The following is a 59,727-nucleotide window of genomic DNA, read 5'->3' on the forward strand; positions in this document are numbered from 1 at the left end:
TTTGCAACCATTGCTCTCCCAGTCTTTAAGGTAGGGATAATATTGGCCTACCTGGCCAGAGTTCCTGGGTCTGTGGAATGCAGAAGGCTCCTGGCCCTGATTGAGAGGACACCATGTTGGGGGAAGTTGTTGTAGAGATGACTGATATAATGTATATCAGGATGGGAGACCTCCAGGTGTTCCTGAACTATAACTCCCATCAGCCCCAGAAAGCATGGCTAATGGTCAAGGATGATAGGAGTTGAAATTCAGCAACAGTGGGAAGGCCACAGGTTTCCCACACCAGATTTATATTACCATGTTTTGTTTTGTTTTCAAAAAAAAAGCAAGCTTAGAAGTATGGTAAGGTGTCTACGGGTCAGCAGTGGGCAACCTCCGGTCTGTGGGATCAATTGCTGCTTGAAGAAGTGCAACCAACCACCTGCCTCCTTGACCATCTTGGCTTTTTAAAAATTATCCATAGGGGGTTGACTGTGTCCCAGGAGTGGTTAATACTTCATTGAAGAATGGGGAGGTACCATCAGCCTTGAAGGAGACAGGGTGTTCCCCCTCCTAAAGAACACCTACCTGGATCCCAAAGTGTTAAACAACCTTTTCTAGGTAAGGTGCTTAAGAAGGGGGGGGGTTCAGTTTCAGGCATGCTTGGACGAAGCTGATTGCTTGGATCCATTCCAGCAATTGTAGACGCAGATCACATTAAGACTGCCAGTTTTGCAGTGTTTTACTGATGAATGCGATGGAACCCAAGGAAGAGGAAGCTATGATTATACATTGATTCCATAATTAATGAAGATCATTTCTAAAATTTAAACTGGAATCCAGGAGGAGTAGAACACAGAGGAAGAGAGAACTAGGGAAGCAGTAAAGCAATGGGACAAAGAGAATCCTTTCATCCCTAATCTTCATGTGAATATCAGCTGGGAACTCTGCTGGTTGCTCTGTCATGCTGCCAAGATGCTACACCACTTCATGCTGGTATATTTTAAGCTCTTGTGGGTGTGTAGGTGTTTAAGTTTATTAATAGCTTCGGATTGTACAGTCTAAGAACAATGGGGAGCATCTTTTTGCTTTTTCCAAATATCTATTCATGAAGTGATGCCTATTTTTGGGGTGTATGGAGTGTTGGGAGGAGGGGTAGTACTTCTGGTGAGGACACCCCATGCTCCTTCTGGGGTAGTTTATCCACCTTTGATCCTTACTCTGCACTCAGCTCTCACCTGTGGCTCCTAGAAGCTGTCAGCATACAACAGCGGCCACAACTTGGGAGTGGCTTCATCTGATTGGCTAAACCAGGTGGAGGTAGTTGATGGGTCTCAAAGCCTCTGTGAGTTAGGGACTTCCCTCTGTGTGAAGACAGGCTCCAGTGGATTGAGTGGACAAGGGTCCACTGGTTAAGAAGGTGGTTTCTGTAGAAGCTTTAGAGGGAAGTGAGGGGCAGATAGGACTCATCAACCTGGGAAGATAGACCATCTAGCAGAAGGAAAACTCTGATCCTAAACCTCTGCTGCCTTGTGAGACATCTTTGGGAGAAGAAAGGACCAAGGAGTAAATGCTACACAACTCCAAAGTGGAGTCCCTTGTACACCCTCCTTCTGGCAAGTCCTGCAGCCAAGAAGGTGCCAAACATATTGCTGTTCTTTCCTTTGGACCACATCAGCAAGGCTCAGAAGGAGGTCTTGTTTTCTGGCAGCCCAAAATCTCCATACACCATGCCCAGGCTTGTGCCCCAGGGCGGTCACCTTTGTGCTGCTTAGGCAACCATTTGAAGTCAACCCCAGATGGATGCCAACAACAGTCAGCTATGAACTGGCAAAGAAGCTGGGTTCTTGCACAGAGATTTGTTTGAATATAGCAGCAGATAACTTGCAACGCTTGTCTTGCTTATTCCCATTGATAGTGACATTTACAAAATCACCGTGCAAAAATAAACACTTCGGTTGAAAATCAGATGGAATAAAATGCAAACACAGTAGTCCTTACGATGCAGATGAGTCATGATGAGAAAAGGAAGTAGAGATGTTTCTTGTTTACATATCCCTTCTGAAAGCTTCTCTTTTCAGGGATCCTTTCAACAACAAAAATTACACCATGCAAAAGATGAGTACAGAACTTCAGATGACATGGCCAGGCGGCCTTATTTCAGCAAGATTGGCTGTCTGGTTTGCAAATGGTCATATTTTTAACAGGAAAAAAATTGCTTTCAAAAGATGTGTTCCCTCTTCTGTTGCTACAATTGCCCACAAAGTGCCACCTCTACCTAGGTGTAATGTCTCCAAATTGCCTTAGGTCTGCTTATGCCTTGGAACTGTAATGTGTCAATTTCAAGGTGCAATTTCATGTAATCTGGCAGGGTTAAAAAAGAAATGTGTCTGTGTGAGCGAAAGCATGTGTGTTTCTCACATGAGGAAAAGAAAAAGGCTTCCCCACAATCTCAAGCCAGATATTTGAGGTCTGACAAGACACTGAATATTAACCTTTTCTCATAGGTAGCAGTTAAGGATGCAATCCTAACCCTGCTTACATGGGAGAAACCCCCACTGAATTCAGTAGGATTTACTTCTGTTGAGGCATGGTTAGAATTGTGGGGTAATCTTTGTTTTGCTTCACAGTTTTGCAGGGGACTGACTGCTTGCCATACAACTTGCTTTGAAAGCCATGATAACAGGTCTGTCACTTCACCATAACCCTACACAGTCCTGTTCCCCAAGAGAAATGAACCCTAAATATGGTGTGTATATCCTAAGTGTGGAGAAAGTGGCTGGAGGGGTGTAATGTAACTAAGAACAGCGTAGAAATTCATTCATTTATTTAAAATGCTTTCTATGCAACTTTTCATTGAAAAATAAATGAAAACCCCAAGGCACTTAACTACAATAAAAATAATATTGGGGTTCTAGTTGGCCACTGTGAGAACAGGATGCTGGATTTATATGAGGTTTTGTTCTGGCTGGGCTCTTCTTATGTTAATAAGACACAACAACAAAACAGTAAAACACAGTTACAGTACCAGGGTCATTAGAAGCAGACATCAGCTGGTCAGGAAAACCTTTGTGCAAAAGGTTTTTGGTAAATAGTTATTTATTTAAAGTATTTTCTGTGTGACTCACTTCCTTTGGTCTGGCTTTAATCTCCCACCAGGGCTGGCCTGTGCACGAGGCAAGCTGAGGCAGCTGCCTCAGACAGTGGAATCCAAGGGGTGCCTCCATGCAGTTGCCCCTGCTAGCTGGATAAGGGGCTGTGATGGCCTCTTGTGAGAGCCCTGCAAGATCTCAAAAGAGTCCCATATGAGCTTGTGGGACTCTCATGATGCCTTTCTGGAACACAGAAGCTGCAGCTGTGTGACCCTGGTCAGTGAGGCTTTGGTGGGGGCAGCAAGTTGGGGTGCCCAGTAAGTGGCATGCACACAGAGCAACACCTCCCTTGTTTTGCCTCAGGCGGCAAAATGGAAGGAGCTGTCTCCCACCACCTCTGTCTCCCACTGTTCAGCTTCATTGGCTGACCCTGCTGGGTTCTGATATTATGAAAGAAGGAGTAAACTTCCTCTCTGTTCACACCCTTCACAAACTTCGGCTGCATTCACACAGTAGTTTATTCCATTACCCCAGCATTCCCTTAATTGAAAGCTTCTGCATTATATTTGCGCTTTCACATGATGTAAAAGCTACTTCCAGAAAGATAGTGGAGTATGGCACAAGTTCACTGCTCATTTCTGTGTTTTTTATTCTGGGGGGGGGGGCGGGGGGATCCACTTGTAGACTCCTTATTTTAGCAAAATGCAGGAGTAAAGCAATGGAATTTGTTTTGGGGGTTGTAGGTTTTTTTGTGGGGGGGTTAAAAGGGAGATCAGAAGTACACAGCCTTGGAAAGCGTAGGGGAGCAGTGACGTCATCCAATGACTTTCATTGTTGTGTCACACCACACCCCCTGGTATGAATGAAATCTAGCACAACATTCCAGTGTATCAGTCAAAAAGCCACAGTTCCAAAGCACAACAGGAATTGCACTTTGAAAGGAATGCTAGAAAACAGGAGAGAAGAGCTCGTATTATAATCAGGATAATGGATGCAATATTCCCCATGTCTGAAAGTATTCACCTCAATCACAACCCCTCCACTTTGCTTGCCTCCCCCCCCCCCAAAAAAAAAAGGAAGCACCAAATGTAACCTTTCCCTCATAGAGGAGCAGCCTGTTCAGGCAGCAAACATAGGGTGCATGCAAAGAGGACACCAGATGCTCACTCATTTAATTTATTATTTTATTTTGACCTTGGGGGCTGGAGAGGAACACCAGTTGGGTTTTCCACCTTGGGGCGCCAGGATGTCTTAGGGCCAGCCGCTGTCTGGGATAAACATAACCACACTGACCCTGGGTGAGGCCAGTATACAGCATTCTGAAAGAGGGATGGTTTATTAGTAATTAATTTACTTATGCGAAGCACTCCTTCATGAAAGGTCATGTCCCAAGAAGGCGTCAATGATTCAAAGATAGAAACTGGGTGGGGACAGGTCCAGGAAAGCAGGTTTCTGGGGGCTGGTCAGCAGAGGCTCAAGAGGGAGGGATGAAGAATCTAAGAAGAGTCCAGCTGCGTCAGGCGAAAGGGGCCCCCATCTGGCTCAGCATCCTGTTCTTGCATTGTCCAACCAGATGCTTCATTGGGAAGTCCACAAGCAGAACCTGGCAACACCCTCTCTGCTTGTGAGTCTCAGCAATATAGAAAGCTAAGAAGAGCCATGCTGGGTCAGGACAAAGTCCCATTGGACCCAGTAGATCCCTATTCCCTGGACTAGGGGAACGAGGCTTGTCCCCTAAATGTTCCCAGTAAATTAGAGTATTAAAGCCTGGCACCTCCTTCCCAAAGCCTGGGAAGCTTGTGCCCGGCTTAGGGAGGGAGGCACAGTGCTCAAGCACACAATGTTGGGATGTTGGGATGTCACATGCACAACCTCCGCCTCCCCAATTGCCCTCGCAAGCTGGCACCTCTGGCCCTAACTGATCCCCTACAAAAAAATTCACTGCACACCATTGCTATTCTGCTCCCAGATCTGCCATCTCCAGACTAGTTTAATAGTCTTTCCCTCTTCCCTTGGAACTCTGGGAATTATTGCTCTGTGAGGGGAATACTTGTCTCCTAGGATGTCTCAACATGCTTAGCAAACTACAGCTCCCAGATTTCTTTGGTGGAAGCCACGAATGTTCAAAGTGGTACCATATTGCTTTATACGTATGGCACAAGTGTGGCCCAGTTCTAGTTTTCTCCCAATCCTTCTCCTTGTTGAGTTCTATGTGAACTAAGGAACTGGAGGGACTGGTTGTAAGAAAGGAGTCAGGCAAGGCTGAGCTGATGGCAGGCTGAGTTGGTGAAGCATTTCCCCCATTCACTCTATATACATTACGTGCACCTCCCTAGAAATCTCAGATGAAGGGCCCTTTAGAAATACTTTTAAATAAAAAATAAATTCTCCCACTGTGAGGGATTCCAGTTCAACTTCTCACCCAATGACCGCACCTTTTCTTGCCTCATCATTGTTCCCTCTGAGGAAATTATTCATCTGAATAGCTCAGCAAGGTGAAGCTCTTCTTCTTCAGACCTCAAGATAAATTTTAATATTTGCACACCACATGGTTTTATCACCAAAGTCTGCTGTACTTTACTTCAGTTTTATGTGAGTCATAATGAAAACCATGTGCAAACATTTGTAGCTCAAGGACTGGTGCACATCCGTGTGGTTTGAGTTAGGATTTTTCAAAACAGAGGCAGAGCACTCAAGATTTTAGGCAAAAGATGAAAACTGTCCACAGTTAAGATTTCGTGTGTTTTTTCTTTTTGTGAGGTGTGTGCATGTGTGTGAAGGATCATTGCTTTATAAGTCAAAGAACTGAGTGTTCCTTGCAAATACATATGAGAATTTTGTCTAATAAAAATTGGGAAACCAGCCTTCTATTTCTTTTCTTTTAAAGGGACAGACTTCTGAAATTGACAAAAGCAAAATGTGTTTTTCCGTCGCCTGTTTTTAGCACCAGGATGTTTTGCCACCTAATTCCCACAGAAAACAAACTGATATGTAAAGTGATATCCGGTATTACAACCTATTCCATATTTTCTATAACCACATTCCAAATGTCTATGGCTGTGCACGCATTGCCACTTCCTCAGGTTCCATTCTCACCCCTGCTGTTTGATGCTAGGCACTGCCCATATGTATCCTGGGGCTTCTTGAGAAATATGCCTGTTTAGTGGGGTTTTCTCCTCAAACTAGCTTCCATCTTATTTGAAAACATAAGCTGCAGTTAAGCTGAGGTGTGTGCAGTTCAAACAACCTTTGCACATGTGCAGGCAACAGCTTCCTTTAATAGGAGCTTGGGGGTGGGTTTTCCATGTGCATCAGGTGAAGATCTCTCTGCCCCTCTCTGGAGTTGTACAGCAAGTGGCAATGCAACTTGAACAACAGTGGCAGGAAAAAACTTCACTGAGTTTTAAGCCATTAATGTATGCCTAATGAGCGCCGCAACCCCAGAGTCGATCACGACTGGACCTAATGGTCAGGGGCCCCTTTACCTTTACCTTGACTTAAGAGTTGGGGATGCGGGTGGCACTGTGGGTTAAACCACAGAGCCTAGGACTTGCCGATCAGAAGGTCGGCGGTTCGAATCCCTGCAACAGGGTGAGCTCCCATTGTTCAGTCCCTGCTCCTGACAACCTAGCAGTTGGAAAGCACGTCAAAGTGCAAGTAAATAAATAGGTACTGCTTCGGCAGGAAGGTAAACGGTGTTTCCGTGCGCTGCTCTGGTTTGCCAGAAGTGGCTTAGCCATGCTGGCCACATGACCCAGAAGCTGTACGCCGGCTCCCTTGGCCAGTAAAGCAAGATGAGCGCCACAACCCCAGAGTCGGTCACGATTGGACCTAATGGTCAGGGGTCCTTTTACCTTTACCTTTTAGCTTAAAAGTAGTCTCTATCCCATAGGTTCCCAGTTAGGGGTCCAGGGACCCCTCGGGGTTTGTGGAACACAGGGGGTCTGCAGCCCCATCCTTTGCCTCCCCCCAACTAATTTTTTGACATTTTTGCATGGTAATATCACAGTTTTTATGGTCTGTTTTAGTGCTGTTTGGTTTTTCAATATATTGGCCAAAATTGGTTTTGAAATCACACCGTGATAACAACTTCAACCCAGCAATATATCACTCCTTGCAGGAGGGAGAGCAGGGCAGTCAATTTCAAGGCACCACTGATATCGCAGGATGATCATGGCCAATAATGCTGCTGATCTGGGCTGAATTCCCTCATGCTGAGGGAGACCAGGGCAGCCAATTGCAAGGCACTGCCTTCCCCTCACAATAACAAAGAACAGGGCAGCTGATTGCCCTCACTTCAAGGCATCGTGGCACTACCTTCCCCTGGCACTAAGGTGGAGCAGCTTTTCTCAGTTAGCAGGAAAGCAGCAACAGCCACAGTGGATGTGCACCTTTGCTGGCTGCCCTGCTGATGGTGGCTTGATGCACCCCCCACACATCCCCTTCCCTTCCCACTCAAACCATGTGGTGGAGGTGACTCCACTTCCTCTCCTCCCCACCCTCTAATCTCCGTAGCTGTTCTTTCCCTCATCCCCATGCCTGATCTCCAATTTCAGACACAGTGATATATTGGAATATCACAATGTTTAGCTGCTGTTTTATCATGATGTTGAAAACCAGATATCGCTCAGCCCTAGTCTGTTTTTTAGTATACATAAAGCTTTGTTTGTTAGGGGATACCCCACATTTTGTTCAAAAAATTGCTTTGCAGAGGTAACTACCACAGAGTTATCAACAATTTCAAAAGTAGCTCTTGGACTTGTGATGCCACATTTGCGTGATGCATTTAAAGTACTCAAACCTCTTCAACAGTCATGGAGAATCCTGGGAACTGTAGTTTGTTGAGGATACTGGGAAATGCCACAGTGTAAGGTCAACAAACTACAGTCTGAGAAACTACAGTTCCTAGAACCGTCCATGACTGTTAAAGGGCTATAATAGTGCTTTACATGTAGGTTGCAGGTGTGAGTGATTCAACAGCCTCTGTTGATCTGAGATCAGATCAAATTCTTGGGGCTTGGCTTTGCTCCTTCCTGGTCCGAAGAAGCCAAAACCCAGGAAAGTGAGGTTGTGAGGGAAAATATCCCCCGTTTCTCAATGCAGTAAATATGCTAGGCTCCAGAAAAGGGGCAGCCTTCCATGGTCACCTTGAATCACTAAGTGCCAAGGCCTTTTGAGTGGTGGGGAGGGGAGGGGAGCACACCCATCATTATAAAAGCTGCCTGGATTGATTCAGTTGGAAGAGCGTGGAAGAAAATCCAGATTTTGGTATCCACTCCAAACCCCCCACCCCTCAGCCCAGAATGTCCTATCTGTCTGCATTAAAGTTTCAGAGGAGACCCAGCGGCTTTTGATCTATTCAGGGTGCCATCAAGGTCTCTTAATAGGAGTGAATTTGGCAAAAAAAGCAGCTTTAAAAAGGCGGAGGGCATCACTGAAAACAGGAATCCCCCCTCCCCATTTTCACACTTGTCCAAAAGAATAGAAGACTAAGAGAGCTTCAAATGCTGGTTGACAGATGGGAAGACAAATGGGCCTTAAAATCCTTGATCTCTGGAGTCAGAGCCATGGTCAGCTCAGATAGACATACATCTCTATTTTGATGTTGACCTCAGAAGGGAAGAGGCCTGAGTCAACAGAGAGGTCAAAGGGTAGAAAACATCCCAAGCCGTGGTGAAGATGGGGGGGAGGGGTGGCACTGCTTTGAACTTGAGGACAAACTTGCTAAACAGTGCCCAGTTGACAGAGAGCCTTCCTGACATGGGCCATCACAAGAAGATGAGCAGCGCCTGAACCGTAGAATTCCCTGCACAGTTCTCCTCTTGGCACCGCAGGGTAGAAGAAGAAGTTACTGACTTAGGGCTGGGTTTACCATCTCCTTTGCCCTTCCGAGTCTTAGCTGCCTAGTTATAGAGAGATCCCTAGAATGAGACACATGTATGACTGGCGAGGGAAGAGCAATTCATTCGGGAACGCTTTAACAAATATAGACATGCAGTCCAACAGACTTATCCCATCCCCCACCCCCCTAGATCAGGCGCCCTTTGCAAGCCTTTTTTATTTTTATTGGAGGTTTATATTTGCTTCTGTGCTGAGGTTTTACAACAGGATCAAGCTTCACTCTAGGTTCATGGTGGGGAGAGGGTGGAGTAGACCACACCTTGGCTATGAATAGAGCTGGCAAAATGTCAAGACTGACTGATGCCTTTCAACCATTGCTTCATTACGCAAAGGCTGAAAATATGCAGGGGCTTTTAACCTTAGAAAAACAGCATGGTCAGACCAAAGGGCCCATCTGGTCTAGCATCCAGCTTCCCACAGTGACCAGCCAGATGGTGCTTTGGAAGCCTGCAAGCAAGGCTTGGAAGCTCCTACTGCGCAGGCCACAGCCACTAATATTCAGTGGTATAGTGCCTTTGACTCTGGAGGTTCTATAAGCTTACTGTTCTATTTAAAAGCATGTACTGTATAACCATTTAACATTTATAAAATCCCTAAGCAATGTACACAAATAGCATAAACACAATGAAACAGTATCATTAAAAACAAGAACAGTTAGAAACAGGAGTTAAGAAATAACAGGATCTGATCTTGTGGATCAGGGAAAGTCTGGGCAAAAAGCCACATCTCCATAAGGTGTCTGAAATACCTAGTAGGTGATGCTTCATTTACATCAGAAGGGAGATCAATCCACACTGCAAAGGCAATGGTATAAAATACCCATTTTTAGGTCATCAGGACCAAGAACTTTATTTGGTAGAAGATTTTTGCTATTGCAACTAGTGTGTGGCAGTAGGCAATATGCCCACTAGATCTATGTAGGCACCCACCCACACAGCCAGAGCAACCTAAGATCTTCAATCCTCTCACTGAGATATCCCATAGAATACTCCAGGAATAGCTAGTGTGGTACCAACACTGCTCTACTAATTTTTCTGGACTTCCATCAGCCCCAACCAGCATGGGCACTGCTGTCAGGGATGGTGGGAGCTGGAGTCCAGCAACATATGGAGGGCATCATGTTGTATACTCCTACTCTACTCCTTCCCAGAACCTGGAGTACAAGGAAAGCTATTAACTCAGTAGCAAATAAAACCTCTTGTGTGCAGCTACCAGATGCCCTAATGAACAAAGCAAGGTTTGGATTCTTGGAACAATATCTCTGTTTGTTAGGAGCTCTCCAAGGTCCTACGTTTGCTACCTGCTATCTACTACCTGGATCCACCACTACAAGTGCATGTCCAGTGCCACTATGGATCTCTTACTGGACAGCTTGACATAGCTCCAAACTGAAACAGAAGAGCACTGCTACAGTAAGATGCTTAAGGCATGTCTCCAAGTAAGACTAAGAAAGACTCATAACTGAAACCCTAGAGAGCCACTACCCATCAGCATGGACAATATTCAGCTAAAGGTAAAGGGACCCCTGACCATTAGGTCCAGTCATGGCCGAATCTGGGGTTGCGGCGCTCATCTTGCTTTATTGGCTGAGGGAGCCGGCGTTTGTCCGCAGACAGCTTCTGAGCTAGATGGACCCAGTAATCTGACCAAGTATAAGGTAGCCTCCCATGTTCTTAACCTATAGATTCTAATCCTGTAAGATAACTTTTTACGGTACTAAAATGGGTAAATCTCCTTTTTGAATGTTGTAAAAGTTGAAATTTTCTAATGGTTCTGATTGTTACTTCATTACTGATATCAAACTTGGACTTTGAAGGCAGTGAGTATCTTTCATTCCCCCTCACATTTTTCAGCAAGCCTGGGTCCAAAGCAGCAGCCAGTCATAGCTACTGTGCAGCCTCCTCCAGCCAGTGCCGGGATGGTTCCCACATGTAGTTCTGGCCTTTGTCCCCCTTCTTCTTGCCAGTGCACCTCTCACCAAACCCCTAAGCCTCCTGTAAAACTGAGATTTTTTTTCTGTCACCTCATGGTCCTTCCCGTCACCTTGGCCACCCCAGACCTAAGTACCTTCTTTGATGTGTGGATGCCTGGCAATTGTTTCATAATGGCTTGCATTCAAGAAAAGGCTGGTTTGCAGAAGCTGGCCCAGGGATTCCTTGTAGTTTGCATTTTGCATTCCTATCCCAAATATTAGCTAGATACTGACATTCATTAATTTCTTAGGTTTCAGATCAGCCTGTGTGGTATAGTGATTAAGAGCGGTAGTCTTGTAATCTGGTGAACCGGTTTCGCATCTCCACTCCTCCACATACAGCTGCTGGGTCACCTTGGCCTAGCCACACTTCTTTGAAGTCTCTCAGCCCCACTCACCTCACAGAGTGTTTGTTGTGGGGGAGGAAGGGAAAGGAGACTGTTAGCTGCTTTGAGATTCCTTAGGGTAGTGATAAAGTGGGATATCAAATCCAAGCTCTTTTTCTTCTTCTTGGTGGTGGTAGAGCATCTGCTTTGCATGTAGAAGGTCCCAGGTTCAATCCCCAAGATCTCCAAGTAGGGCAGAAAAAAAGACTCCCTGTGTGAAATCCTAGGGAGCTGCTGACAGTCTGCATATAGACAATACTGACGTAGCTGGACCAATAATCTAACTTGGTATACAGCAGCCTCCTATGTTTCTCCCTATGTTTCTATGTGGATACAACAGAAATCCAGGTATGTAGGGAACAGGTAGGAAATGCAACAATTCCAGTAGAATTAATGGAAACCTGTCTCCGTGCATCACAAGCTGGGTGCTCAGTTCCTCCACATTGCCTTTTTTCTTCTGTTCATGGATGGATGCAATTACTTGAATGCTGCCCATTCCATTAGGTAAGTTTCAATGGCTCAAATGCCAGGCATTTTGGTTTCCCTGAATGCCCAGGTGATTCTTGAATTCCTCATTTCTCTTGCATTCTGTGCAGTTAGCAGAACCAAACACCCACTCTCCCTCCCACACCGACAGAGGGCTCAGATATGATCAAGGAAAGTTACGATGCTGTAGCAGATGCTGTAACAGATGCTGCAGAAGGTGTGAAAACAGAGAGTGTTTAATGTATCAAATGAGGTTTTTCCATCATACATGCTATTTGTTTGAAGGGCTGTCTAGGCTGGCATCAGATGTAGAAGACTGGATTGTCAGCAAAAGATGACACAAAGGAGTTCTGTGTAATGGCAATTGATGAGTCAATTAGGATGACTGATGCAACTCACAGGCAGATCTTCCATTTAATATATCAATGACCAGATATTAGGTAGAGTGCTAACACATGTGCTCTGGGGAGCCTCTTCTTTGCAAGAAGCCCTGTTGCGGTAAAAAAGAGGGATGTGAAATGATGGTTGCATTTACTGGGGCTGGAGCAGACCTAGAATTGGGCAGCCAGCCCTCCTCAGTGAACATTTTTAATCTAGAGGTAAGACAGACAGCCTCAGAATTCTCAAGCACCCCCTCTGATAATTTCTGGTGCACCATGGAAAGAGAGAACAGCAATGTTGTTTGAGGTAACAGGGTCTTTATCATTCTTTGGGGTTCCCATAATGCCTATTTTCAATGCCCATCAGAAGATTCCTTCAACCAGTCAGGCACTTCCTGTTTTCATGGCCATGGAAGCAAACAAGATTTCAATGCACCACCTAGCAGGGCTGGTTTTGCCACAGGGGAGCGAGTGAGGCAGTCTGCTTCAGAGAAGCACCACTGAAGAAGGCAAGCTGTCAGTGATTTAGCCTAATATGTTTTTGCCACAGCTATTGGTGATATGCTGGATTTTCCTTCCTGGATTTTCCATCAACATATATCCAGACTTCACCAAGAGCCACACTAGACATGATAGCAGCAACCACGTTTGCCAAATGACAAACTTGCCACAAGTGGCCAGATTTTACAATAAAATGTATGCACAGGCAGGGCTTCTTTTCAGCCAGAACTCACTGGTACTCAATTCTGGAACCTCTCAGGTGGGCGCCACTGCCATTCTAACAGAACAGCAGAGGTGTTCATTGTGTGTTCCAGCACCTCTTTTTCTAGAAAAATAGCACTGTGCACAGGTAAGCAGGGCTGAACTTCCTGTCCCGTTGGAGCATAGGAAACTGCCTTATACTGAGCTTATCTAGTTTGGGTGTTATCCATTGGCTGGAGGTTTTCCAAGGTTTTAAGCAGGATCATTTCCCAGCTCTACCTGGAGATGCTAGAATGAGGCAGTTAAATGGGATCAAATGGGATCCTTAATAGGAGTTCACATTTCACATCCAAATAAATATCAGTGACTTCCCAAGAACACACATTTTAATACAAGCAGCAAACATTTTGAACGTGCATGCTGTTTTTGGCCCTGGAAGGGAATGGAACGAGGCAGAGTGGGGCAGGCTTATGCACACTCCGCCAACACGCATGATTACCTGGAACACAAACCCCCATGCAAACAGGGAGTTGCTGTTTATAGTATAATAATTAGCAACTAAACTTGGTGGGGCCCCCCATACATTATTGTTGGGCCTCCAACTCCCATCAGCCCCAGCCAGCATGGTAAATGGCCAGAGATGATGGGAGTTGTGGTTCAACTTCTGGAGGATACCATGCTGAGGAAGAGCCAAGTTTCTTCAGGGCTAAGTAGCAAATTCTGCCTATCAAGTTACCCTTTTCAAAACATACTAGACATCTGAGTTTGCTATCAGGGAAACAAAGAGTATGCAAGATGAAGTATGCAAGTAGTGGATATTTGACAACCTTCCCTTCTGGTGGCTACAGCCAACAAGAGTTGTAGGTCAAAACACTGGGAGGGCACCAGGTTGGTGAAGATGGTGCTAGAAGTCAATAGATCAACTGCTAATAGGCTGTTGCCTTTAAATGAAGAGCAGTATTTAAAAAAAAATACTAAAGAAAAGAACCAGCATGGTGTTCTGTTTCCTGAATGCTTGGCGAATGCCCTGAACGAGGCAATTCGCAATGAGATAGCGAGAGCGAAGGCGTCAAGACCTTGGTGATAAACTTGCATGAGGGACTGATTGGAGGAGGATGCTGCAGAGCCTATCTTTAGAACCTATTTTAAACATTTGGCTGAGTGAAGGTAGGGTGGGGAAATGGTTAGGGTGCAGCAGAGATGGAAACGTTGTCAACAAGCTCCTGATTGCAACATATGGCATGTTATGATGACTCTAATTTGGAAGAGCTGCCATCAGCATTTCCACTTCCCCAAAACTCAGCCACGTGGGGTGACTGAACTGCCGTTTCTCCCCTTGGGACTTAGGGGTGTGGGAGCAGCAGGGACTGTGCCCCCTCCCTGCCCAAAGTAGTTGGCTTCCCCCATGGAGCCCAGACATTTGCCCAATAGGAAAGGTCTCCTACATGGCCCATCCTGCATGTCAGAGGGACCATCTCAGAGAGAGCAGGAAGCCACAGTCCTGGCGTGTGCCCTTGCGAATGCCAGTATAATATCAGGGAGGAACGCATATTATAGCCCTTTTAAGCCAAACTACTTCAGAACACAGGTCAGGCTTTAGGTAACTCCCAACTATAAAGAACCCCTTGCCAACAGACAACAATTCTGGCCTAGGCTGTTCTCTTGATGTGCTGGCTGGCGATGCACAGGTATCATTTATATTTTATATGGTGGCCCATTTCACTTAGATATTTGGCAGACAAAGCAGATTTATTCTGGAATGGTATAGCTCCAGGAGCTATACCATATGGTGTTTCCGCATTTGGTGGTGGGCTGGAAGAACAACTCAATGGTGTTCTATACCCATGAATTTTAATAAGATGACATATTGTTGTATGGGGGAGTGGACCCTTGAGCTCTTTTCAGACAACACAGTTTGAATTACAGTCATCTACAATGCTGCTCGGGGACGCGGGTGGCGCTGTGGGTAAAACCTCAGTGCCTAGGACTTGCCGATCGCATGGTCGGCAGTTCGAATCCCCGTGGCGGGGTGAGCTCCCATCTTTTGGTCCCAGCTCCTGCCCACCTAGCAGTTCGAAAGCACCCCTAAGTGCAAGTAGATAAATAGGTACCACTTTATAGTGGGAAGGTAAACGGCATTTCCATGTGCTGCGCTGGTGCTGGCTTGCCAGAGCAGCTTCGTCACGCTGGCCACGTGACCCGGAAGTGTCTCCGGACAGCGCTGGCCCCTGGCCTCTTAAGTGAGATGGGCGCACAACCCTAGAGTCGGACACGACTGGCCCGTACGGGCAGGGGTACCTTTACCTTTACCTTTACAATGCTGCTCAAATGATCTTTTTGAATAGCCCAGTCTTCTCCAACCAGGCACTCTCCAGATGTTTTGAACTACAACTCTCATGGGCCCTGCCAGTCCAGCAAAGAGCTAGGAATGATGGCAGTTGTACTCTAAAACATCTGGATGGCACCATGTGAGCTACAGCTACCCCTGTATTTACCTATCAAGAAACAGCTGCAGCCATCCTGTGATAATTTCACACTTTAGATTGGGTGGTGGATTCACATGTGCATCTCCAACGCATGGCTTTTCAGACAATTGGTGGCTGGAAGTTGAAAATGAGGAGTGACTTCAGTGAGAACAGGATTGTGCATGAGGAGACTTTTCAACCTTCCATCTGTGGTGTTAGATCTACAACTATCTGCAAATTGTGATACTGAGGTTCTATTCTATTCTACAGTGGTACCTCAGGTTAAGAACTTAATTCGTTCTGGAGGTCCGTTCTTAACCTGAAACTGTTCTTATCTGAGGTACCACTTTAGCTAATGGGGGCTCCCGCTGCTGCCACGCCGCCACTGCGTGATTTCTATTCTCATCCTGAAGCAAAGTTCTTAACCCAAGGTACTATTTCTGGGTTAGCAGAGTCTGTAACCTGAAGCGTCTGTAACCCAAGGTACCATTGTATTCTATTCTATTCCGTTCTGTTCTGTTCCGTTCCGTTCCATTCCATTCATTATTTGTGGAACAGTCTCCCTTGGGAGGTTGTGGGCTCTCCTTCCTTGGAGGTTTTTAAGCAGAGGTTGGCTGGCTACCTGTCATGGATGCTTGAGCTGAAATTCCTGCATTGCAGGGGGTTGGACTAGATGACCCTCGGGGTACTTCCAACTCTACAATTCTATGATTATATTAAAATCACCCATTTCTTCTACCAAAAATGCTCAGTGTGGCATATATGACCCTCACAACAACCCTGTGAAGTAGGTTAGGCTGAGAGTAAAGTTTTAAGGCAGAGTACAGATATGAATCTGGGTCTCCCTCGTTAAATCCTATCACTCTAAACCATGATGGGGAAACCTTTGTCAGCCCGAGGGCCACATTTCCTTCCTGACAACCTTCTGAGGGCCACATTGTGGCAGAAGGAAAGGCAAAAGGAGGTGGGGCAATGAATGTAAATGTTACCTTTCTACAGCAGCCAAGTTTTGACGCATACTCACACACCCAGCTCTGTCCTCCATGTAGGCACACAAGAGATTGTTATCAGAGTTGAAGGGCACATTTCCATCCAGGCAAAAACACTCAAAGAAAAGCCAGTGAGGAGTGTGGCCTGGGGAGAGTTGGGGTGAGTGGGGGGGGGATGTGGTCTGGAGAGAGTCTGAATGGTCGTACAGGAGGTCAAATGGGAGGCTCCCTTCAGTCCCTAGGCAGCAGCTCCTCATCACTGCTCTAAATGTTACGTCAAATATTGTGAACCCTATGGAATAATACCAACAAAGCTCAGGTGTCCCATTTGCCCCCAGTCTGCAGATTATGCCCAGTCACTGCTGACAAAGCCATTATTTCCCAGTAGCAAGGTTTCAGATAGAGATAAGGTGATGGGGAGCAGAAGCACCCTACTTTTTACACAACAGGAGGAATGTAGTTGAAAAGCCATCATCACAAAGTGAGCATTTTAAACTCTTGTTCCATCTTCCTCATAGCTCCCTCTCCCTCTCTCTCTCTCTCTTACTAAGATAACTGCATTCTGCCGACAGCTATTAACATTCCTGGAAATGAAAATGTTCGCAGTAAGATAATGAAAAACAGACACTTAGTAACAGTTTCATTTTGCATGTTTAAATATTCATAACTCTCTTCATAAAACCACATGTTTGCTCTCCTTAATGCTCAGGCAATTGTGCTTATGAAATGTCATATTTCTTGTACGCCTTTTCATTACGTCGTTTGCATTCAGTAGAGCACAACTTACACAAAACACTGAAGCTTTTGCTTTTATGCAAAAAGATTGGTCAAGATTGAGAACCAAAAATTATCAAACCTGTTGACAGGTGCAGGGATACAGCCTGTCCATCTCAGTACAATAAAAACATTCACCAACATAGCTTTGACTTCAGACTTTGTAGGGGACATCAATAGAGATGCTCAGTGCATTTAACAAGGCATTGTGCTGTTAGAAAAGCATTTTCATTTCTTGGAAGGCAAGCAGATCTATAAAGCAATCTTAACATTAAAGTGAATAGTCCACAAGATTTCCCTCCCCCACTGGGAGAGGGAGAGGTAGAATCCCTTCCTTCTCCACCCCCTCCTGAACATATGTTGAAGATGGGATGGTCTCTGATTTGGCACAGGGTCAATAGACCTGATCCAGGGGCCACAAATCAGGAGCATGAAGTGGATTAGGGTGCACAGCCTTTCTGTCACTGGTAAACAGAAACCTTCTGTCTCATCCCTCCCCTATCCCAACTTAGCAATGGCCAAATAGATATACCGGTAACTCCAGTGGAGATCCCTCTGTGTGTGCACATGAGCGTGCCCACCTGCAATTTCTGGCATCTGTGTCTGCGCAGATGTGAATTCCGGTGCTGCAAAAGTGAGTCTCTGTGCTGGTTTAGCGCAGTGCGCGGGGACTCGCTGAGCAGGCGGCTCGGTTCGGGGTGGCTCATGGGCCAGTTAAACGACCCCCGTGGGCCGCTTGTGGCCCAGGGGCCTTAGATTGCTGACCCCTGCCCTGAGTCCTTGTATTGCACCCCTCTCTGCCTACTGAGACGGGCCCTTCTCCTTCCATAGGGCTAGACTTTCTGCCATCAGGACCACAAAGGCAAATACTAAAAAAAATGTGCAGAGCTCCTGAGACACCCCATTCTTGTGACAGAGATTGTAGCTTGGGGCTGGAACACATGCTTTTCATGAAGAAGGTCTCAGATTCATTCCCTGGCATCCCCAGCCAAAATATTCTGTTAGCAGGTAATGGAGATGGCTCCCTCTCTGCATGGAACCCTGGAGAGCTGCTGTCATTATTCAAAGCAAACAGTATTGGACAGAGCAGGAAGGCAGTCTGCCCTGGTTGAAGGCAGATTCCTAAGCTGCCTGCCTATCACCATACTGAAGTTCAGGTTTATGCCTTCCCTATATCTCACCAGGTAGCAAGATATGACAGAAGTGTATATACATGGCCTGGAGAAAGTGAACAGGGAATACTGTTTGCTAGAAACTGCAGTAGGAAACAGTGCTGTTGCACTCAGGTCCTACTTGCAGGTTCTTCCCATCAAGACATCTGGTTGGCCACTGTGAGATCAGGCTGCCAGGTTAGATGGGCTCCTCTTATGTCCTTATAACTCATTTTTGCTGCATTTGAATTTGATTGGGGTGCACTGGCAGTATTCTGTCTCACTTCCAGTCACCATGATTTAGGAAGGAGATTGACAACCTGAAGCATGTCCAGAGGAGAATGACCAGGATAGTGAGGAATCTGGAAACCAGGTCCTATGAGGAGCAGTTGAAAGAGCTGGGTATGTTTACCCTGGAGAAGAGAAGAAGAGAAAGAGATTACGGTGGTCATGAAATATCAAAAGGATTGTCACAGGAAAAAGTGTTCTCCGTAGCACCAGAGGACAGGAGTAGAACCATCTAAAATTCAAGGACAAGACCATCTAAAATTAAAGGACACAGACCTAGAGTCAATGGGTCTACTATGAGTAGAACTTGGTTGGATTCAACCTCATTGGGTAGAAGCTGTGGGCAAGGAGATTTCTGCTAAGGTAACCCCTGGGAACTATAGTAAGTTAAGAGTTCTGGGAATTGGAACACTGAGGGGTAAACTAATATTCCCAGGATTCTTTGGAGGAATGTATGATGCATAGGATTGGCCCTACAGTGAGGCAACGTGAGGCAGCTTCATATACCTTGAGGGAGGGTGCTGTCTTGTCCTTTCCCACGGGCAGCAAATTGTCTTGAGCCAGCCCTGATGACGCATGCATACACAGTCTGAAGTTCAAGCAAAGTGGAATCAGGATAAAGTGAACCAGAAAACGGTCACAAAGCTGAAAAAGGGGAAATCTTCTCAAACACACACCAATTTGGCATGGTGAAATTCAAAGTTTTCATTAAAAAATAAGTGAGTGCTAGCCTCCCAGAAAACATCTGTCGCCTTCTAGAAGAGGGTGGGATGTTTTTAATGTGTTTCTTTTCCCCCCTCTTCGTTTTGATGTATCTATGGGGGGGGGGGGCTTTCTGGTTGGTTGGTTGGTTGGTTGCTTGCTTGCTTGCTTGCTTGCTTGTTGCTTTGGATTGCCCTAGGCAAGATAAAGCGACTAACAAATTCTAATAATAATAATAATAATAATAATAATAATAATAATAATAATAATAAATTAAATTCAAGGGGAAAGGAATGTGGAAACTCTGTCCCCAAAGAGCATCCCACAGTCTACGTGCCACCCTAGACCCTCTCATATCTCATGATATCATCCTTTTCAACAGAGTAAGATCAGCTATTCTGCTGCAAGTCATCAAGAGTTGAGCAAGCAAACCATCAATTATATCTTTCTCCAATTCAGTCCCCTCCAACTATTATTTTTGATGATAATAATAGTTATTATCAAACTCCAACTCCCATCAACCCCATCCAGCACCCAGGCTTATGGGAAGTGCAGTCTAAAACAACTGGAGAGAACCCAGTTGCCAACTGGTTAGTCTATTGCATACATGGGAGCATCAGCTTTTGGCAACCTTCCTGCTTAGACATTGTAAAAATATTATTTGAAGTTTGTTTTATGTGGGAGAGGGAGGATGTAACTGCATAAAAGTTAAAAACAGTACACTTATTTATTTATTTATTTATTTAGTCATTCATTCAGTTTATTTATTCAGTTTATATACCGCCCAAAGATCTCAAGACGGTGTACAACATTAAGAACATGTTTTACGGAGCATGACAATAAAAAAACAATACAAAGCATAATAATAGACAACATAATGATAAAATAATCATAACAGTCCCTTCTCCTCTCTCTCTCTGTTTCTCTCTCTCTCTGTCTCTCTCTCTCTCTGTCTCTCTCTCTCTCTCTCTGTCTCTCTCTCTCTCTCTCTCTCTCACACACACACACACACACACACCTTTAACAGGCCATAGATTATTTAATGGCCAAAGTCCTGGTTTAAGAGAAGTGTTTTTGCCTGGTGCCTAAAGGCATGTAATGGTGGCGCCAGGCGAGCCTCTCTGGGGACAGCATTCCACAAATAGTGAGCCACCATGGAAAAAGGTTGTTTTTGTGTTGCCACCCTCCAAACCTCTCGGGGAATGGGGACCTACAGAATGGCTTCAGGTGACAAGCACAGATTGTAGACCTAGCAGGGGCGTAGTGAGGGGGCCAGGAGGGCCATAGCCCAGGCACACAATTTTGAGGGGCCACGAACCAGGCGTCCCCATGTAGGGATCCCTCTTCCACCCTGCCTGCTGCCAGGGGCCTCTGGGCCCCATAGCCTAGCCTGGCCGCCACATCCCTGGCCCACTTGCTGAATGGCCACCTAGCCAGCATTGGGGGGGTGCACTCTCCAAGGGCCGCATCAGCCAGCCAGGTTCCCCACTGTGCAGGCAAGCAGGTGGTGCATCGCAGTGCCATGAACTCTCCATTTCCCATGCCCACCTAGTGGCAACGGCAGCCAGGGCTGGGCTGAGCTGGCGCAGCAGATTTTCCTCACTCTCCGTGCCATGCCCTGGGAGCCGGCAAAGGACGCAACACCACTGAGACCTAGGCTTCAACCCTAAAACAATAAAAAAATGCTTGATACAGAAGTAAGTCCTGCTAAAAAGAAAGGGTGAATGCTAAGGCTCATAGTGGGTTTAAAATAGCCCCGCATTTAAAGCATCATTATACTGCTTTAAACTGCTTTAAAGAATCCTGGGAATTATAGTTTAAGAGAGAGTTGTTAGGAAAGCCCCGTGCCTCTCACAGAGCTACAGTTCCCAGAATTTCCTGGGAAGAGGGATTGACTGTTAAGTCACTCTGGGAAGTGAAGCTCTTTGAGGGGAATAGGGGTCTCCCAACACTGCTTAGTGATCTTAAACTACATTTCCCAGGATGCTGTTAAAACGGTATCATTGTATTTTAAATGTGTGGTGCAGACGGGGCCTTAGTGTGGAGCAAACAATCAATCATACAGCTCTACTGGAGCTGAGTGGTTAGAACATTAAGAAAAGCCTACTGGATCAGGCCAATGGTCCATCTAGTCCAGCATCCTGTTCTCACAGTGGCCAACCAGATGCCTATGGGAAACATGCAAGCAGGACCCGAGCCCTAGAGAACTCTGCTGTCCTACAGTTTCCAGCAAAAGGCTTTCAGAAGTATTGCTGCTTCCTGCCCATCGTGGCTAGTAGTCATTGATGGCCTTATCCTCAATTATTTAGCTTAGCACAGCCTCCCCCAACCTGCTGCCTTCCAAATGCTTTGGACTGCAACTTCTTTCATTCCTGACCATCAAGCATGCTGGCTGAAGGTTTTGGGAGATGTAGTCCAAATCATGTGATTGGAGAAGGCTGGTTCAGTGCAAGTTGCTGAGCATTTCTAGAAGGTGGTGGAATTTTTTTTAGAAGTAAGGAAATCAAAATTCAGAACCAATAGATTTCAGTGTAGACAAATTATGTATTCAGTACAGTTCTCTTGTCATCATTCTGGCAGAAGAGAAACTTGAAAGTTTTTTCCTAAACCTAAAGGTTAATGGAAATGGATAGATTCCACCACAAATAGCATGTCACTTTTTAGGGTAAAGCAATCCTGAGCTAATATGCTGCATCCAGCTTATATCTGAACCTAATAGTAACCCAGTCATATGTCCACATATATGTAAATTACTTCCTAGGATTTCATGAAGTCAGCTGATCATTCTAATTCCAAAAGGATTATAAAAGGCCTCTTACTCCAAGCAACACATGCTATTCTATTGCAAGAGCAACAGTTATAATTTGCCTCGGATTAAAATGCGTTTGTTCAAAATAATCAAAGCAAGAATTACTAACTAGGTTCTTCAGCTGCACCCCTCTCAGAAAAGTCGTGGGGGGGGTTGCTTTGTAGGGGGGGGGGAGCGAGCAAGATCCACTTTAGGTTTACAAGCTAGATATTGCTTGTACTCTGTTTATTTGGATGCCAGTGGACTGGATGAAAACCAGTCCAATGCCAAGAGTGAAACATCACAATACAGTAATGTAAAAATCTTCTTCATTCAAATTAGTTACCAGCATTCACATTATGGAGATAGATACTTGAATACCCTTTACCTAGAAGTAAGCCTCACAGAACTTAATGGGACTTACAGCCATGTATAGTCTAGGACTGTGCTGTGGATGTGCCATTTATACCAGTTTTCATTAACATTGTAATATTGGGGTATATGAGGTATTAGGGAAGGACTAGTACCTTTGGTGGGGGCACATTATGCTCCTTATGGGGTAGTTTGTCCACTGTGGATAGGAAGGGAGCCCATCTAGGAGAAGGAAAATTCTGACCCTAAATCTCCCTTGCCTTGTGGGATATCTTCAGAAGAAGAAAAGGCTCAGGAGTAAACCCTTCACAAATCCAGAGTGGAGTCCCTAAGATGGTTAGATGGCACCTTGTATGCCTCCTTCCAGCAACTCCTGCAACCAAGCTGATGCCAAACATATTGCTCTGCTTTCCTTTGGACCATATCAAGAGGAGGGTATTGTCATTTGGGCAATCCAGGACCTCCATACATACTGCCCAGGCTTGCACCCTGGGGTGGTCACTTCGGTGCTGTAAACACAGCAGTTTGGCTTCATCCCCATAGGTGTATCTATCTCAAGGCAGGTAGATGCCAACAGCAACATTAACATGGTCTGTTCTACTATTCCAGCATTTTCTATCAGAAGGACTATTGCACAGATACCAAAAAAGAAGGTTGTTTATTAGCTCAAGCTGGTCCTCTTTTCTTCTGGATTAATTAACCTGTTACCCCTGGCTTTGTACTAGAACTAAGATGAATATTTTAAAAAGCAAATTTGCATCTCAAATAGCAGATTAAAACATACTTCAACATTCACTAAGAAGACAGGCAGGGGTGCTGAAATAAAGGCAGACATGTCTTCCATTTTGTCTTAATTTGGTCTTTGGCCTCCTTTGAACAAAGCCAGTTTGCAACCTTCTCCCACAGAGCCAGCATAGCCAGGAGGCAGGTGAGGCCCAGACCAGCTCATCCTTTTCACCACTGCAACCTGCTTCTTCACCCACCTCTCACTCTGACACAAAGAACAAAGGTGGTGCGAAAGAGCAGCAGTAGAAACCACTGCCTGCTTGCTCCTCGGCTCTCTGACTGACAAGCTGCAATAATGGCAGTAAAGAGAAATGTTTCTCACCCTCTTTCATCATACTAGAACTTGGGGGCATTCAATGAAGCTGAATGCTGGAAGATTTAGAACACTGGGGGGGGGGGTAAAATAGTTAAAACCATGGAATTCTCTTGCAGAAGAGGCCACCAAATCACCAACTTAGATGGTTTTGAAAGAGAATCAGGCAAATTCATTTAGCATACAGCAAAATCAGTATCTTACTAGCTATGAAGTTTATGATTTCCCCTCTACTATTGGAAGCAGTATATCTCTGAATACTAGTTTCTGGAAATTGCAGGTATGGAGAGTGCTGTTGTGCACAGGTTCTGTTTGTGGGATTTCCAAAACATGTCTGGTTGGCTACTGTCAGAACAGAATGCTGGACTGGATGGGCCCTGGTCTGATCCAGCAGAGCGTTCTTATTAGACTATAAGGACAATAGACTCACTGAGTGGGGGTGGGGACTACAGACCATGTCTCACTTAAATGCCCTCTAATACCTGGAGTCAATAATCACAGTGGATAATCAATAGTGGATGAAGAATAGAAGTTACACCATAGGTCCTTCCAGCTCTGTATTGTCTATGCTGACCAAAAGCTCTAGGATTTCAGAGCTGTAATCTTCCTCAGTCCCATCTGGAAATGCCAGTGATTGAATTTTGCACCGTATACACTAATTAGTAAGACAATTAGTAAGACAAATCACAGTGTGTTATATGCCCAAAGAGTAGGTTCCCCAGCGGTGTAGCTAGCCGCTCAGGTGCCTGGTGCAGGGGCATGTCCTGCACCCATGGGGGCAGGGCAAGCCTCTCCCACAGTTAGAGCCTCTGCCCAGCTGAGGGAGAGGCAGTAAGCAGACACAAGTCCCACGCTGCCATTTCAGGCAGCGTGGAACCTGCAGACTCCTAAGCCCCCATGTCACTCCTAAAAAGTTTCATGAGCCCATTTAAAAAAGAAAAAAACCACCTTATTTTGTCACACACACACCCTCAGTGATGACACCTGGGGTGGGCTGCACCCTCCTTCCTCCGCCACTGGGTGCCCCAAGAGACACAAAACCTTGAGAAGGGCACATACATTTCCATAAAACCACACAGAGCAGCTCTCCAATTCAGATATTTGTTCTGCATAGCAATGCACTCTCAAATATAGCTGTTGTATATTGTCTGGAACAGACAAATCCTGATCTACAAAATTCCATCATGCAGTTCTCCACCCACCTTTGTCACTCTCTGGCCCTGCTCACTCCTGGCATGAAGCACCCAGAACAGTTGCCCACAAGGAAATGCAGACCTCAGTCTGAGAAAAGGATTGTCCACCCCTGCCTTTGTCTAACAGAAGCCCTTCAATTCTAGCCAAGTGGAGGCTTCAAATTGTTCAGAAACTTTGCACATGCTCCAAGGCAGCAGCCCCAACCCAGCAATAGGCATTGAAATCAATGGGCATTTATGCATTCTCAGCTCTGTTCCTTTCTTAAAATGCTCACTACCGACAACGGTCCCTTTGTATGATTATGATTCTAGGGCTGAATCCTGATTTCTGGCTGAAATTAAGATGCCTGGCACAGAGTTCCACAAAATGCATCCAGAAGGTCCCCCCTCGGTCAACCCGCTTCCCACAGCGTTGCTGATCGGTCTGGCTCCTGCTGCTTTCTCCTGGCTCTCTGCCAAAAAAGAGAAAGCAGCTGCTTTGGGGAGGCCATAGACAGCAACCACAACAACTCCCCCCCCCCTCTCTCCTGCGCCGCACTCCACAGGGTATCCCCCCCCTCCGAAAAATCTTCCGCCATTTGGCTTGAGACTTTGCAAGACCCAGCAATCTCTCTCCACAGTAAGCAGCTTCGTGTACTTATGATGACCTAGGACACAAAAACTGAGCCTTTGAAAATTGCTTTTAAAGGGGACAGAGCTGGGGGGGGGGCTTCTCTCTTCCACACACAGACACACTCCTGGCAATGTAGTCTGCAAGCTGGAATTCTGAATCAGTCTCCTCTGGTTAAATTTTTGCTGTATTAAACAAATAAAGTTGTTGGCTCTCAAAACCATTGCCATATTTCTGATCATCAGTGACTTAAGCAGGACAAAATGGGAAGAAACTGCAGGTCTTCCAGATTTATGGAGGAAGGGGTTGCTGGAGATGCCTCTCTCTGTGTGTCCAGCTATGGTATTTTCCTGTTGCGTGCAGGAGAGAGGTTAGTTATATTGGGTGCCCGTGGCTTTTAAGCCCTTGTCTATCTATAAATAAGCTGTCTTAGCAGAATCCTGAAAGCAACTTGTAGTGGAATGAAAATACAAGCCAATCCAGGCAGCCACTAATGGTAAAGGGCAGGTGTAGGGGTAGTGATAGGGTTGCCAGCTTTTTCAGCAGGACCTGCAGCTGCATCTTTAAAAGCAGCTCAAGGGACCAATATTCCCAAGGCATCCTGTTTCTCTCACCATGCTGTGTAAAGCCTTCTTTACTGGTTTCTGTACTGTGAAAGGCACAATAGCTGTGTTGAGCTGGTTTCCCCTCCATGGCAGCTGCTAAGAAGATAGATGCAATCTCATTTTGGGCCAAAGTTAAGGTGTGCACCGTGGAATTTAGCGAGGCACCTTTGCAAGTATAAATATACACAGCTATGATTAAATGGGCACAAGATGTTGGACATAATACTATGTTTGCTGACTGGGAACAGTTATGGACCACAGGTATGAAGTTTACGGCATGTAATGCCCTAAGAGAGAATATTATGAAAATGATATACAGGTGGTACATGACCCCAGTCAAGCTTGCAAAAATCTATCATTTGCCCGACAATAAATGCTGGAAATGTAAAGAAACTGAAGGTACATTCTTTCACCTTTGGTGGACGTGCCCAAGGATTAAGGCTTTCTGGGAAATGATATATAATGAACTGAAAAAGGTATTTAAATATACCTTCTTGAAGAAACCAGAGGCCTTTCTTCTGGGCATTGTCGGCCAATTGGTGCCAAAGAAGGACAGAACTTTTTTTATGTATGCTACAACAGCAGCAAGAATACTCATTGCAAAGTATTGGAAGACACAAGATCTACCCACTTTGGAAGAATGGCAGATGAAGGTGATGGACTATATGGAATTGGCAGAAATGACTGGCAGAATCCGAGACCAGGGAGAAGAGTCGGTGGAAGAAGATTGGAAGAAATTTAAAGACTATTTACAGAAATATTGTAAAATTAATGAATGATAGAATGATGTTGGATAGTAATTAAGAGGTTTCCAGCTGTAATGTTCTAAGAGAATATGAAAAAACGGTTATAAATGGGTTAAAATCTAATGGTAAGGATTTGCTGAACCAATAAATTGAAGTGGAATACAAAAAAGGGAGGTACGAGGAGGTCCGGGAAACAAGCTAAAGGAAAATAAGTAATAGAAAATATGTGTGTTTTTAACTGTTTTTATTTTGTATTTTTCTTTTTTCTTTTCCATTTTCACTGTAATATTTTAAAAAACCTTAATAAATATCTTATTAAAAAAAAACCATACACAAAGACAGGTGGGTGAGGCTGGCAGCCTATATCTTAGCCTCCCCCAACCTGAGGCTTTGGACAACCACCACCATCCACTAGAGCCAGCACAAGAGAGAGCTACATCCCATGGATTTCAACTGAGCTTACTTCTACATTAAAGTATGTGATCCATTGCACTTTAAAATCACAATCCTCTTTGCAAAAAATGTCCAATTCTGTGTTTCCTAGGAAATAAGCACCACTTGTTTTGATGGGATATACTTCTGAGTAAGTGGCCAGAGGCACACTTACTTCAATGCATGGAATCGAAATGCAGAGCTTTCTCTCTGAGTAAACATAAATAGGTTAGGCCAGGCTGCTAAGGCTGCTATCCAATTCAGGTTCACCAGGCAGAGAGTAAAGTTCCATTTAACTCAGTGGGACTGACTTCTCTGATTCAGGGCTACAGAGAGACAAGAGTGATAGTGGTATTGTACTGGGATCAGATAAATTTAGTTATGTGTGTATTTCTCTTACTCTGTTACATACCTATACAAAGGTCATCAATGAAGGAGGGATTATTCCATCTATTTCAGACTATTGCTAAGGAATACCTACACTTCTGGATAATTGGCTGTTCAATAAATGACAATCCTTATAGCATTGATATATATGCTTATTGTGGATCTTAACACACGAAGGATGACCAGGATGCACCAGATGTGCATGCCAAATGCCATAGCCCTTTGCTAAATGAAATAAAGGATATCTGACCTGGGATTGGAATATTGCACTATTACAAGATATTTAAGAAAAAGCTACACCACAAAAACATACTTTCAAAATGCACTAGAATTCTTTAATATATCTGCCCTGGCAATTTAGGCTACAGTCCTATATCATACACGCAATTACCTGGGAGCAGGCTACATAGATTACACCTAGTAAGGCATCCATAAGGTTGTACTGTTAACATTGGACATACCTAAGAGCAGATCTTGTCCAATGCAAACCTAGGCATGTTTACTTAGAAGTAAATCACACTGAGCTCAGTGGGACTTACTTCTAGGTAAGTGAGAATAGGATTGCAACCTAAGCCTTGCTGTAAAGCTTCCAACACACACAGAAATATTTTTCAACATTCATCCAAATGTGAAAGGGTACTCTCTTGGTCCCGTACACTAATTTTATAGCCCCCACCAAGCCAATTTTTCATGGAACCATCAAAGAATTTAGGAGGAATGTGGTATGGGGGGGAACCCTTTCCACCTTTAATTTTCCCATCACTTCATATTTCTCTACTTCCTGAGCAAGGTCTCCACCTCCAGAATGGAACACAAACATGGATGAGCCTGAAAATCTCATTCACAGAGACAGGCAAGTATCAGTAGCACCTTTTCCTGGACTCTGCATATTGCACCATCCATCCAAGTGCCTCATCCCCACTTGCAACACAAAGGAATCAGAAGGAAGAGACTCAAGTACTAGTCTCCTCATGCAGATTTCTGGCCATGCAACAATCACCTGGGGATGGGGAAGGAAATGAGGGATGGGGAGATATATATGAGCATGCCCACAGGCCACAGAATGCACCAAACTAATAAGTAAACCAGCTTTCATGAGAAAAGTGGTGCAGTTCAGATCTATTGAAATAAAGGCTGCACTCTTGTGAGTAAACCCCATTGAAAAGTGGGGTGTGTGCTTCTGAGTAAACATGCATTGGATTATACATTGGCTAGCATTTTATCCAATAACCCCAAGAGCGTTGTTGACAGTATAACCCTTAAACATCTACGCTGTTGCTATGGCTATATTTAAGAACAGGAAGCATTAACAACGAGACATAATAACGTAACAGTAGACTATCAAAAATAATTGTATATCAATGACAAAACATACACAGTTTTCATATTTATAATATCAGGCCCAATCTATCCAAAGGGATGCCTTTTTAAATCCCACTGATTTTTAGCTGAAGAATTGCACACAGGTGCTTAAAGTGTAATCCTCTCTACATGTCTACTCAAAAGTATGTCTTACTGTGTTGCAAAGCTCTTACTGCCAGGGATTTGGGTACAGAATTGTAGTCTATTGAGTTGCAAATGCTATGAACGCTGACATGAGAGTAAGTCCCACTTAAATTAGTGAGACTTTAACTTCTACATCATTATGCTCAGAACCACCCTGATTTGTTGAAATAAACCAATCTTCCAGATGTTGTTGGACTCTAAATCCCATCAGTTCCTGCCAGTGCGGCCAATGGTCAGGGATTATGGGAGTTGTAGTCCAACAAATACCTGGAGGGCCACAGGTTCCTCATCCCTGAATTAAATATTTGATTTCTTTGTGTGAAATGTTGTCAGAAACCAGAAAATAAAACCATAACGATAATCCTAAACAATAAATTGGTGGAGGAAGGGTTCCATATCATGGGATTCAGATTAACAGACCGTCCACTGCAACCAGTTAGCAATTTTATAGCCAATTCCTCCCCCAGGAAAAAAAATCCTCCAGGGAGGCTATGTTCACAAAAAGTCTCACCTTTTTAAGATTTTTCCCTTATCCAAATGCAGAGTTACTTCCTGAATTGCAAAACTGGTAATAATAGTTTTTAAAATCCTACATGGTGATCAGGTCCACAGGGAGTGATTTCCTCCTGGTCTGTTCTGCACATAGCAAAGGAAATACTTTCACAGCAAGCCCGCAAAGAAATGCTGCAGAAAAATATATATTATATACTAATAAAAAAAATAATTACTTATTTTATGTATGTGCTTAAACAAATGGGGACGAGAGAAATAAATTGGAAAGAAAAGATTAAAAGGGCAAAATTCTCCATTTCAAAGAGGCAAACTTCCAATCTCTCTGTCTGTCTGTATCCTCTGTAGATCCAGCCTGTGAGGCTTCACTACAAAAGGTCACAGTGATGCCACTTGCTGCCTAGTACGTATATTTACTCAGAAGTCCCACTGGCTTTAGTGGTGCCTCCTCAGCTCAGCATGGCCATACTTCCAAACATACTGGTTGCAGTGTAAGGCCATTCCCAAGGAGCAAGCCCCATTGAGTTGGATGGATGGGGACTTACCTCTGAGCCAACATGCTCAGTATGGATTGCAGCTTCACATCACAAGCCCATGCCTGTCTACTCAAGAGATAAGTACATAGGAAGGAAACCCTGCCTTACTACCAGTGTGGTGTCTGGGTGGAGACCAGGGTTCAGATGCCAGGTCAGCCATGAAGCATTCAGGGTGACCTTGGGGCAGCCCCCCCCCCCATTGGAACCCTACCTGGCTGGGTTGTTGTGAGAATTGAAAAACGAGGAAGGGGAGAGCAGCAAGCAGGTGGGGTGTATGGAAATAAATAAATCCAATCAATTAACTGACTAGAGAGTAGGCCCCATTCTGCACAGCAAGACGGACTTCTGAGTAAAGATTCTGATTATTAGGCTGTCACTGGACAAAAATAAAAGCTGCTCCATAATTATTCCTCACCCCATCTCCCTTGCCTGGCCGAGGGCTTGAACCGCGGAAGGGGCCTTTGGCTGAGCAGGCCAGGAGGTTTTCCTCATTGCCAAGTTCAGACTGAGGTACAGGGGCCGCTCGGGGCAACCTACCCCCAAGCCAACTGGGTCCGCAAAGTGAAGTGTGTGTTGTGGGGGCGGGAAGAGTCACTTTCTGAGTTGCCTCTGCGAAGGTGGCGGGTCAGGGTGGGAAGCCTAGTCTCCCCATCCTTATTAACAATCTTCCTCTCCTTTGACTGAACTAACACACACACCCCTCCCCGTGAGAAGCATCCAAACACCACCGTTGCCTGGAGCAGGGGGGAAAACAGCCAAAGTGGCTGGGAGGGAGGGAGGGTCTATTCTCGCCCTCCCGATCACCTCCCTCTCTCTCCTCCACCCCCCCCCCCACGCCTTCAAGAGAACAGGCTTGGAAGCAGATTACTGTATTCCCTAGACTCAACGGCTCTTGTCTCTACACACGAACGCCTTTGGAATCGGGATATTCCAGGATATTCCGCCAGGATATTCACACACACACACACACACACACCCCTCCTTTCAAAGAAAAAAAGAAAAGCCCGTCGTTTAATCCGAAGCGGCCTTGATTCGGTTTGTTCCGACGGTTCCCAGCGAGTAAAAGCCAACGCTAAAATCATTAAGACTCTAGTTCACCAAAGCAGTCCAGAATTGAGTCCCTTGTTGTATTCTGTGTAGCCACGGATTCCCCCACGTGCCCTCAGGTTTCTGTGCAAAACCGCTTCGGTTTCCCCTCTAGAGCTGGATCCGGCTAGACAAAAGCGCGAATGGTTTGTTTGCTTGTGTTAAAAAAAATAAAAAAGCCATGCCGGCAAGGAAATCCGATTTAATGCGTGGTCGGGAGATTTGCGGGTTTAAAAATAAAATAAAATTGCAGGCCTGGTCTCTGGCAGCCAGCGGGGCTAGCTTTTGAAACTCGGAGAAAAGTTTTTTAAAAAACTTTCAGCGCAAGCGAGAAGCTCCCGGAGACTGCAATGACCAACTGAGATCAATTGAGCCAGAAAATTAGCCTACAAGCCAATTTCATTCATTTGACTCCCAAGAATCCTCAACGGGCTAAAATCAAGAGGCTTCTAATTAGTACTAGCTTCTTTGTAAATTTTCTACCTCCAAAACAACATAATCCCTTTCTCAAAATCCATGTGTTTGTTTCCTGGATACCATGTGTTTGTTTCCTGGATACCTTATATTCAGAAGGGGGGGGGGGAGTTGAAGCCAGGTGCAAATGTCCTTAGTCCTCTTGACTGATTATTTAGGCATCAATACTACCATGCATTTTCAGTACACATATTTCTGATATCACAACGCTAGAGGAACATGACCTAAAGCCCAGATGAACATGGATTATATTTGACCAACCAACAGATGGAAGACACCTAGTGAGACCCTTTCCACCAAGTGTATTTAGCAATAAATCAATAGAAATACTGTACTACAAAGAGGCCATAATTTTTTGTGCACGTTTTCCTCAACCCCCTACACACGCACACATGCACACACTCACAGCTGCCAACTATGGATGCAGCCATGCATAGCCCCACTTCCCTTTCTATGACATTTTAGCTTTTATTTTCAATATTCTTTACAATGCTGTATAATAATGGAATGCTTCAAAGTGCAACATATATATATATTTTTAAAAAGAAACAGTAATTCACATTCTGTGCTCAGTTAATAGAGAAACACATCAACCATTACCAACTTGAGAGTAAGTCCCACTGAAAAATTAAAGAGCCTTGCTTCCTGTTAATTTAGTTTAGGACACAGCATAAGACATGAAAACTAGCTAGATAGGCAGGCAGGCAGGCAGAATATTAATATGGGACTGTGAAATTAATTTGGGAGTGTATTTTTGTTCACACACATAAAGCATATTTCCCATAGGCACCCATAATTCAGAAAACTAATTCCGTTTACCTTTTGGTGTTTACATGTGTCTGTCAAGGCAGATTTAGAGCTCCTCCCTTCTTCGTTTGAAGTTCAAGATGTCCAGGCCACTAAGTGAATTGTGAGCCCCATGTGTGGTGGAGGAGATTCCCAGAAACCATTATAAGACATTTGCAGTGAGGACAGGCAGGTCATCATCGAAAGAGGGGTGGGAGCGGGGAGACACACACACACACACACACACAACCCTCTTTCTTCCCTCCGACCCACCCACCCGTGGTGAGAAAGAACCAAACACTATAAACCTTTCAAGCAGGGGTGGAAGGGAGGCAGGGGTGGTCAGCATTTCACATAAATAAAGGAAAATTGGAGGTGAGGTGATGAGATCTAGCAAATTGGGAAGCATTTTACAAAATGGAAGACACACCCCTTGCTTCTTTTTAGATTTGCTTTTTGCAGCTGTGAGTCCACCCCCCCCCCCAAGGCAGAAATTTTGAAAAAGGGTTGGGGGAGGAAAAAGATAGAAGGAAAACATTGGAAAGAAATGGATTCTACTGTGTTATTTCCAAAACAATAAACTTTTAATGCTAAAGCAGTTATATAACCAAAAAGCTGTACAGAGTTTGTCTGGATTTTGTTTGTTTGTTAGAAAACAAAATTTCTTCTTTTTTTGTGGGGTTTTTGTTTTGTTTTTTTCCTCATAAATATGTTTCCGTTTCCGGCACTTCTCTCAATAATTAAATTACAATTGATAAATATGGCATCATGGATATGTATTTACAAAAAAAAAGTTATTACAAAAAGGCAACTGTTTATACTAAACCGCCATGAGCTGAGTGAAATTAAGATTACATTTCCCCCTCCTGAAAAACATACTGAAGAACACCCCTGGCCCATTCTCAAATCAGATGAAATACATTCACAAGTGTAATGTTTTAGAGGGTGAGAAAAAGGTAGGAGAAAAAGAGACAGAAAGACAGAGAAAGAGAGAGAGAAAGAAAGATTTCAAGACAATACAGGACTTTGGCAAGTTTTAAGACTGTGGTTGTTGTTTTTTCTTATTATTTTTAATAATCGCAACTAAGGCCAAGGGGAAAAGTCAGTTTTCTGTTTTTCAAAATCCAACCCCTCCAAAAAAGAGAGAGAGAGAGAGAGAGGAGGGGGTATATATCTATTGGAAGTTAAATCATAAAGTGTAAAAGTCAGTTCGTTGTTTTTCAACATCCCACCCCAAAAAGGAGTGGGTATATATCTATTGGAAGTATATATTTACAAAAGGCAAGAATGTTGGGAAATAAAGGGAGTGGTATTGAAAGGTGAGTTGGAAGAGGGATTTAAAAAAAGAAAAAAAAGAAATAACCATCAATGCAGAAAAATCCTGAGAAAAATAGAGACAAAGTCCAGCCTCCGGCTTTTGGATAGGGTTAAAAAAAAAAATCACACCCTTGCCACCACTTGTTTGTTGTTGTTGTTGCTGCTGCTGCTGCTGCTGTAGTTGTTCCTCCTTCATTTTTATTTTATTTTTATTTTATTTTTTGTCCTGCAAACTCCAATGACAGGCCAAAGATGAATCCGGTGTCCTTTGATGTCAACAGGAATGCTTTTGGTACAGTCTGGTTAGTCTGGGTTTTGTTGTTGTTGTTGATTTTGTGGGGGAGGAGAGGAGTTGAATTTGTCCTCATCAGACATACCACTCATTAAAGTTGGGGGGCAGTTCTTGGTTGTGGCTGGGATTGGCGGTCTGAACAGCTGCTGCTGGTGGTTTGCTGGAGTCCTTGCTGCTGGCAGCCACAACGGCTGGCGGGGTGGAGGACTCGTAGCCAGAACTAGCCGCCGGAGAGGATTCCGACCCTTGGCTCTCATGGACCTGAAAAAAGAAGGCAGAGACAATTGCCACAAGTCCAAGAGCAAGGAACTCTCTTCTTTTTTGCCAGCGGACAGAAGGGGAGAGTTGATTTACAGTGAGCCTCCAATCAGTATATATATATATATATATATATATATATATATATATATACACACACACAACTCATTATCTAGCTATTTGTTTATTTTCAGAAAATTACTGGATAAGTGGAAAATATGGCCAACCTGCCAAGCTGATCCCATAATTAAATATGGAATGGAAAAGGTAAATTCTGGAAGAAATCCCCAACAACAACACCTTCTATAAAAACAGAAACAGGATAGCACATTATTAGATGAGCACACTATACTGGAAATCAGAGCACTGTTTTATACCTAGTGGCTTCAAGCACTACTGTTCGCTATAAGTGATTTTTAAAAAAGATTTTATATTTCAGGAGCAGATTATATATGTATATGCACTTAATATTTTAAATATGTGTGGATGGATATCAGATGACTCTGCACTCCGTTCCAACCCCCCACACTCTCACAAACTCAGCGGCCAAATTTACTCATTCATAAACCAGGATTGGAAGCTTAGCAACTATACATGATGAAATGTTATTTAACAAGGGAGAACAAACCAGGCACTTGAGACAAACTGCTCCTCGTGCAAGATGGCCCCCTCTCTGGCCAAGCCAAAGCTTTTTGAAAATTACAAAATAAAAAATAAAAATTTAAAAACAGCATGCGCAATTCCTTTTATTTTCATTTCACTGAGGCAATCATTACTTGAAAGCCCAGGGAAGAGCCTTCTACTTTTTCACCAGCAGAATAGCCAGGGTTCTTTTCAATATGGAAATGTATCAAACTGGAAGGTTATACACACAGAAAAACACTCCATGGGTGTATATGTCCAGACACACAAAATCAGCATATGGGCATAGGATTATGCATAAAATATACATACATGTATAACTATATAGATTGATACATGTGTAATTAATTACATACATAATATAAACGCACATGAAGGCACGTGCATATATACTTCCAATTACATAAGCAGATGGGCAAACATAAATAACTATAGAACTATATTATGTATTTTGTACACATGTATAATATAAATAGGTATGCATTCAGGAATAATACAGATGCTCTCAAACACACAAATTAATAAATAATTGATTAATTGATAAGCATATATAACTATAAACCACACACACGTGACTTTTATTTATATCTATAAAAACAGAAACAGAAATACAGATGCGTCTGTAAACATTCACTCTATATGCCCACACACTACATGAGAGCAGGGGAAGAGGGTGGTCAGATCTCACCAAATTAAGGGAGCCATGGCAAAAACAAGGTCCCCAGGAGGAATCCTTTACCTTCATGTGCTTCCTTAAGGAGCTTGGGTGGGTGTAGGACTTGTCGCAGACTTTGCAGATGTATGGCTTGTCTGATGTGTGGACGTGCATGTGCTTCTTTCGGTCGCTGCTGTTTGCAAAACGCCGGTCACAGCCTTCAAACTCACACTTAAAGGGCTTCTCTCCTGCAAGTAAAAAATAATAAATAACCAGAGATTGGGCCACTTGTTTCGTAAAGAAGAGACACAGTAGTAGGATGGAGGTACAGAATGGTTTAGGGCTTTTCCCACTAACTCCCCACTCCCTTTCTCTCTTATCACACACAAGCACACCTTTTCTGCCTACAGCAAAACTTTCTTCTTTTTCTTTGCAGCTTTTGGGCTCCCTGCTGCTCCTCTGCCTGAACTCTCTCGCTCTTTGTACACAGACAGGTTTCCGAATTTTAATTTTTTTTTAAGTAGGAGAGAGCAAGGAGGAGCCAAGGGCTCTGGGCTGGTGAAGGGACACCAGACAGTTCTGAGACAACAGAGTTTTGAAACTTTGCAGTTCAATTAAAGGGCCCTTTTGTAGCTTTTAATTTCTGTCTTTGAAATGCTACGGGCTTTCCTTAAGCTGACTGTTAAAAATGAGATGAGAATTGGATGCTTAGATTATTTGGGGCAGGAAGAAAAGGAGGGGAGGGGATAGAGAGAAAGCGGAGAAGAAAACTCCCCTGAAGATAAATTGTGGAGATCCAGACAGTTTTATAAGATGTACTCAAGAAGGCAATAATGTGTGTTGGATTGCTGTTTCCGTCTAATTCTACGCTAGTTTTTTTGTAGAGGACAGAACCGTTTATTTCTCTTTTTTCCATGCTTTTTTTTTTTAAAAAAAAGAATGCTTTGGACAAAAAGTATCAGTGATTTAATTAGAAGATGTGCCAATCAAGGCATTAAGAGAGCGGGCGAGAGCGGAAGTAACCGAAAATTAGATTGCATTAGCATTTGTATGGTTTCCTCAACAGGATGTCTGAGGAGAGCTCAGTCTCTTTCTCTTTCTCGCAAAAAGCAACACACACAGCTCCAATGATTTTTGTTTCCCTCGCATTACATCCAGAGGGAGAGAACTCCATGAGAGGGACGAATGCGGGGGGGGGGGCGTGTACAGGGGTGGCTAAAGAGTTGCAGATGAAAAGAAAGCTTCGGAAATATCATCTTCAGAAGTAAAAGGAAAGTTTTTTAAAAAAAATCAGTCAGGAATTATTTCTCTTCTCGTTTGAAATCGACAAGGAACCTCCGTGAAACTGACTTTCACCGCGTGGGGGTAAAAATAGTATTTTAAACGCCTAAACAGAAATAGGCAAAAGCAAACCACTCGTTTTATATAGTTTCAGATTATTTCTACCCCACCTTCCCCAAGCTCTGATCCTTCAGACCTCCAGAGCCATACAGAGCAACCTTTTGGCGCGCTCTGCTTTTTTTTAAAAAAAAAAATCTCTACCCAGAACAAAACCAAAATTATTAAAAATAAGAATCTGGGGTTTTAATTTTGTTGTCTTCTGCTCAGGATTATTGCTGGTTAGATAGATGCATACAACTGTATTGGTGGGTATATATTGTTGGATATATACATATATATATATATATATACATATATACATACATGTCCAAGGGTGGTGTGCCAAGGGTGTGCCTCGCCTTACCTGTGTGCGTCCTCTTGTGGATCTTGAGGTTCTCCGACCTGGCGAAGATCTTCCCGCAGCCGGGAAAGGGACACGGGAAGGGCTTCTCGCCGGTGTGCACGCGGATGTGGTTGACGAGTTTGTATTTCGCTTTGAAGGACTTGCCCTCGCGGGGACATTCCTCCCAGTAGCAGATGTGGTTGTTCTGCTCAGGGCCTCCGACGTGCTCCATGGTGACGTGGGTGACCAGTTCGTGCATGGTGCTGAAAGTCCGGTCGCAGCTCTTTTTGGGTCGGCTCAGCGGCGGCTGGTGAGGCTGTTGTTGCTGATGCGGAGGAGCCGGAGGCTGCGACAGCTCCTCGATCCATTTGCAGGAGAGCTCCTGTTTGATGGGCTGCCGCATGTAGCGGAAAAAGGCTCCCGCGCCGTGGTGGTGGTGACGGTGGTGAGCCGCGGCGGCGGCGGCCGCCACGTTCATGCCCCCCATGTTCACATTCATGGGGCTGTAGTTGTGGAACTGAGCCGGGCCCCCATAAGGGTCCGCGCGGGGGCTGGAGACTCCTCGGTACGTCTCCGGCCTCCCGAAAAAGTCCCCCCGCAAGCCCAGGTGCATCTGCCCGTTCTCCACGTGCCCGGTCGGGGAGGTGTGGCTGGGGTTCTGATCGTGCAAACTCGGGAACAGCAAGTAGCCGCCAGGGCTGTCCGGGATGCCCGGAGGAGCGTGGAGCCCGCTGGGCGCATTGCCGCCGAAGAGGCCGTGCTGAGCTGCAGCCGCAGCCGCCGCAGCGGATCCCCCTCCTCCGCCACCGCCGCCGCCGGCGGGGGAATCCCCGAGCGCGGATCCCCCGCGGTTGCGGAAGAGAAAGTCCCGCGTGGAGTTGAAAGCGGCCGCGGCGGCCGCGGCGGCATAAGAGGAAGGCACCTGGCCGGCGTGGTGAGGGTGAGGCGGGTGCGGAGCGTGGCGGTGATGGTGATGATGGTGCGGGTAGCCCGACGCTTGCGGCGTGAAAGCAGAGCCTTGTCCCGACGCCAGCTCGTGGGGCGCTGGGCTTATTTTAAAGGACGAGTCCCCGAAGGGGTGGTTGAGCCCCATGGCCGCAGCGGCGGCGGCGGCGGCAGCGGCATCGCGGTTCGCCACGTCGTGCGGGTGGTGGCACGGCGCTCCGAAGCCCCCGACTCCCAGCGCGGGGAACTGAGGCCCGCCGTCTAACAACATGGTCATAGTCCGCCTTGAGAGATGCAGCAGAAGCAGAAGGAAGAGGAACCGCGGGGAAGATGAAGAGAACGAGGCGGCCCCACGACGGCGATCTCCTCCCGCGTCTCCTTTTCGCCCCCTTTCCTGCCCCCCTCCCCAACTTCCAAATAACAACAACACGAGCTCTCCAAAGCTTTCGATCTCCCCCTTCTCTCTCTCTCTCTCCCCTCCCCACTACTAGCTCAGCCCCACACAATGGAGAGACAGGCAGGAGGGCTCGCGCGCCAGCCCCACGAATGCCGCATTCACACGCGCTCCAAACCTTTCACAAATAAGTGGGTGGGGGGTTGGAGAGAAGAAGAGAGGGGGGTAGAGAAAACAACAACTGAACAACACCCGCTCCCCAAAAAACAGTCCCCCCAAACCCCACCCACTAGCCCTAAAGGGCTACGAACGGAGGCACCCCCTCTGTCCCCCCCCCCACAGACTCGCACACACAACCCCTGGGGGGATCCCCGCTGCCTCTTTCCCCTCCTGCCTTCCAGGAGGGCGCCCTCCACTCCAACTGAGCGACGTCCTTGCACTGGCTAAAGTCAGGCGCTCCTCCCTTCCTAACACATATGGAGAGGGGGGGGGAGAAAGAAAAAAGAGAGGGAGAGGAAGGGCGAGGGACGCTGAGAGGGAGAATACCCAACTCCGAGAGGCAGCTTCCCTGCCAGCCAATGGGGAACCGCCTGGCTAGCCGTCACCTGACCCCCAGCTGGCCTGCCCATTGGACCAAACCCGCCTGATTGACAGCGTTTAACATTGAATATGGCAGCTGCGTTTAAGCCCTGCGCTCTGATTGGCCCGGCTGGGTTTAGTGAGGCGCAGGTAAGGTTAAAGGGTGTCCGCCAACCCCCAAATGTTTTGTTTACTGGAGATGCAACGGGCGGCTTTTGCGGGGGAGCAGAGAAGAGGGCTTGGGGGTGGAGATGATGGTCCTGGTTTTAGGGGCAAATTACTTGTGCATCATTCTTACCCAGCCCAAAGCAGAAAGGGAGGGGGAGAAAGGATGACGCTCTGCGTGTATAGTCCGATTCCATCAACCGCTGCGCCGTTAATATTTAGGAAGAAAATTCCAAATCCTTTGAAGCTGTCCCTGCATTGCCCCCACCACGCGCATTTGCCCCTTATAGGACTCCCTTTGCTTCCCTTCAGCCCTCGCCATTTCCGTTTGTTTTCTGTAACAATTCCTCGAAAGCACTGTAGCAACACACTTCTCGTGAAAAATAAAATTAAATAATAACAAGAAAAGTCTTTAAAGAAAAGGATGGAGGAAAACCGGAGTGGGGGTGGGGGGGGGGAGATGAACTTACAGAGATGAAAAACTTAAAAGACAGGGCAAGATGCTTCCAAAGACGTCAGAACTCCCCATATTTTCGTGCCTCGGGGCAGGCATGGCAGCGAGACCGACGAGGAAGGACGCGGATCTATCCCCGACGGCACCGCGTTCAAAGCGGGGACTCTTTAAACCTGAGATAATTTTAATAATGATGATCATAATCAGAGCAACGACAAGAAACAGATTTTAAAAGTAATGATGATGTTGATGGCGTAAGGAAGGACACACACACACACACACATACACTCCCAAGAAAACCGTGCTTGAGAAAATTGTTTTTAAAACGACAAAAATCCTCCGTTTATCTTTTTCCTTATGGCACATGTCCAAAGCGACCTTCGGAGTAAAATCTGTTTGCATGTGTAGAATGTATATATAGATAGATTTTTCATTTTGTTTATATTTTTACTACGAATCATTTGAGTCTTTCTTTATTCATCGTCCCCACCCACCCCCACCTCATCTTCCCGCTCGAAGTGGAAGAAGAAACTTCAAAATCTTTGGGGGGGGGTGAGGGGGAGCATAAGAAAGAAGGAGGGAGATGAGGAAGAGTTGAAACATCTGAAAGACAAGGCAACGTGTCTGTGGTTTAGGGTCCCTGGTTCTCTGCTTATGGCTCTCCAAGGCAAATATATACACATCTTTTCTTTCGAGCAGAGAACGTATAATGTTATCCCGAAACCTGAAGCTAGCGGATCAAAGGCACGCTTGGTATTTATTTATTTATCTGTTAATTTATTTGCAGCGCAACGTTTTAATGTTGGGAAATGACGGTCCTCTGTGGCAGCCGGGCTTCACCCCTTTCATTTTCCCAACCCCCCGCTCGCGTCCCACCGTCCTTCAAGTCTCAATAAATCCACTCATTTTCTCGTTCTGGAAAGCATTTGCAAAGAACGATGGGGGGGAAGCAAGTGTGGAAAGAAAAGGGCTCGGAAAGAGAGATGCCAGTAATTGTAATATCCTGAGATTCGCCGAGCCCCGAAGTCTCTCCATTGAAGGCCCCTCACAGGATTTGCCGCCGCCTCTCCGCAGGAAACATACAATCTGATCAAGTTCAGAAGCGCGTTGAGAAGAAGAAGAAGAAGAAGAAGAAGGGAAGGGGGGAGTGCTTCAAACAGCGCTTTTATAAAATACAGTCCCCTTTTCACGTCCTCCCCCCCCCCACACCCAACACCAACCCTCAGAAAGGGGGGGGAGAGACTTCACATTCTTTATTTTAGGGGTCTGGCCAAAAGGAGACAGAATGAGCGACCTGAAGACAGACTCAGACAGGAGGGATTGTTTTTCTACATACATATATATTGTTTTTCTACACACACACATACATACACCCACCCACCCACCTATAAAACTTAGTCACTGGAGTTCACATCCTACCAATCCCCAAGCCCCCCTCCCTCCAGAGCAGCCCAGGAAGGTGAGTCTGTTGCTTTCAGAAATCGCTGCCGATTTGCTTTATTACTTTACTGACCAACTTACCTATCTACCTACCGAACTACTTATTACCAATCCTTTCTTCTCTTCTGAAGACAGAAAATGCAAGGGGGCGGTGGCGAAAGGCTTTGTTTTTCTCTCTTCCTGGGAGGGGATGTTTGCTTGGGAAGGGAAAGTTTACGCCTCCTTCCTATTGGAAGTTTCACTCGAACGGGGCAATGTGTGTGTGTGAGGTTGCTGTTGTTGTTATTCATCCATTATAAAAACGACTAAAATGACCTCTTCATTCTCTGGGCCTCCGTGATGCTTGTCTGGTATGGGAAGGAGAACTGCCGGGGGGGGGGCGTGGACAGGGCTGGAGGAAAATTGGGCCACGGGATGCACTACGAAGGCGCACAGAATCCCGGAGAATTTGGGGTTTCCCACGAAGCAAACGGGGGCCTCTTATGGCCACACAAGGGGGTCTGGCTCGGCAGAGATGACTCGGTGGATCCTCAAGGTCATGGAAGGAATCGAGTTGGCTCACCAAACACACAGATCTACGCGCGCGCACTCCTCCCCACACCCCGGCGTACTTTTTATTTTATTTCAAGCGGAGTGTCCTTCTCTAAAAACCACTTTTCCCCCTGCCCTCTAGTTTTTCATCCTCCTTGTCACCACCAGCTTGACACTGTCCCAAGCGGTCGCTCTACCTGATCCCGGGGCCTGCCTTGCGAGGCCCTCGATCAGATAATTAATTACCTCCAGCACGTGTTCTGTTGTCTCTATAACAAAAAAAAGAGGCGTAATTCAATTAGATCATCAACGGAGTCTTGGGTTAGGGAATGTCTGTGAAGCCGCGTCGTGGGGCACGCTGGGGCGAATGACCTTTGCTAGGGCAAAAGGCCTCACGTGTTGGCCTGGTGGCCCATTGTCTTTGGCTCGCTGGGGTGATGTAGAACAAGTTGGGACTTCGGGCCGCTTCGAGAGCAACTTTCGCTTGGGCACTGAAGCCCCAAATCTTTCTTTACGCGAATCTAACAGTTACATTTCTTCAGATATGGGCTATATATACACCCTGAACCTTCAAAAGCATAGTCCTTTTATTTTATTTTTAAAAGGGGGGGGTTAACCCCATTCCTATATTTTCTATGACCAAGTTACAAGGGAAGACGTAAAAATCAGATTAAAATTTCGAATTTGTTTTCTCCATTGCGTCATGGTTACCCTAATATATCCGAGAAGGGTGGGGTATTGTGGGGGGTGGAGGAGAAGGAAAATCCGAATTAGTCCTTTTGCAGAGGGGAAAGCGAAAGACACCTTTGTGCGCGCTAGAAAGGCGACCTCGCCGAATATCTTGATTTATTCTGCGAGGAGGAAGTGCAAAGAAATCGTGATTTCTTTTGGGAGGAGAAACGTTTCCCTGAGAAGAAAGGAGAGGGTGTGTTTCAAAAGACGGCGGAAATAAATCGTAGCTTTAAACAAGGGACCGCGGTCCTTTCGAACTATTTTATTGCTTAAGAAGAGGAGAGGGGAGGTGTGGGGTGGGTGGGAAGGGGGAGGAGACAGATTTGACATAGTGGAGTCACTACAAGTAGATTAGGCAACATAAATTAACCTATAAATCTTTTTATATATACATTTCACCCCTCGGCAGCGACTGTGTGACTGGGGAAATAATATACGAGCAGACAAGAGCAGTTGGAAGTAGTTTACCTAGGCTTGGGAAGAAAGTGCGTTTTCACCACCCCGCCCCCTAACCTCTTTTAAAGAGCAGCGCGTATTATGTAACACGCACCAAGATAGGTTTCTAAAGCAAAACTCTGGATGTTGACTGTAAAATGAAATCTGTCCTCGTTTTTCTCTCTCTCTACACACCCCTCACCAATTAAAACCCAAAGTGGTTTGCTTTTACAAATGTGCTCGATTGTATGTGCTACTTTCCTACTCAGTATCTGTCTGTCTGTCTGCCCCCCCCCTCTCTCCAGCCAAAATAAATCCGTCTTTAAGTCCTGATTTCAGTGGGGAAATTAAGCACGTGCTTCCCGTTTTAAAGATCGCAGGGAGTTATACGTGTTTAACCTGGCTGGATCATGTTTCGCCATTAGTTAGGTAGATGCTTGTTTAGTATTAGTTGGTTAATTATTAAGGTATTTTGTGAATTGGTTGGTTACCTGGCCACGTATTTACCACCCTTTCTAGATCTCTTCATGCATCTATTCATGGGTGCAATCTTCGCAACTGCATCATGGAGTGGGGAGAGGATATTTGTATGTGTTTGTGTATTGTATTGTGTGTCTGTGTGTGCGTTACACGATCCGATTGCTACGACCTAGACATCCTTATAAAGGTTTTAAAAATGCACACAGAGACCACCACCACGCTTTTAAAAATGTGTTGAGAAGATGGGGAGAAGTGGAGAAAAATAAAAGAAGAAAAATAAGAAGACAGCGCGTCCGTGAGTTATTTACTCTTAAACAACAGAAACCAGAGTCTAGCTCGTTTCTTTGACTGAAGTGGACTTGATATCCAATTTTTTTCACCCCCTTAAGAGAGACCTCTGCCTCTCTCCCATTTCTCCTGTTTAATCCCAGAAAGTGATATATTACACATTTAGAAGGTGGCATGAATAGTGAGATCCGCTTCTCCCGTTTCCTTAGGGTCTCAGAGGTCTCTCCCTCTCTTTCCAAAAAGAGGCAAGAATGTTAATAATTTAATAACTTTCCGAGAAAAAAGAAGAAGAAATATTGTAAAATTTTTCATCATTTAAAACCTTTCTGCTCATTTAATTTCCCCTTAGAACACATCTTAAAACATTTTTAAAAGAGCAGGGAGAATATTCGTTCTTCTCAAATTCGCTTTCTAGCCGAGTTCTTCTAGCAATTTAACTTCGGGGGACTTTACAGGTGAAATTCCCAGTTATTGATCTGCCCAGGACGTCATCTCCAAGCCCCGGGCTGCTTTCCCAATAAACTAACAACCCTGTCCCACCCCCAGTGCAAAAGTTGGGTAGAATAACTGCAAAGCACCAATCATAACCTCTCCAAAATGTGTCCAATGTTTTTAATCAGCTCGCAGGCCAAAAGGCGTCGGCTAATAAACGTTCGAGGAAGTAGTTTATTCGCCTGCCATAAACATGTACGCGATTCCGGCGTAATTAAATGCAAACCACAAAGCGAACGAGACGTTTTCATTGTAGCGCTCAGTCAGAGCAAAAGGAATCACGTGTACATTTGAACTTCAGAGATCTGAGCTGGGATAAACAAGTCTGAACTCTGACAAAGAAAAAAATAGAGGGGGTGCAGTGGGATGGGGAAGGAGGTGGGGTGAGATATCAAAGTGCTAATACAATCGAGGAAAGAGTTTGGGAGCGCAGAAAGGGGGCAAGAAACCGCTCGGTTAGCATTTGGGGTGTCAGTCTGGAGCGTCAACCCTCAGTTTACTGCAATGAATTTAATGGCACATCTAAAATTGGGGCGTGGGGGTGGTCCGTGGAAATCAGGCGCCCTATAGGCCCAGTGCTATGGGGCAATATCCTACAGAAGCGAGGCAAAAATGAAAAGGCAGAGCTGAATGAATGGCTGGTCCTTGGAAAGAAATAATGAAACCAACAGGAGTAACTTTGCAAAGGTGTTTGATTTTTTATTTTTGGTCTTTGGTGGTTAATTTAGACTCCTGGGCAACGTTTTATATATTGGTTGGATGGGAGCGTGAAATAATTATTTACTTATCTTGAAGATATCTATTCCGGATAAAGAGAGCCTTTCACTCTTAAGAGTCATCCAGGCACCTTCTCTCCAATATAATAAACACGATTATTTAACAAACAAACAAAGAAACAAACAAAAACCACGTCCCATTTATGGATCCAACTAGACTATCTGCACTCCACATACGCACACCCATGTGACACGTAGCAAAATGTTCAAGGAAAGGGATCAAAACTCGATCGCTTTGATGTCCACATTAAACTCATATAGTCAAGGGTTTGTAAGACGCTTTCAGACATTTTATGAAAGAAGGGAATAAAATAGGTGGCAGATAGATCACAGGTACCCATATTTGCCAATTTCTATCACATACAAGTTTCAAGCTGTCTATTGTTGCTTAAAGGACACAAAAGTCTTACTAGAATACGTATGTAGACGCCAGCGGATCAACTATCATGCAATCGCTGGAAATTTGTCCTATATTTGATATATGAATTCCTGTCTTTATATTCTATCTCTCCATCTCTTCTTTTAAGAGAAGAGTAGGATGTACGGCTGTGAGGGTTAAAGGACAGACAAACATGTCACAGATAAGCTTCGCATATATGGTTTGGGCATCCATGCTGTCCTTTTGATCATCTCAGTTGAGAAGCCCGATCTTATTTGCTAAAGCACCGAATACGTCTAGAACAAGAATCATTACGAAAAATGACAACACAATTTGCCAAATCTGTCTCCTCCGTCCATTTGTGGGGGCCGGAGAGGGGGTGATGTCCTTGTTGTTTGAAAAATCCGTGCAGACCCTCTCTTCGGCTCCCTTCCTTTCTCTTTCCCAACTCTGGTCCACCATCATCCCACACAAATTCAGATGCCATGCTTGCTAAGGTGCGGGTTCAGACGTACCATTATTGCTTCGAGGTTCTGCCAATGGCACCAGTGTCAAAAGATGTGAACATAATTTTGGCTGCGAGCCTCCTTAGAAAGAAAAAGGCAAATGGAAGTGTTTGCGTGAAGATCACTTCAACTTCCGTCATTGACAGTATTTCCAATAAAAGAGCTTTTAATAATTATACTTTTTGATTGATGTTTCCGTTTATTACATCGGTTAAATCCAGGTATTCGGAGGGTTAAGTAGCACGTGGGAAAGGCTGAGTGTAGCATTTGCATCTTAGAGAATGGAAGGGGGCATCGCATTAATGCCCCTGTGTAAGAAATGCTGGTTCCATCGAGGCATTCGGGGAAACGTTCCACTGTCCTCTGGGAATGTGGGCTATTGGATTTTGTAATGGGCTAATAAAATGTTCCATAAATGAAATTTTATTCTTTTATTATGATTGATGGTGTTGCAAACAGCTGGTGCTGGGACACTGCGATATGTAAGCAATTTATGGGAAGAAGAGTTTATTGCCATATTTGAACTTCTATTCACAACAATTCTGAGCGCAGTTCTGGAAAGGCGATTTCCTTCCGCTCCTATATAGAACGACCGTCACATACAGCCAAGCTACTGATTTTCGCCTGTGATTTATATAAACAGGCGATCCTCCTCCTCTCTTTCCAAGGCCTTGGGGTTCTCCGCATCAGGAGGGGGATTCAAAGCCGCTCTTCTTGCTACGGCAACAGACTACTCATACCCATTCCATTTAAAAACAAAAACCTGTCTTATGAGATCTCCCTCCCCACGTCTCCAGTTAGGAAGCGAGATAGAACTGGGATGGGGAGCGGAAGCCAAGGATGAGACCGGAGCCTTCCCCAGCTTAGAGAAAGTCAATTTTTGCCCCCCCCCCCAAAAATCGTCTTTCCTTTCAATAACCTTTCTTTGTCATTTTACGCGCAATATAATTTTGAGCGCAAGTAACGATTGAAAATAAATTGGGTGTGCCTGATCACTACAAATCTTAAAACGCACCCACCCTTGTTACAAAGTTACCCCACCCGTTATGTATCTATCTGTCCGTCTGTCTATTTTATCTGTCTCTGATCTTTCCATCTGTGTGGTAATATAACATCCTTCTGAATGTTTGTACCCGATATTACTGCCTTCCCCATGAGCAACGTAATCTAACAACCTTATGTATGTGCCTATCGACGCTCATCCTTACACCACGGGGCGTTAAATTATATTAGCACGCACGCACTGAACTAAAGGTTTGGTGGGCTGTCCAGTGTTGTTGCGACATAAGTTTTTGTGCTTTGAAATCCACTTTTATCAGGTGCATGAAGGGGAACCCACAGTTAGGAACTGAACCCTCCTTAATAGAAGCCTGTTTGTGTGTTTGTCGGGAATAGCTTTCAATGTTTCTGCAACAGACAGCAATTTAAGGTTCAGTGCGCGCGCGCACGTGTGAATATGGCAAAGATCCCTGCATCCAAGGGGGTTAACCTTCTCAGAGTTCTCCTGCAGCAAGAGCAACCAAGGGTCTCTTTCGGGGCCCTTGGAGGCTCACGCGTTTGTTTGTTTGTTTGTTTGTTTTGGGAGAGAAGCTTTTCTGACCGTGCATCTTATGACGAAGTGGGCTGTGGATCGCGAAAGCCGACGCCGTAGCAAATCTGTTGGTCCTTAAAGGCGCCGCAAAACTCTTGCTTGTTCTTTTTCTCTCGGTCTTTCTTTTCGGCGCTAACTCGAAGAAGGGGAAAGGAGGAGGAGGAGGAGGAGGAGAATGAAAGCGAGATGGGGGAGGTGGGGAAGAGGAAGGAAAGAAATTTGCGAATATCTCAATCAGTGACGAAGTGACCTGTGACCCGGAGGGTGGCTTTATTGTCCTCCTCCTTTTGCGTGGGACATACACTGTATTGACCCTTTCTGCCTGATTGAGCCCTGAGGGGCAACCGGAGCAAACAATCCCTCCGCAGGCATGTGGGGGCTTAGAGAGAAGTCGCCATCCCAGTGGAAAGCCACTGGGAGACTTGGCCTCTGTCTGGACAGACAGGCTCCCCACCCCCGAGCCCCAAGGAGGCAGCTCCCCCACCAAAACAAAAAAAAACAACAACCTAAAACTAACCGTGCCTGTTTGCTGTTTAGGGTTTGAAGGAAACCCGAAAGGGCTGCGGGGGGGGGGGCATCAAAAGAGGGAAGGAGATGCGGCGGCTGGGATAGATCAGGGTTCAAAGGCTCCGTCCGAAATAAAGAAGGTTGCGATCATCGAAGGCACCGCTACTCTTTCCTGGAATTTAAAACGGGATTTGAGGAGAGGAGGATCAGTCGGGCTTGCCAGCGCGGATCTCTCGGCTCGCCCATTCACGCCCTTTCTTAAAGTTCCGAATTCGATCTGCCCGGACTCGAAGGTTCTGCGGCCCTTTCATCTTTTTCTCCTGTCGCGAGAAAGTTCGGTGCATCTTTACAGAAGCCGCCCGGGCGCGCTCGGGTGGAACTGCGTTTCTTAAAGAAGAGGGGGTGTTTCTTTCAGCAAACAAGATTGGAGAAGTGTCGCGTGTTGCTGCTTTTAAGTGGCATCGTTGTTCTTGTTTGTGTGTGGAGGGTGTGCGCGCGGATGTTTAGGAGAGACGGCTGGAGAATGTGAAAAACGTGCTGAGCGACGAAGTAGGAGAGGAAAGGTGTGCCTTTAAATTCGCGCCTCCTCCTTGTATTTAGAGGAAATCGTCGGAGACGGGCAAGGGGAGGTCGGTCGGAAGGAGGAGGCCAAAAACGAGGCGGAGTGCTCTAACTCTTGAGGGGAAAGCAGAAGAAGAGTGTATAATGACCCGACAGAGCATGATGCGCCCTCTATTCTAAAAAAAAGCCCTATCTATTGAGGCGACATTAGAAAAAGCCAATGGGATGGGTCTTTCTGCACCCCTCCAATTCCAGCACCGGATTCAGCCCCCTTAAATAAGTATCTCTTTCTAAGAATTCTGGGTTTCGCGAGTGGGCGAAGCTGATGGGTAGGACTTCCGCCTACTTCCACCACTTTGTACGTGAGCTGTAATGGTCCAGGAGGAGACTCCTGGAGCTCCGGAGACTTATCTTTTTAAAAGCCCTTTGCTATGTAGGCTGTTTGTCTCTCCACCTTTTCACAGATTCTATATGCCAAGTAGAATGGGGAGCAGCGGCTTACAAACCGGAAAAGAGGCCTTTGCAATTGGGGGAGGATTGAGGGGATGTCCTCCCCCCCCCCTTTCTTTCTCCCATGCTCAGGCATGTATGGAGGGATTGTGGCAAACTCAGAGGAGGAGGTTCATTTCATGGAGCAATATTGTCTTCCTCCATCTCATACCCTTGTACCTCTTCCCATCTGAGGGTGTCTAGGTTCCTCCACACCATAGGAGCTTATGAAACCAACAAATTTCATTGATCCATCCAGACCTCCATGATCTCCTCTGACTGGCAGAAGTGCTTCAAAGCCCCCAGTGGAGCATAGGATACTATAGGGCTTCCTTGCTACTCCTGCAGCTGATGAGGTCAGCTATGAGACCACCATGAGGTTTTTCAGGCAAGCCAGCTAACTGGTTCTGGGTGTTAAAATCCCATGGGTCATCTGCCTCATTTAAGCCAATGTCTCAGGGAGACAGAGAATCACTGGCTGAACATCTGGAGAAGGTGTCCAAGGCTTAGTGAGTGGCAGAGGTGGGACTTGATCCTTTCCGCCACATCTCCACCCACTTTTGGGAACAAAATTCTAACTATTGGCCACATTGCCTTGTTCCACTGTGTCTGTGAATCTGGGGGTGGTGGCTCTTTAATCCAAATTGATGAACATGGTAATAATACCATGGAGAAGGGCTGTGGCTCAGGGGTAGAACATCTGCTTTGCATGCAGAAGGACTCAGGTTCGATCCCCAGCATCTCCAGGTAGGGAACAAAAAGAGGTCTCTATATGAAACCCTCAAGAGCTGCCGGTCAGTGCTAACCTAGAGGGACCAAATAGTTTTGTTCACTTTAAGGCAGCTTCCTTTGTTCCTATTGCAATAGTATGGCCACTGAAATAATAATAATAATAATAATAATAATAATAATAATAATAATAATAAAAATTACAAATTATGTAGGGTTGCCATATTTCAGGCTACCATCCCAAACACATTTACTAAGGAGTAGACCTCACTGAACATGTTAGTGTTTTATAATCAGTCCAGGTTCCCTGATATTTTATTGTTAAATGGTTGAAGTGACTCATATGTTGGCATGTGTACTACAAGGCTACAAATATTTTAAATAAATCATTCTGAGTACTCAGTATTTAAACTTGCTGAGAGCCAGTGTGGTGTAGTAGTTAAGAGCGGTGGACTCGTAATCTGGTGAACCGGGTTTGCTTCCCTGCTCCTCCACATGCAGCTGCTGGGTGACCTTGGGCTAGTCACACTTCTCTGAAGTCTCTCAGCCTCACTCACCTCACATAGTGTTTGTTGTAGGGGAGGAAGGGAAAGGAAAATGTTAGCCGCTTTGAGACTCCTTCGGGTAGTGATAAATCCAAACTCTTTTTCTTCTTCTCCTTGCTCTGGACATCACTTAATGCCCTGTTGTTACACTGCTAAGGCACATTAGACTGAATTAACAGAGAAACCTGGCTTTCCTCAACATGTAAGGCACTTTCTTGGCAGTTTTTGAACCAGGGTGGTGGGTTTACAGGCATGCAACGTTTATGTATACATCTGGGTGTATGGGTTTCTTCTCCCACATGGAACCTACACCCAAGAAAATCAAACAAGTGCTTGCTAACATCCAAACCACATCTGTTTCCTGCAGGCCACAGGCCACAACCCTTCCTTTCCCTTTTCAAAGGAATATATACAGATGATTCTCCAGCCTGCGCTTGCTCAGACACAGACATACTGTCCACTACATGCTCACAAAACCAAGACTCAGTGTGCTTGATCCTGTGCTCTAAACACACACAACCAGCCATATTTCAGTGTGTATGGGGAAGGAAATCCCTTTCCAGACACATTTCCTGGGCAACACATACAACCCCATCTGAGGTTGAGGAGCATCTTAAAAAAGACACATGTGCGTAAGTTACGCACAGCTGATCACACTACATTTCTCTGCAGTAACAGCAAACCACAGATTGCCTTTGTTATTATTACATTAATACCTTTGCCTTCATCCAGTGAATCCAGGGAACTGTATGTGGCATTCCCTCCCACCCTTTTTATTCATACAACAACCCTGTGAGTTAGACCAGAGACAGATGTGAAAATCCAGTGGTATTTTGAAAACAGAAGGTTCCAGTTTAAATACCCAGAATTTCCACACACATATATATGGAGACAGCAAGTGATGAGAAAGACCTTCCTTTGCCTTAGACCTTGGACAGCTGCTGGCAGTCAGAGCAGACAATACTGGGATAGACTGACAAATAGTTTGAGCTTATATAATAAGGCAGCTTATTATGCTAGGCCAAGGGTTTGTGGCTTGTAGGGCCAGGGCTGCAGTTTTAAATTCTAGACTTAATGGCTTCTACTTAACTTGCTTCACTAGAAAATTGTGGTATTCGCCACTGATCATTTTTAGCACCTCCCTTTCTTCTTTACTCTTTTTCATTGAGCACACAAAAGGTCAGGAGAAGGAAGAGGTATGTCTCTTGTTTGTACACAGATAAGGGGATATATTGGCTTCCCTGAAGTCGTTCCCCACACCCCCAGTGACAAATGCTGTTGATATGCGGTTTGCTCAGGGTGATATTATACTAGCAGATAATATCTCCTACATCTAGAGCTAACTCCTACTACTGTACATGGCTGGGGACCTCTATGCCTGTGGCTCAATATGGCTCTCTATGTCCCTTAATCTGACCCTCAGAACTCTTCCCAGGCCACACCCTTCATTAGCTCTACATTAAAACCGGAGTGTTCTTGCTAGGGCAGAACAAATTATTGAGTATTGATAATGGCTCTTGCTTCAGGATCAGGGTACGAGGTGAAATGTGTATAGAAACTATTCTACAACATATAGGCAAAATGTACATTTGCGGCTTACTCACCTTTGCCTCTGGCTCCACCTACCATTGGCATGTGGCCCTCAGAAAGTTGTCTAGAAGGGAATGCAGACCTCAGTCTGAAAATGGTTCCCCACTCCTGTCCTACTATCTAGATCAGGGATAGAGAGACTCTGGCCCTTCCAGATGTTGATGGACTCCCAGCTCCCTGATTATTGGCCATGCTGGCATGGGGCTGATGGGAGATGGCACTTAGGAACCTCTGGAGGACTACAATTTTCCCATCCCTGATCCAGATCATCAAAGAGCCACATACATAAGAAGAGCCTTGATGGATCAGACAAGAAGGTCTGTCCAGAAACCTGTTTCCAGCTGTGACCACCTAGATGCTTTGAGGAAGTCAGAGCATGAAGGCATTCTTGATTACTTAAACTAAAAGACTAAAACTAGCCTATCTGATCTTCTTTTAAGCTGCAAAGGGATGGCACTCTGCTGAAGGAAGGAAGAATAATATCTAATAAATGTATCTTCTCCTCTCCTAGCATCTAATCACTTGCTGTATGCAACAACACACTTCCTTTGATTCCCCAGGCCTGGTTCCAGAATGAATGATCTGAGCACTGAACTTTGCCAGTGCTGATCAGGTCCTGAACTTTATCCACAACCCAGTCAAGCTGATTTTATTGTTGTCAGTATTTTCAGTGCTGGTCATGGTGGTGATGGCAGTGATTGTATTTTATAGGTCATTTCCACCCTACTTTAAAAGTACCCCCAAAATCAGCACACATAAAAGCAATAAATAAATATATATATTTGCAGTGTAATACAACTTCTCTATAAAAGAACCTAATGGTGAATCAGATGCAAAAGCAGCAGGCTAAATGGGTCAGTGAAGGCCAGCTCATCCACACACCTCGTTCAGTGCTTAAACTCCAATACTAGAGCATCCTCAGCAGATGGCTGACAACTTCAGGCAGGCAAAGACTTCTAGCCAGGGAGAGATCACTGCTCCTTCAGCTAATTGCCTCCACCTACAAATTACTGTTACCACAAAGTTTCTTGGCTGAAACGTTCATCCAAAATTGACTCTCTTATAACTTAAACACAAAAGATCTAGTCCTGTTCTCTGACACACCAAAGGACATGTATTTGCCCTCTTCTGTCTGACAGCCCTTCAGTTATTTGAAGACTACTGCCATGTCCACATCCAAGTCTTTTGTTGTCTAAGCTAAACATAACCAGTTCAGCTTAGATCTCTTTATGGATGTCCCCTCTCAGCAGCTTGCGAACTTTAAACTGATGGAAAGGTCTTCCAGAATTGGAAAGTCTTATCTAGTGACAAAAGGTGGTGAAATTTACATTAGGAGTGAATGTAGCTGCCAGGAACATTTTGTTCCATGACAGGGGTCCATGTTGAATGGGACTGAGAGACCCAAATAATCCCAGGAGCTGCAACTATTTGGCTAAACACAAGTATTTGGTTGTTTATTCTTACTTTATACCCATTTTTTGCTGTATAAAGTGAGAAAGAGAGGGGAGAGAGAGATGATTCAGAATGTCTTACAATCACACTTTCTACGGCTGCCTTCAAAACACCAGACTAGACTACCAGCATTGACCCCCTGCATGGGGCTACCCTTCTTTACTTTGCAGAATCACAAGTTTAATTGCAGTGGAAGAAGATTAGAGCAGTGCTCCTGCACCTGCTCTGGTTTTGACCTATAAAGCACCCAATGCAATCCTATGCTTACTTCAGTGATACTAACTTCCAAGTAAATACACACCAGGCATCCTTGCCTCTCAGACACCCCATTCAGCCTGTGTAGCATAGTGGCTAAAGACTGAACCATGGAATCGGGAAGTCCATGGATCAAACCTTACCTCTGCCAGGAATTCCCACGATGGCCTTAAGCAAGCTGCTCTGTCTGATCCTCAGTCCTTCCCATCTGCAACATGGGAGGTAATAATACTGACTTGGACTGCAGGATTGTTGTAAAGGTTACGGTCAGGTAATATATGTGAGCTTAATGCTTTGGGCAGCTGGACACACTATTATAGTGCTAAGTATTATTATTCTCCTTTGTGTCCAGGTGAGAGCACCTGGGCACCAAATCAAGGCACAAACAGGCATCCTTTACTTTATGCCTCTGGAGCAAGCTTCTGTTGGAGCATTTTATTTCTATGAAAATGTGTTTTCTTTATCTAGGCTGGATTTCAAGTAGGTATGGTGCAATACAGATGTATTGTAGGATTTGTTGTTGTTTGGTCATTTAGTCGTGTCTGACTCTTCGTGACCCCATGGACCAGAGCACGCCAGGCACTCCTGTCTTCCACTGCCTCCCGCAGTTTGGTCAGACTCATGTTTGTAGCTTCGAGAACACTGTCCAACCATCTTGTCCTCTGTCGTCCCCTTCTCCTTGTGCCCTCCATCTTTCCCAACATCAGGGTCTTTTCCAGGGAGTCTTCTCTTCTCATGAGGTGGCCAAAGTATTGGAGCCTCAACTTCACGATCTGTCCTTCCAGTGAGCACTCAGGGCTGATTTCCTTAAGAATGGATACGTTTGATCTTCTTGCAGTCCATGGGACTCTCAAGAGTCTCCTCCAGCACCATAATTCAAAAGCATCAATTCTTCGGCGATCAGCCTTCTTGATGGTCCAGCTCTCACTTCCATACATCACTACTGGGAAAACCATGGCTTTAACTATACGGACCTTTGTTGGATTGTAGGATTACCACCCCCTTTTAACAACAGGGAATATCAGATTCTGATTTTAATGTTGCTCCTCCATGCTGATACATTGAGATGGTGTTGGAAGACTATGCAAATCCGTGGAGGATAAGACTACCAATGGCTACTAACCATGGTGGCTATGTGCCTCAGATCGCACTTGCAGACATTACCATTATGGCACCAGGTTGGCCACTGTGAGAACAGGATGCTGGACTAAATGAGCCTTTGGCCTGACCCAGCAGCCAGCTCTTCTTATGTTCCTAGGGTGGGTTAAAAATAAACTGAATTTTGAGAGAAGGGGAGCAAACTCTAGAGTCTGACTTTTTGCTTCCAAATTTCCAAACACATTATATTCAGATGATGATGATGATTATCCTCCATTTGTTACAGTGGGTTTTATAATTCTTCCATGACTTGAGATCACGGCTTTTTATCCTTAATGCTGCCACCACACCCTCCCTTTCACGCATAGAGTTCAAAGTGGCATTTGCTACAAGCCAGAAGTTGGCAGCAAGTGCTAAACCCATGAAATCCCTTGGGCTGCCACAGGATTTAAACCTAGTATGGATTATTCGTAAAGATAACATTTAGTTGGGAGTGCGCTCCTCCAGCTGAAACCACGTCTAGTCTTTAGGACGTTGTACATATATGTATGCAGAATCTCTGTCGTCGTTGGACTCTGCTGAGGGCTATTGAAACAGGCAAGTGATATCTCAGGATCCTAACATCGGCTGGGAGCGAGTTCCGAGTTTCTCGAGAGTTGTAGCGGTAGTACGCGCACGCGGGTCATCACCTAGTGTTGGAATTATCAAGCGGTGAATGGGATCGTGTGAACGAGCCCTAAGCCAGTGCTCCAAGGAAAGTGGGGCGGGGCGGTGGAAACAGTAGCTTAGTGAAAGCAGTTCATGCTTAGCATGTAGAAGGTCTCTAGGCAGGACTGGAAAGGACCGCTTACTTTGAAAGCGTCTGCCTTCAACAGTAGTAGCGGTGGTGGTAGCAGCAGCAGCAGAGATCTAGCTTTCCTGGGGTCCCAGGCGCCTGGGAGCTGTCCGCGGTTACTTAGAGAAAGAAAGGCACTTTGCACATCCGCAGAGGTACCGTTTGGGTGTTACTTTCCCATGTGTCTTGACTGACCCCGGCGCTAAACCACGTGTCCCCCGCCCTCCCCGCCCAGCCTCCCCAACCCCAAATCTTGCTTCCTCTGATTCTCTGTTAGGGAAAGATCAGTAAACCGAGTCTCGAAGGCGAAAACGCTACTCGCTTGCGTGCGCCTAGGCGAGGAACGGAGGCAACTGCTTCTGAATGACCTGTGCACTATTTTCAAATTTGAGTTCTGCGGTTGGTTTCAGTAAGGTGTATAGCGCCGAACTGAGCGGGGTGTGTGTGTTAGATTTTTGTTTTATTTCCCCCTCTTTCTTTCTCTTCCCGTTCTTCATCTTCTAGTCCTACCTCTTTCTTTCTTTCTTTCTTTCTTTCTTTCTTTCTTTCTTTCTTTCTTTCTCTAATTCCAGTTTCTCCTTCCCCCCTTTCTTCCTTCTCTTCCTCTTTCCTTCTTTCCATTTTATTATTCTCCCTTCCTTTTCCTCTTCCTTTCTTTTTTCCTCCCTCCTCTTTCTTTCTTTCTTTCTTTCTTTCTTCTCTGCCTCTCACCTCTGGAAGGCAAAGACTCTGTGCTTTTATCCGCGGTCTGGCTGTCAGAAATTCAACAGGTGCAGCTCTCCCCCCTCCCCGCTTCCCTGCCTCTCTCTTATACAAGCCATGCCACTAGAAGCTCGCCCTGCTCCCTTTCAGATTTCCCACCACCGTATTTTGCCTATGTTAACATTTTAAATTGTAAGCCGCCTTTAAAATTGTGAGCGCTATATAAATCAAGTAAGCACAAAGACCGAAGCCAACTGGTAAAGGCTCAATATGTCGCGGGAGGGAGGAGACATGACTTCCTGGAGGCCATCTATGAATGTCCTGAGCGTTTGTAGGAATTCCTTAGGAGATGCAACTTTCACGCACATTCCCCCCGTCATTTTAAACCTTTGTTGAGATTGAGTGTAGTGACACACTGACACACTTTTTTTGGTCTCTCATACCTAATTTAATTTTGTTTATTGCATGTTATATGCCACCATTCTCCTCAATGAACTCGGTGCAATGCGCATGGTTTTCCCGTACCCGTGTTGTTCCCACAACCACCCTGTGAGGTAGGATAGGCGGAGAGGCAGTGACCTGTCAAGGTCACCCTGTGCGCTTCAAGGGCTGGGTGGGGATTCATCCCTGGTCTTTCTTTCACCCTCTCGCTCCTCCCTCCCAACTGCATCTCCCCCTCAAACACTGAGAAAGACTCCCCGCTTTCCAGCCATGGAAATGCCTCTCTCTGACGCTTGTATTTAGACAGGACAGCAGCTCACACCTCTGCCACCGACTCTTTATGTGGTCCTGGGCAAATTACATTGACTGGAGAGAAAACCGTGATTTACATGCCTTTGCCAGTTCAGGGTGCCCTGGAAAGTATAACTAGATAACAGGTGAAAGCAGGGCAGTTGCGTTTCACACTTGGGGTGGAGGGACACTCTCTAAAAGACAGTAGAAAGCGCCCTTGGGCGTTACCTTCCTCGTTAATCTAAGATGGGAAGTGTCGAATTAATCGCCTCTCCCCACCCGCTCGGATTCTGCTACAGAAAGATCCCGCAGGATCGAATGAGGATCCAGTTTACCCCACCCCCGGAACTGGGAACGGGGGGAGAGAAGCAGAGCACCCTCCCCCCTTGCCAGTAAATCGATTGTTCTAAACTTCTGCAGTGGGATACTCAAAAAAGAGAAATATAGAAAAGAGAAAGATCAGCAAAAGTATTAGCAGTTGAATTAACACACACACACACACACACACACACACACACCGCCGCTTGGAACAGGCACGTGCAAAAACAATAGAATCATAGAATCTGAAGAGTTGGAAAGGACCTCAGGGGTCATCTAGTCCAACCCCCTGTAATGCAGGAATCTCAGCTAAACCATCCATGACAGATGGTCACCCAACAACTGCTTAAAAACCTCCAAGGAAGGAGAGTCCACCACTTCTCGTGGGAATCTGTTACACCGCGGAACAGCGCTTGCTCTCAGAAAGCTTTTCCGAATGTTTAGTTGGGATCTCCTTTCTTGTAACTTGATACAAACAAACTAAAATTATGTAACAGTGAATGAGGACTAGTAGCTTACTGTAGTCTTAAAACATAATGAAATGTAAAGTCATTTTGAATTTTTGTCCCTTTAATTAACATTTCTTAACTATATCCTTAGAGCAACAAATGGTGGGGTGAAAATTAAGGGTAGCGGGTTAGGAACTTTATTCCCTTAGAGCTAACATTATTTCCCGGGGGATGAGAAGTTACTTCTTGAAGCTGCATGCTCTGTCGTCTTCTTTTTAACAGTGCAGTCCTATGTATGCTAACTCAGAAGTATGAATCCCAGTGATTTATACGGGGCTCACCACAAAGGTTAGGGGGGGCGCCATTCGATTGCCCCTTCCGGGGTTTGTGAGAAGGAGGGGCGGTGGTTGAGATTTCTCAGGAGTAAGAGAGACAGGCTCTCTGCGCATCTGGCACTGAGAAAAGAGATCACGGTCCCTTTGGGAGAAGGAGCGTAGCTCAGTGGGTGGAGCATCTGCTTTGCGTGCAGAACGTAGCGGGTTCAGTCTTTGCTGAGATCCCTGCATTGCAGAGGGTTGGATATGACGCTGGGGTCCCTTCCAACTCTAAGATTCTGTGTTTCTATGATAATCCCAGGTACTGCTGGAAAAGACTCCTTTCTGAAACCACAGTATTGTCGGTGTATTGACAATACTGAGCAAGGCGGACCAATGGTCTGGCTCGCCTCAAGTCCCACACCCCTCTTTTAAATCAGCCCTTAACTCAAAACCATGAGGACTGGAATCCTGCTAGTCTTCATGCCACAGCTGTAGAGCAAGTGTTTTTCAAGCAAAAGGTCTCTGTTCAATCCCTGGCATCTCCAGGTTCGGCTGGAAACGATTTCCTGCCTGAAATCCTGGAAAGCCGCTGCCAGTCAGTGCAGGCAGTACGGAGCTGGATGGACCAATGGTGTGACTCGGTTAGAGGGCAGCTTTCTGTGCATGAAAAGTGAAAACCAGCTTCTCACTCAGAAAACCTAATGGTTCCTTGAGGCTAGGATGGGGTTATCTCTTTCGCCTCTGTCACCCTCCCCGGCTGGGCATCGGGAAGCCACAGACCAGTTCAACCACAGTATGTTCAGGAGTTCATGGCTACGTCGCTGCTTCTAGGGCCAAAGGCAGCTTGCCGCAGAGATGGCTATTGTGCGCATACCCCGCTTGTATTGCACCTTGAGCGGAAAGGCGAGTTAAAAATCCAGTAGCAGCAACAACAACAACTCGATTTAGCAATTGGGGATGATTCACACATGCAGATAAATCACTTGATTTCTCATTGCACGGTCTCTCCTTACTCTAACTGTCTCCCTGAACGATGGGCATGGAAGTATTGCATTTCAGCTGACATTGGGTGATTCGGAAATACCTGCTTCTTCAGCGTGGCGAATCTGTGACGGCTCCTTCCTACGCCTCCACCCTTCACGCTGAAGGAAGGAACACGCGCTCGTGTGAACTGGCCGATAACCTTGTTGGTTTGGAACGAATGTACATTTCCAGGCTCTTTCCATCCTCTAGAAGCCTTTGAAGCAAGGATTTAGGCTTAACAGAGTCGGGGATCGGACTGTAGTCTTGGGTTCTCGCCGTCTCGCTTCCCGCCTTGGCAATCTCAACTATAAAACTGGTTTGCGTGTGTGTGTGTGTGTGTGTGTGTGCATGTGCTGATTTTCGTCTGATGCATTATTTGTTGTAACACCGACATGAACATGACACAATATCACTCCACTCGTGTCTGCTCGAGCGTTTTTACCTCCAAGAACTAGGCTAAGAAAGCTTTAAGGAGGTGTGCACGTCTCTATCTCCACACACGAACACACGAACACACAGAGCCTTCCTGCTTTTCGATCAGTTTCTCTTGTGAAGTACCTGCAAAATAATTTAGCAACACCGCCCCCCTCAAGGAATTCAGCAAGGTTCTGGATGTCAGAGAGGAAACATTTGAAACAACATGTTGAAGATTTC

At 45.4% G+C, this 59,727-nt stretch overlaps 1 protein-coding gene across 3 annotated transcripts; it reads right to left on the reverse strand.

The window, feature by feature from the left end:
• Positions 1–16,984: 16,984 nt before the first annotated feature.
• Positions 16,985–39,573, reverse strand: ZIC3 (Zic family member 3). Of its 3 annotated transcripts, none has more exons than XM_080990094.1 (5): positions 37,306–39,573; positions 35,646–35,809; positions 32,431–34,267; positions 19,073–19,154; positions 16,985–18,690 (listed from the first exon to the last, which is right to left on the reverse strand). In XM_080990094.1, exons 1-3 carry the CDS (start codon positions 38,504–38,506, stop codon positions 34,082–34,084), a joined length of 1,551 nt encoding a protein of 516 aa, XP_080846220.1. In that variant the 5' UTR covers positions 38,507–39,573; the 3' UTR covers positions 16,985–18,690; positions 19,073–19,154; positions 32,431–34,081. The 3 variants fall into 3 exon arrangements, with proteins under 3 accessions (XP_080846220.1, XP_080846221.1, XP_080846219.1); XM_080990095.1 differs by lacking the exon at positions 19,073–19,154 and adding an exon at positions 29,517–29,689; XM_080990093.1 differs by lacking the exon at positions 19,073–19,154.
• Between the last annotated feature and the right edge of the window lie 20,154 nt (positions 39,574–59,727).

Source organism: Podarcis pityusensis (assembly GCF_964106645.2).
Source record: "Podarcis pityusensis genome assembly, chromosome: Z".
Lineage (NCBI taxonomy): Eukaryota > Metazoa > Chordata > Lepidosauria > Squamata > Lacertidae > Podarcis > Podarcis pityusensis.

Coding starts and splice junctions, on each gene's coding strand:
- ZIC3 (XM_080990093.1), bottom strand. CDS start 38,506: ATGACCATGTTGTTAGACGGCGGGCCTCAGTTCCCCGCGCTGGGAGTC. Junction 35,810..37,305: donor CCACAAGAGGACGCACACAG/GTAAGGCGAGGC, acceptor TTTTACTTGCAG/GAGAGAAGCCCTTTAAGTGT. Junction 34,268..35,645: donor CCTTAAGGAAGCACATGAAG/GTAAAGGATTCC, acceptor TTCTTTTTTCAG/GTCCATGAGAGCCAAGGGTC.